This window comes from Puntigrus tetrazona, chromosome 25 (genome assembly GCF_018831695.1).
Source record: "Puntigrus tetrazona isolate hp1 chromosome 25, ASM1883169v1, whole genome shotgun sequence".
NCBI classification, from domain to species: Eukaryota; Metazoa; Chordata; class Actinopteri; order Cypriniformes; family Cyprinidae; genus Puntigrus; species Puntigrus tetrazona.
In genome coordinates, this window is record NC_056723.1 from 4,550,146 (window position 1) to 4,622,234 (window position 72,089).

General features: G+C 35.7%; 5 protein-coding genes across 8 annotated transcripts in view; 4 read left to right on the plus strand and 1 right to left on the minus strand.

Moving 5' to 3' along the window:
* Positions 1-1,573: 1,573 nt before the first annotated feature.
* saal1 (serum amyloid A-like 1) lies at positions 1,574-7,771 on the minus strand. Its single transcript, XM_043227289.1, has 13 exons — positions 7,638-7,771; positions 7,019-7,215; positions 5,942-6,043; positions 5,783-5,866; positions 5,633-5,712; positions 5,494-5,553; positions 5,298-5,413; positions 4,077-4,239; positions 3,860-3,942; positions 2,955-3,125; positions 2,666-2,844; positions 1,853-1,945; positions 1,574-1,756 (listed from the first exon to the last, which is right to left on the minus strand). The coding sequence occupies exons 1-13, from the start codon at positions 7,639-7,641 to the stop codon at positions 1,661-1,663; spliced, it is 1,428 nt and encodes a 475-aa protein (XP_043083224.1). The 5' UTR covers positions 7,642-7,771; the 3' UTR covers positions 1,574-1,660.
* Positions 7,772-9,419: 1,648 nt separating this feature from the next.
* On the plus strand, positions 9,420-27,300 carry LOC122331251 (mucin-2). Its single transcript, XM_043228798.1, has 32 exons — positions 9,420-9,497; positions 10,407-10,502; positions 10,726-10,822; positions 10,910-10,939; positions 11,243-11,278; positions 11,386-11,653; positions 11,738-11,852; positions 12,237-12,324; positions 12,408-12,487; positions 12,768-12,978; positions 14,637-14,762; positions 14,922-15,039; positions 15,111-15,249; positions 15,342-15,449; positions 15,605-15,674; positions 15,885-16,019; positions 16,441-16,605; positions 16,779-16,873; positions 16,956-17,085; positions 17,572-17,818; positions 17,918-17,958; positions 18,053-18,153; positions 18,270-18,421; positions 20,288-20,426; positions 20,792-20,896; positions 21,125-21,301; positions 21,403-21,642; positions 22,029-22,185; positions 22,348-22,476; positions 24,713-26,571; positions 26,649-27,078; positions 27,197-27,300. The coding sequence occupies exons 1-32, from the start codon at positions 9,420-9,422 to the stop codon at positions 27,298-27,300; spliced, it is 6,066 nt and encodes a 2,021-aa protein (XP_043084733.1).
* A 485-nt stretch (positions 27,301-27,785) lies between these two features.
* Positions 27,786-34,429, plus strand: LOC122330563 (intestinal mucin-like protein). Its single transcript, XM_043227696.1, has 17 exons — positions 27,786-28,018; positions 28,451-28,634; positions 28,922-29,105; positions 30,033-30,217; positions 30,349-30,418; positions 30,519-30,634; positions 30,716-30,747; positions 30,927-31,071; positions 31,596-31,636; positions 31,778-31,897; positions 32,052-32,147; positions 32,245-32,364; positions 32,585-32,683; positions 32,783-32,902; positions 33,105-33,147; positions 33,284-33,403; positions 33,925-34,429. Exons 1-17 carry the CDS (start codon positions 27,788-27,790, stop codon positions 33,939-33,941), a joined length of 1,923 nt encoding a protein of 640 aa, XP_043083631.1. The 5' UTR covers positions 27,786-27,787; the 3' UTR covers positions 33,942-34,429.
* Positions 34,430-37,639: 3,210 nt separating this feature from the next.
* On the plus strand, positions 37,640-60,008 carry LOC122330562 (mucin-2-like). 4 transcript variants are annotated; one of them, XM_043227693.1, is made up of 44 exons: positions 37,640-37,789; positions 39,125-39,386; positions 39,475-39,589; positions 41,199-41,289; positions 41,425-41,546; positions 41,659-41,884; positions 41,996-42,121; positions 42,688-42,802; positions 42,944-43,082; positions 43,180-43,293; positions 43,765-43,831; positions 44,059-44,196; positions 44,294-44,458; positions 44,765-44,859; positions 45,082-45,208; positions 46,437-46,692; positions 46,775-46,827; positions 47,129-47,229; positions 47,348-47,499; positions 47,893-48,031; positions 48,122-48,226; positions 48,383-48,562; positions 48,690-48,935; positions 49,038-49,194; positions 49,405-49,539; positions 50,669-53,090; positions 53,274-54,861; positions 55,470-55,644; positions 55,980-56,227; positions 56,305-56,491; positions 56,606-56,813; positions 56,900-57,075; positions 57,230-57,299; positions 57,440-57,540; positions 57,702-57,733; positions 57,844-58,021; positions 58,118-58,222; positions 58,317-58,357; positions 58,448-58,570; positions 58,658-58,756; positions 58,978-59,106; positions 59,211-59,250; positions 59,341-59,464; positions 59,585-60,008. In XM_043227693.1, exons 1-44 carry the CDS (start codon positions 37,717-37,719, stop codon positions 59,799-59,801), a joined length of 9,762 nt encoding a protein of 3,253 aa, XP_043083628.1. In that variant the 5' UTR covers positions 37,640-37,716; the 3' UTR covers positions 59,802-60,008. The 4 variants fall into 4 exon arrangements, with proteins under 4 accessions (XP_043083628.1, XP_043083629.1, XP_043083630.1 ...); XM_043227694.1 differs by having other exon boundaries at positions 53,430-54,861; XM_043227695.1 differs by having other exon boundaries at positions 50,669-50,828; positions 52,164-54,861.
* Positions 60,009-62,297: 2,289 nt separating this feature from the next.
* Positions 62,298-72,089, plus strand: part of LOC122331252 (mucin-2-like) — a 14,669-nt gene continuing 4,877 nt past the window's right edge. The window contains exons 1-17 of the mRNA XM_043228799.1: positions 62,298-62,361; positions 62,446-62,517; positions 62,743-63,004; positions 63,109-63,223; positions 65,306-65,400; positions 65,536-65,647; positions 65,846-66,065; positions 66,193-66,318; positions 68,717-68,831; positions 68,967-69,105; positions 69,213-69,326; positions 69,707-69,773; positions 69,854-69,991; positions 70,089-70,253; positions 70,431-70,525; positions 71,392-71,518; positions 71,933-72,089. The exon at positions 71,933-72,089 is cut by the window's right edge and continues 99 nt beyond it. Coding sequence (XP_043084734.1) covers positions 62,298-62,361; positions 62,446-62,517; positions 62,743-63,004; positions 63,109-63,223; positions 65,306-65,400; positions 65,536-65,647; positions 65,846-66,065; positions 66,193-66,318; positions 68,717-68,831; positions 68,967-69,105; positions 69,213-69,326; positions 69,707-69,773; positions 69,854-69,991; positions 70,089-70,253; positions 70,431-70,525; positions 71,392-71,518; positions 71,933-72,089 — 2,183 coding nt within the window. The remainder of the gene's footprint in view (positions 62,362-62,445; positions 62,518-62,742; positions 63,005-63,108; positions 63,224-65,305; positions 65,401-65,535; positions 65,648-65,845; positions 66,066-66,192; positions 66,319-68,716; positions 68,832-68,966; positions 69,106-69,212; positions 69,327-69,706; positions 69,774-69,853; positions 69,992-70,088; positions 70,254-70,430; positions 70,526-71,391; positions 71,519-71,932) is intronic.

The following is a 72,089-nucleotide window of genomic DNA, read 5'->3' on the forward strand; positions in this document are numbered from 1 at the left end:
AGAAATTATTCTCTGCTGTTTTGCTGCTCAAGAAACATTATAATAAATAATATTATTAGAATATCAGTGTTAAAATATTATTTTATACTGAATATTTTTTTCAGGATACCTTAACCAATAAAAAGTTACAAAGAAATAATATAAATCTTTACTATCATTTTTGATTCATTTAATGCATCCTAGTTTATTCAAATTCCTATTTTTGAATCGTACTGACAACAAACTTTTGAATGCTATCGTATAATAAAAAAATAAATAAATAAATAAAATATTAAAAATTGTAAAGTGCCATCTGCAAATTATTTAAAATATATTTAATTATTTAAAACGCTAATAAATATATTTACTTTAGCATTTCTGGTAAATAATATGCCTCAAGTTATTGAATGAGAGACATTTGAGTGTCTTTAAATCCATATTTATGACTTTTACTATCTGTTGCACACATCTAGCATAGTAGACTAGTTAGTGGGTGATGTGCCATTTTAGGTCATGTTGCACGCCATCAGGAGTCCTGGGCTTTAGCAAGATGTTTGACAGCTGCCAATCATCTATGTTTATGCTTTCACTTCTACATGAACAGCTCTACGTCTCGTCTTATCGTATTAGTTGAGCATTCACTCAAACACGCGGTGGTCCGGATCGAACCAACTGAAGTGCTCACTCTCCCTGAGGTCCATCCGTCAGACCAGCCTCAGGGAGATCTAAAAACAGACACACGTCCATCAAAAGTCCTTGTATACCTGAGCATCTGGCCGTTTCAGGCCAACCAAGATTCCCTCCAAAACAACAAAAGCCAGCGGCTCGAAATCACGCAAACGTGGTTAAAATTAGCCCCTGTCCGTTTTACATTCAGTCCGGGTCGAGATCCCAGCTGAGCGTCTGGCCGTGTCTCTCTCAGGTCCTCCTCCTACACGCCAAATTTCCATAAGAATGCAGGGCGCTCTGCATATCAATCCGAACTCTTAATTAAAGAGCTGCTATATTCCTGCTGGCGTCACATACGCGGGAAGTGCGCAGTAGACCCTTTCTCCCCGTTCTGATGGCCATTTGGAAAGCAAATGAGGGAGACGATCACAGCCCGGACGTGACACGCACATTTGAGGGACACCTGATGGAGAACATCAGTAAACACTTGAATGTACGCTGCCAAGTGTGCTTAAAAAAAAACGTCAGCGGACTAATCTTTCAGTTTGAAGCGTATTTTATAATATATTAGTGCGCTTAATCACATCCAAAACAAAAGGTTTTTGTGTACATAAATGTTATGATGTATATAGATACATGCATATATATATATATATATATTAAATGTCAATTTATCATGATTAATCGTATCCAAAAAATTAGTGTAAGACTAAATAGCATAAACAAATTGCTAGCTGCGCACTTGGCAAAATACAATTAAATAAAAACCACAATAAAAACAATTACTGCATGCAAAACACATTTTACAAAAACTGTTTTGTTTATTAAATAGAAATGCTGGTGTATACAAACAAAACAATGATATAAACAATTTAAACAAATATTTTCAGCTATGATGAAATGTATTTTATTTTTTGTTGTCATCTAAAAAAAGACGAGTCCTTTCGTAAGGAACTTATCTAGAGTGTTTTGGGTCAGGAGCTTTGCTGGAGATTGGTTTCTTTTAGATGTTTCAGCTCGACACATTGGATGAAATAGAAAAGTCCTTTTTTATCATTTCTGCCAGTTTCGGTTCGACTTCTGACAACAAGCCAATCAGGTGCTGGACCTGTAGAGGAGATGAGAAAAGACGAGAAGCTCCGTGATCATTAAGGGCATGTAGGAGAAGCGAGGAGGACAAAAAAAGAAAAGGAGAAGAACGTACCGCCGTTATATGTTGAGGTATGAGGGAGCCAACAGCAGACACACAGCTTCTCTCTGTCAAACACCCTTCCTTGATTATAGATGACAACAGATCCTGAAGATTAAAGGGATTTTCAGTAAATGTTTTCATTTCGTAATTATTAAATTTACTTAATATAATACAATGTGCTTTTTGTGTGCTTGTGTTTAATATACTATACATCTTATTTGAAAACCATTTGAATTTTTTCCTTTAAACATATTTTAATATTTTAAAGATCATATTTTAACCAAATAATATATAAAATATATTGTAAATTATAATCTTTTTGAAAGCCACTGATTTTCCGGATAAGAAAGAAAGAAGGAAAAAAAGACACCTTAGGTTTTAAAGAGTTAATTTTTAAACTTCAATTTATATTTTTAATAATATGAAATATAATAAATTATACATATATTTTAATGTATACTTTAAATATTAAATTTTTTTATTTTACAATATAGAATATTAGTGCTGTCAAATATTTAATTAAGATTAATCATATCCAAATTAAAAGTGTATAAGAAAATTGTTGTTTATATATAAAAATAATTATAACAAATTTTATACAAATATTCATACTCTGTGCTATGTATTCATAATATAAATTATATGATATAAAAATATAAAGACATAATATTTTCAAAAATATTTCTATATATATATATATATATATATATATATACACACACAGAACACACATATTATAGAAAAAAAAAAAATTGTATGCGATTAATCATTTGACAGCACTAAATATATTATAATATAGTATAAGTGGAAATCTGGCAGTTTCACCTTATTCAGCTTCATAAGGACAGTTGAGAGGAACTCTGCTGTGGTTTCCACTAAAGCTTTGAGCTGTTCATCTTCCTCTTTCCGACTCTCTTCCGATTCAGAGTTTGCAGCCGTTCGGCCCTGACGCCATTCAGCATCGAACTGCAGAATACGGATGAGACTCCCTAATAATTCAGTACCTGTTAAGAATAAACGCATTATCAAATCGGAACAGAAATACGATATCAAACATCAAAACGCCTTTAAATGAAGCATTGAATCTGTTCTGCTAAAAGTGTGCGTTTCGTACTGATATCTGTGTTCAGGCTGGAGTGTAACGCTGACAGTAAAGCAAGCGCCGGAGCCAGGAGGGCTTTCTGCTCCTGCAGGATGAGAGGAGGATCGTCCGCTTGACATAAATCCTCACATACCATCTTACACGCAAACATCCACACTCCACGACCACGAGCTGCATCTGATACTGCAGACGAGGGGAAAACAAGAAAACACTACATATACCTTTTCAATAGACAGTCATAAATGCGTATAAATGATATTTTTATTATTATTTTACATAAAATTTTATCAGTTTTTTTAATGAAACCTAATTTAATTAAAACGTTTTAAAAGAAATTAATACTTCAAGGATGCATTAAATTGATCAACATAACATTACAAAAATAATTCTAAACTATATACACATATATATACACATATATATACACATATATATACATATATATATATATATATATATATATATATATATATATATATATATATATATATATATATATATATATATATATATATATATATATATATATACACACACACACACACATATATATACCCTTAAACCTACCCATCCCACCAAACCTGTCCCTAACCTCAACCGTATCTCACCTCATTGCCAGGAATAAAACATGATCACAATAAGTACACTGTACTTATTTTTTTGATGTAATTATAAATTAATATAAAGTGTGACCAATTATTGTAATTTCAAATTATTACTGTTTCACTGGATTTTTCATCGAATAAACACTACCTTGGTGAGCATTAGAAGCTAATTATCAGAGAAGAAACACTGATGTGTAGCTAAAGCGATTAGGCTATTGCCCCTAAAAAAAGCTGGCTGAACAGAAACACATCTTCACAGTCAGTGTGTTGTGTGTTGTTGTTTGTGTGTCTGTGTGTGTGTGTGTGTCTCACCCAGAGCCTGCATGCCCTCTTCTACTGTAGTCAGAAGCTGGAGTGAATGAAGATAGACTTCAAGAGCCTCTGGACTTTCTGGCCTACAACACAATGATTCGAATGAGCCTACATTGATCTGATTCAGACGGATCTTCTCTTGGTCCGGCAGCAGACAGAGAAATAGGTTGCAGACTCGGACAGACAGACACACATCATCTTGATTAAAACGTCTCACCTAAGCTGCGTGGCCGCCTCAAGCAGAGAGGACACGACGTCCTGCTGTGTGTCCTTGTTTGGCTCGCTTTCACCGGCTGGGGTGGACACCCAATTCTTCATCATCTCCTCATCCTCATCAAAGAGCTTATCCACCAGCTCCCCAACCTTAACCAGCAAATCCACTGCAGAGAGATCAACTTTAGTGTCCCAGTATGATCAACTATTTAAGAATGATTTTTAAAATAAACTTAATATGTTTATTAAATGTCAACTTTGATTAAACATTTAAAAAAAAATAAATAATAATAATAATATATATATATATATATATATATATATATATATATATATATATATATATATATATATAACCAAATATTCAATAATTCATTTCTCAACATTTATTCATTAATTATAAAGTTATTGTTAGGGGAAAAATACATATTTTTATTATATATTTATCAATAACTACAACACTTGTCCACAAACTAGCTACTGAAAAAATAAACTCAAGTTAATTAACAGTTCATAATAAAAATAATATTGTTTATGTAATGTTTCACCTACAATATCAGTTAGATTATTAATAAATAATAATAAATACAATCAAGCCAATATTTGATACCAAACTAGCAAAAAGGATTTTTCATAAACAGAGTAAAAAACTACTACTACTAATATTGTTAATATAATATAACATAAGTATGTTTCATCTACATAAATTGCAAAACAAAGCCAAAAAATAAATTTCCATGAAAAAACCAAAAAAATCAATAACCAATATTTAAGTAACTGTACTAATAACAAACAGATCAATAATAGCAATAACATAAATAATTATAAATACATAACTAAATATTAACAATCAAGCCAACATTTTGTCCCAAACTAGCAAAGTTTATAATAAATGAATGTAAATAATAATATATTATTATAATATAATAATATTATTACTATTGTTTATTGTTAAACAACAAGTCAAACACACACACACACATACACATTTTTTATTGAATTTAAAATATGTATTTAACGGAAATATTAACAATTATATATGATTTGTTTAATAAATATTAACAATAATAATAATATTACAAAAAGTTCATGTTATTATTTAGTTGCAGCAGTAGTATAAAAGTGTTATAATATTTCTAATAATTATGTAAAAAAAAGAAAAGAAAAAAAGGTTCAGGCACATTTGTTGAAAACACTATTATCAACATTTGTAAAGATCACAGACCGTTGGTGGAGCTGCTCATAATGAAACACAGACTGCTGCACACCGCCGGCTGCTGCCGTATCCTCTCCAGCCACAGAGGGGCGACATCAGGCTGAGACAGACACGTTATCAGGAGCCTGAGCGAGACACACGCCTGCCTTCAGTCACATAAAGCATTTATTGCGAAGATTTCGTCAATTTTACTAACGGCACTGACCTGCAGGTCTCCAGGAGGGTAGGTGGATCATTGTCCCCGAGCAGGAGCAGCAGCACAGAGCTGAGATATACAGAGAAACCAATGAGGAGCGCTGCATCTATAAAAAGTAGCCGAATTATTCTGAAGTTAACAGAGTTACCACAGGTCAGAGTTCTGGCTGAGAGATGCACACGTGTCATGAAAACAGGCCATATTACCCAGAATGCCAACACAGATTTCCTGTAACAGAGACTCTGATTAAACATACGAAGCCATGATCACACAAGCATTTACGGTGGTAAAATCTGACCGTGAGTCGTGGACTACGTGACTTTGAGATCACACCCAGCAAGATGTCTGGAGCTTTGAACTCCTGAAGAAAAACTGCCACGTCCTGGAGAGCAAACATACGTAATGTGTATGTAGACAGTGGGCATGGAGCGGAGGAATACGGCGGCTTTCGGTTTACCTTATCCATAGCCATGTCCCAAACTTTACACAAGTCCTCCTCCAGATCGTCCGTCAGCTCCACTGAAGAATCACTCGGCCCACTTTCCTGGTCCGTCACCATCTGGAAGGTATATATTGAGTATATATTGAAGGGGTTGCACAGCTTCGAGAAAACGTACAAATAAAAAGTCCAAAATAAAAGTTTTGTTTAAATAATTAATGTGTGTATAGCAAATATTTACATGCATTTATATTCATATAATTTATAGCATATAGAAATACAGTTCAAATATAAAAATTTTTCTTAAATGTATGCATGCATGTGCATACATTTATAAATATACACAGTACACACACGTAAACAAACATTTATTTTAGATATGATTAATTGCATTCGGTCGTTTGACAGCACTAATGATATATCATTTATACAAATATGACAACATTTTACATTACTCGTAATTAATTGTATTTAAACAAGTTAAAAAAAAGACTAAAGTATTACATATTTAACATAGTCATGCATCCAAAATAAACTATAAAATTACAGTATAGGTGCAATAAATTACAATGTAATATAAAAACCTACATTTTAGTGACCCTTTTAGTAGTTTAAATTACGTCTAGATCATGTTTTCATATTTTTATAAAATACATTTATAATATTATGATTATATTAAAAGTCATATAAAAAAGAAGTCTTTAATTGCATGTATGCATTTTTAACAGAACACCAATGCTATGCATTTACTGATTACATAATGCCTTAACAGGTACGCTTTTGTAAAACCGAAACAACATATTCTGACCTGTACTTATTAAAATTTTATATTAAAATGATTAACATTTGAGATGACTAAAACCCCATTTTATTTAAAATTAATTAGCATTTTGGGGGCTGCACTGTAATTTTTTTCTCTGCCTGACGAGATGCTTGATATGTGGACACCAAGTCTAGCATGCATGATGGTAATAATAATAAGGCTAGCATGCATGATGATAATAATAATAATAATAATAATAATAATAATAATAATAATAAGTCTAGCATGCATGATGATAATAATAATAATAAGTCTAGCATGCATGGTTATACCTGAATAAGGCGGGTCAGAGCGCTGAAGAGCCAGTGTTTGCTGTACACGGTCTCCCCGATGGCATCCACCTCCTCACCGGCCTCAGTCTCATCTTCCTCGGGTGGAGGAGACGGGTTGCGGTCCATCTCCGGCGAACCGGCGGCGGAGGACCCACAACTGTCTCCATCCTCCTCCTGAGAGCATCTGCCTTTGCGCTCTGATCAAATCAACACATAACATAAAAGCATTAGGGATACCATAAAACGCACGCATACACCTCCAATATACCGCATAAAAATAAAAAAGACAACTATAAACGTATGCACAAACTTCGCACGCATGAACTTATCGTCCATTCACGCAAACCCTGCCCTAAATGCGCGGATAAACAGATCATAAAGCAAACACGTGCGTATTTACTGTATAATACTGAGTCGCTTTAAGACACGAGTCAAACACGCTTTTACAACATGTGTGAAACGCAAACTTGCAAAAACCAGTTACGCTGTATGTTTAAAGCTCGAAGGGTTTCGCTCGCTTATTTCTGTAATACCGGTTCAACGGCGCGGCAAATATTGAATTATCAAAATAAACATTCGCTGCAGAAAGGATTAACACTAACAACCCGCATATCCTTACCCATTAATAATGACTTTTCGCGACCAACGCTAAAATGATGAGAACTATCAGTTCTAAAAATGATTTTTTAGCTTCATGGTTTAAGGCTTTGAATAAGCGCATAAAAGTAAACGCTTCCGCTCACGACCGCACAAGGCATGATGGGAAAAATAAAGAAAAATAAAAGTAGATAGAATGGCAGTTGCACGAAACGGCTTGGTATTAATAGGCGGAGTTTGTGTCTGACAAGCACAAGTTTGACAAGGGGCTAATAATATTTTTCATATTATTTACGCTTTTTAATTCATTGTTTAAGTGCTATATTTAGCTATATGGCCGTCTAGAAAACTTTCCGATTAGACTAAACTGGTGCTTTAATATTGTCTTCAGTCAGATTTGAGTGTGTCAGTCACCAGTTCTCGATATGAATGTTTAAATGGCTACACTTTTTACAAAAAAATGTCTATGTGGTACAAAAACATGATTTGGATGAGGGTTAATGCGGGTTTCTGAGCCTCCGCGCGCCCCCTGGAGTCATTTTTGTCATCGAAAGGTAATCTTCTCACACTGTCAATTTGTTTAATATATCACAAAAGGACTTAAAACAGTGCACAATATCTCTTATATTTCCTATTTTATTTAATAACTTTTTCATGTTCAATGTGTTTTTTTAAACTCATTGTATTTGTACAAAATGTGTCCATTTCTGTAGGCCTGAGTTAAGGTTTGATATAGCTTGTAAATTACTGTAAACTGTACAAATCCAAGGTTTTGTCTTCAACTCTATACACTTTCCCACTTGACATTGAGGCAATGTACTGCAGTCTTTACACTGTACATACACAGCATAGGCTATGTCAAATGGGGCTCCCTAATGGGGTTTCTTCCTACCATTCCATCTTACCATTTTAAAAAGCGTTAAAAAAAACATTATTACAAAATATTTTGTACCAGTTGAAAAAACTATTTTTTATGTATTAATGTTTTTTGCGGGTTTCTGCGAACATTACAGGAACATTCCATCCTCCCGTTACGAAAACGTTACGAAAACGTTACGAAAACGTTACGAAAACGTTACGAAAACGTTAAAACGGACCATTCTTTAAACTTTTCAAATTAGCATTTTTTTCACTTATTAGGAAAGTTGCTTCTTGGTTTGTGTGAACGTTATTGAAACATTTCGTCCTGTCATGAAAACTTTATGAAAACATTTTTTTTTCATCATATGTTTTCTAAACTCTATTTCTAAAAAAAATATAAGGGCCCTCGCCGAAAGTGAAGCAAAGTGGATATCACCTGAAATCACCCAGTGTAAAGTGAACCGCTGAAGCGAAACCAGTGTGGGCCTAACTGATATCTCACTTTAACTTTACCGTCACATTTAATGCATTCAAACATTCCACAAACTAAAACATCTTAAACAACAAAATGCATTCTGTGTATAAAACAACTAATAAAATTTGTTCTGTGAGGTCTCTGCTTCAGGCTGAAGTCGCACTTTAGATTGTAGCTTATAGAAACAAAACATTACAACCCAAATTCTAGAATTGCTGGTATATTATACATTTTTCAAACATATTAGATAAGAAAAAAATATCTATTTTCTTTCACCACCCCGTTCCACAAAACTGAATTAACAGAAACTGGACAAATAATACATAAAAAACAAGAACCAAGAACCAAAAAAAGCAACTTTTGTACCTTTGGGCCCATGCAGGTTTTTGTGCAGACAGCCCTGCAATGCATCTAGGATGATTCGAACAACGCTGACCGGTTATTCTTTAGTCACTTAATCGAACGGGAATGGTTCATACCAAAAGAGATCTCATTGCTGAGACCCGCTGTTTCATAGAGGCCATAGATCCTCAAATCTGGCTCAGAGTTTAGTTCTAACCTGTACTACTTCTCAAAGCATTGAAATTATATCATAAAATTTGCCATTACCTTTAAATGCATAGTGAAGAAAGATCCGCAAAACTAACAAACACACTTGCGCTGCAAGATTAAGTACCACCGCATTTCAAATATACATGAATTAATATTGATTATTCATCATGATTTTTTTTTATTTGCAATATACCATGTTTGATGTTGTTTAATTAATGTATCCTACGAGTCCGAAATTACAGTCGTGTATCAGACATGAACAGGTTGTCCGTTGGGACGTACAATGTATTTTGTAATGGCCATTTGATCTAGGTTTGTTGATGATACCAGACATTTTGTGCAATTCTAAAGAAATAAGGAACACGTTTGGCATGAAACAGGATGTGAATTGTACATATGATAAAACGTTTAACTAGAAAAGCATTGCATAAATAGTTAACAGTGAACCAGCTGGTTGTTCCAGTCATCTTATATTGTATTTTACCAGACATTTTTGAATATTGACTTGGTCTGTCAAGTCTATCGAGTGACTTAAAAACAATAGAGTGATTTTGTAGTTTACCGAGATCAATGAGGCCTGGAATCTCACGAATAATCACATATATATTTCGATTTAGTAAATCAAGTTTACATTTTTTTATTTATATCACACCAGCGTTCGTAAATACCAATAATGCATGTATAAATGCAGTCTCTCCAGCGTCACCTAAACACCATTCTCGTTTTTTTTCATTCGTCAAATTTAATCGTCTAAATGGCATTTAGTCTGATAGCATTTAGACATTTCGTTATTTTATTCAATTCTGAAAAATGTCTTCCTTCCGGAACAGTTTTCACTGAAAAACTGACAAAATAACGTTGTGTCGTGTCCGTATAAATTGAAATAGACTTTTTGCTACCCAGAATCACCAGCAGCAGCAGCTGGTGCACAGGCAGGAAGATGTTGAATGGTATCATCAGAAACCTGTTCTGTCCCCGGTGGATTCTCACCCTTGCTTGGTGTGAAGTACAGGAGAAACACAGATGCTGTTTTGTCAGTGGCAAAAGTGTTTCTTACGATTAATCAAACACAGCTGGGACAATAAACACATATCTGATTAAAAGATAGAATCCCACTGTAATGCATAAAATGGGTTCCACCTTCTCATCACAAATGACATTCTTCCAAAGAAGAGGACGATTCGCTATAAAAGAGCTGGTGTTGACATATTGTTCACATTAGCTCTTGAGGATGCTCTCCATGGGGGCTGCGATGACGTCCCAGATGTGGAGGCTGACATGGGTCATCCTACTGATGGGGCTCCGGCTCACAGAAGCAGGTTAGATGTCTATAATCATTATTATATTATATTATTGCACTATACTTCACGCTAGTGCTATAAATATGTGTCTTTTTATTTTTAAAGTCGACTATGCAGAGGCCAGGACAGTGACGGGTAAATATTTCTTACAGGCACTCATTTGAAGGACAGCGGCTATTTATTTATTTTATTAAGTGTAAATAACGATAGAGGCTATTTGCACAAAGTATAAATATCAATTAGATGCTATCTGCACTATGTGAAAATAGCAGTATTTTCTTAGCAATAGATTCTATTTACACTAAGTGCACTATTTATACTACTTATTGCAAATAGTTGGCATTATCTGCATCTCACTATTGTAGTAAATTATAAAACAGCAAGCATACTTGTTATCTACCGCTTAACGAAGTTCCTGTTTTTGCCTTCTTCATTTAGCGTTCCCCGACATTACAAATCTGATCGTGACTACAGGTATACAGTCCTGTAAAGAAATGAGAATTACTGAAACCATTTAAATTCAATTTTCAATGAATATTTAGTTCCAGTCGTGCATGTATAAACTGTCTCTCTTGGTTTAGTTCAAGCGAATCCGGACCATCGGTCCACGATCTGCAGCACATGGGGAAATTTCCACTTCAAGACCTTTGATGGTCATTTCTTTCAAGCGCCGGACACATGCAACTATATTCTGGCCGGCTTGTGCAAGCCAGAGGACCATTCTGATTTTAACATTAAAATTCAAGGAAAGATTGTAAATAATTTAGTCACTTTCGGCAAGATCACCGTAGATTTTCAGGGGACAGTCATTGAACTCACCAACAACAATATTACTATGGACCAACAAGAGTGAGTTATTTCTTTTTTTATGAACTTGACACTACATATCATTTCTAAAAATGAGAAATCTGTTCCTGAAACTTGCTTTAACAGGTTGTATAATGCAACTCTCAAGAATGGAATTACAGTCATGATGACTACGTCAAGTGTTAAGATCTCTAACAATCATGGGGTGAATGTCTTTTGGGAGAAGGACCAATCATTATTGGTATGCCGTTCCTCTGTTCATTTATACAAGTACTGTTTTTGTCTTTTGTACTACTGCATATACTGTTACACTTCATCTCATCTTCAGACATTAACTTTAATCTTTACAAATGTTTAATCTTTGCGACTATGTCTCAAGTAACTCTCATTAGAGCATCAGTGTAGTATTAGTAGACTGTTGGGTTGTGATTAAGGTTAGTAAACTGACATGGAAAGTTGAAAAGTTAGTTCTAGTCAATAGAATTTCGGTTTAGGGACCATCAAAATAAGTGCAGATGTTTAGCGGACAGTCTACTAATACTCAAAATAAAATATTACTTATATTTGTCAGACAAATAGGGCCTGATCTAAAAAATCTTTTATTTTATAATATGATGTTCCCTAGATTGAACTTCCAGAAAAGTACCAAAATCAGACCTGTGGACTTTGTGGAAACTTCAATGGCGACAAGACTGATGATTCATTCGACAACGGTAAAGCTAATTTAGATCAAATCAAAAAACGATTTAGTAATTCTTATTTTAATATATGATATCCGAACATATGATTTATGTAGATTTGGCTAATTGGAAAGTGAATCCATTGGAATCCTGCGAGGTCGGCAAAATTCATTCTAATGATCTGTGCCAAAACCAGGTATTGTGAAACTAAATTAACGTTCTTATTATTTTAAAGGGGGTCATGAATTGTCTTTTATGATGTTTTATTTTATTTTTTTTTTATTTTGTACTGTTCTCTGAAGCCCACTTATAATCACAATTTAGAAATAATAAACGTCACAATTCACAATTTAAATACCCACTTCTATGATTGTCTAATTTCCTACGTCAAAGTGTGCCTCCTTTGTAAACGAATATGCGGTTAAATGAACGAAAGAACCAAGTTCTTATGTGATTTTTGTTGTTGTTTTTTTAAGACAAGCATTTGCCAGCTGTATCTCAGCAGTCCGGGGTTTAGTGACTGTTACAGTGTGATGGACATGAGTTCATTTGAAGAAGCCTGTGTAAACGACCTGTGTCAGTGCTATGGCAATCAAGACTGTCTCTGCAACACACTCACAGAGATTTCACGACAATGCGCTCATTCTGGAGGAAATCCAGGAACGTGGAGGACTGAACAGCTCTGTCGTGAGTATGATCACAGTCCCTTTCAAGAAAAGTCTGTTTACTCAGCTGGCATATTTGCAATCCATCAAAGGCAGCTCAAACTTATGGAAAGATTTGCGAATTGTATTTTCAATGGCATTTTCAACATGTGGATCCACATGCAATTGCACAATGTCTGCCACATTTCAAATTAAAAGTCCATTGGCAACCGTATTTCCCACGTCTTACGAGCTATGAGCCTGCAATATTAATTGTCATGCTTTTTCTTTTTCTCTGCCAAAACTCAAATGCAATCCCAATTCCTTTTGCATTTGAATTTGCGACGTTTACATCAGCGCTGTCAATCAAAGCAAGGGGCGGAGCAATACTAGGGGGCGTTTTTGTATTGGAAAGCGACGTTACTCCGTGTCGAATGCTTTAATCAATGAAGGTAAAAGATAGGTAAATACCTGCAGATTTGCACAGTTTATTTTTATTTCACACAGGCACAAACTGATTCTGTGAGTGACGTCACCTCTCAATACAAACACACCCCCTAGTATTGTCCCGCCCCTCATTTTGATTGACAGTGTTGACGTAGACAATTAAATTCAAATTCAAATTCAAATACAAAAGGAATTGCGATTTGAGTTTTTAATGCACGACGCAGAGAAATAAAATAAAGTAAATATGACAATTAATATTGCTATTTAAATATGTAAGACCAGTTTAATTTGGATTATGTCATAATTTATTGCGTCCATATATTGAAAATGCAATTAAAAATACAATTTGCAATTCCATTTGAAAACAGTCCAGAAAATTCTTCCATACAAACAAGATGAAGTCCTGAAATCTTAAAAGCTGCTTGCTGAACTCTCAATTCAATTATTTAAAATCAGCAGCAAAATTTTAAATGAACTGCCCCATGAACGATTTTTGCAATCTTTAAAAAGTCTTTAAAATAGATTTTTTCCTTTTTTTAAATACATTGACATTTTCTTTGAAAAAATATTTTAAAATCATTAAATTAATATATATTAATATTAATATAATATTAATATTAATATATATTTTATCATATATTTCAATCTACAATCTACATTTCACATAACATAAAAAAAATCTTTATTTAATGTCGAAAGCATCACATCAATCAAGCAACGAACATACTTAAAATTATATATAAAATGCATTGTAATACCCAATGCCCCTCTGCACTGTAAAAAAATTTTAGTCGTCGACTAAAAAAAAAAAAAAAGGAAAGAATCTGTTGTCTTGAAATTATTGAGTAAATGAAACTCATGCAAAATGATAAGTGTTAAGCGAACTTGACAATTCTTAGGTACATTAACTAAATAAACTAAATAAAGGAAAATATGTTGGTCACTTTTTATTTTAAATTGGAATAACTTAAATTCATTAAATTGTGATTAATTAAAAGTGTGAATCTGCTTAACCTAAAACTAACAAGTTAATCTGAGTTCTGTCTAATTGATTTTATCAAGGCAACAGGTTTCTATAATATTATCATCTCAGAAAATTACGTTAATTAGACTAGAAACACCAGAGACTACAAATGTTCAGCATCGTTCCAGACACCCATGTAAGGACATTAGTGGTTAAACAAAATAGAAAACAATAGAGAGTGATAATAATACGCTAATATATTCTGATACTTCATTTGTTCTGTGGAGCAGCAAAAACATGTCCTCTGAACCTGCTACACATGGAGTGTGGGAGTCCGTGCAAAAACACCTGCTCAGATCCAGATGCACGCGAACTGTGTAAAGAACACTGTGTGGACGGCTGTTTCTGCCCTTTTGGTGAGAAGTTTTTCTGCAAAAAGAGAAGTGTTTTCACTTCATGGATCTATTTTCAAATTAAGCTTCTCCTCGCAAAAATATGCTTATCATGCTTCAAGAGCTTAATATCAGAACTGTTTATTTTATTATGACACTCCATTTTGTCTACTTTTTGGAAAGATCTGGTTGAGGATGACATCGGTCAGAGCGGCTGTGTTCCTGTGGACGAGTGCCCTTGTGTGCACGACGGCATGGTATATCAATCAGGAGAGTCTTACGAGCAAGCTTGCAAAAAATGGTAATTTAAATATTTCAAATTCAATTTTAATACCACTTATATATATCCCCATGCTAACCATGCTATGTCAGTAATTGCACTGCAGGACGCTGGACTTGTACGTACCTGAAATGTCCCGGAATCTGCTCGGTTGTTGGAGGTTCTCACATCACAACCTATGATGGAAAGACCTTCACCTTCAGCGGCAACTGTGACTACATCTTCACTAAGGTCTGTCAGTACAGCAGAGGATCCCATTATACATTATAGAGGTTTCCATACCCCTGAATATAATATGAACTGTATCATTTTTTTAATTCTAGCACACTAATGACAGTGACATTGCGGTTGTGGGAAATCTGGCACAGTGTGATTGGGCCCGATCAGACACATGTCTAAATTCAGTTACCCTTGTCATCTCAGAGACCACTGTAAGCACTGGGTTTCATTTTTCTACCAAAATAACCATATTTTTTCATAAAGGCACCAGCAAGTGTGTCCTGCTTTAAGTGTAGTGCACAGTGGCATGTCCTAATTTTATATTAACTATTAAGTTTTCTTATTTCTTGTTTTAATTATAAAACAGATTAGTTTTTCCTCCAATGGTGTTGTGACACTGAACGGAAGCAGACCATATAAGCTGCCTGCCACCTCAGGTGGGTCATCAAAAACCGGGATTGCGCTATTATAAGCATATGAAACATTTAATTCAATTACCATATTTAAATGATTTTTTAAAAAACATGCAAGGCTTTTCCTTTTTTTCTGAAAATGTTGATATCCTGTAAGCATATTAGCAATAACAAAAAGACACAGATGAGTAGATGTTCTGTTTTGTATCCTAACCACCTTTTTAATTGTCCCAGGTCCTGTTAGCATCTTCCAGCCCTCTTCCTCTTTCATCATTGCTGATATGAAGAGTCTCCGTCTAGAGATCCAGTTGGCTCCAGTCATGCAGATGTATATTGTAGCCAGCACTGAAGAGAAAGGGAAGATGACTGGTGAGTTTTCAAAAATATATGCACTCATCATTGCTGGTGTCTTACCTTTGTGTCATGGTGTTAACACACACCTGAATGCAAACTGCTAAAACTTATGCTTTTATACAAGTGCTAATGCTTGCAAATGATCAGTTAATCAAAGGCGTTAGATTAACTGACTGCTATTTACACTCTTAAGTCTTATGTTATCACTAAGGGTGTCCTAATTTTGTCACACATGGCTTTTTCATTTTGGCTTTATTTTTGTTAAATAAATAATGAAATGGTGCAATATGTCATATGTTGTTATTCATCTGAGGTTTTATTTTGCTAAGAAGCAGATCATTTTGATTATGTCCCGATATGGAAAACCATGGATTTCAAAAGGGGGTCCTAACTTTTTCAAATGACTCTTTCAAATTCAATATCTTGCTTCTTTCAGGTCTATGTGGAAACTACAATGATGTCCAATTAGATGACTTCAAAACAGAGTTGGGCATTAAAGAGGACACACCAATACCCTTTGTCAACTATTGGAAAAACCTAAACAGTTGTCCAAATCTTGAAAACACATTTGACAACCCCTGTAGTATGCATTCGGACATAGGTACTCAGTTTCATAAATCTAAAGGCTATGTTGTAGTATGCAAAAATTCCCATCCTGGTGTTTCCATTTCTTTTTATTGGGGATACTAGAGCAAAATGACCTATTCATTTTTTGTTAAGGTAAAAATATGGGTATTTTTACAGAATTAAAATTGTTTTTATCTTTTTATTCAGAGAATGCAGCTAAAAACTGGTGTTCCCATCTAACGAACCCTATTGGGCTATTTTCTGCATGTCATTTAGAAATATCTCCTAACATTTACTACAAGGTGAGTCTTTTTGTACAAAATAATAGGGTAAATGAAATATAAAGTATAATCTTTCTTATAATATGGGTTTCATCCTCTGCAGTGGTGTGTCTATGACACCTGCAAATGTGCAGATATTAGGAAGTGTATGTGTGCAGCCGTGTCCAACTATGCCCACGCCTGTGCTGCCAGAGGAATCATTATCCAGGGCTGGATGGATTCTGAACCCTGTGGTGAGAACTTCTTCTACCTCCTTATCTGTATCAGTGATTCTGAGCTCCAGTCCTCGGAACTGCACATTTTGTATGTCTCTCTAATCTGACACACTCAGATCAGTTATCTGAATCAGGTGTGTTAAATAAGAGACACAAACAAAATGTACAGAGCAGTGGGCATCAAGGACTGGAGTTAATAACCACTGACATTTTATTCTCATCACTCCAGAATATTCACAATTGAACCACTGATGGCAAATGGAGTATTTTGACGATATGGTCCTTTACTGGATCCTTGACATTGTTTATTACATGGCAGTAAATAGGAAAGTCACAAGTCTCTCGGTTTCTATCTAAAATATGTTCCTGAAGACAAACAAATTTTTGTATGGGGTTTGGAACGACACGGGGCTATTGACAAAAATGTTGGAGTATTTCTTTAACGCGTGTTGTAATCGCTTTCTAAAAAGGAAATGCCAAAAGTCTGTCTGTCTGTCTGCACAGTGACTAAGTGTTCAGGCAACATGAAGTACTCCTATGGCATGTCCAGCTGTGACAGCACCTGCCGCTCTCTCAGTGAAGAAGATGACACCTGCAAAGGGTCCTTTACACCTGTAGATGGTTGTGCATGTCCTAAAGATACCTACCTCAATGATGAGAACATATGCGTGACTGCTGACCGGTGTCCTTGTTACAGTGGCAACCGGGTCATAAAGCCATCAGAAATAATCTACAAAAATGGTGTCAAATGGTAAAAAGCAGTGGTTCAGCGTACATCTTTGACACATTCATTATTGATAAAACATTACTGTGTCTGCCTTTTTTCTCTTACTTTCATTTTTAATTACAGCACCTGCAACCTTGGCAAATTGCACTGCTCCAGTGAAATAGGTAATACTTTTTCAAATTTCAAATTTAAACTGAGATGTCACTGAGACACAGCAACATAAATTTTCGCCTTCTCATCCATGAATCTGTGGTTTAGGTTGTGTGCATCCAATGATCTTCTTCAACTGCTCGGCTGAACAAGGAAATAAAGGGACAGAATGTCAGGGGACATGTGAGAAACAAGACCCCAGCAACTGTGTGAGTTACAATGGAAGAAAACAAAATGAAAATGATAATATGATTATTTTGTATTCTTATAGTTTACTGATAACCTGAATATAATCCTGGCCCTTCTTGGTTTCTTCTGTCTGTAGGTGAGTACATGGTGTGTATCAGGGTGTATGTGTCCAGATGGCCTTCTGGCTGATGGAAAAGGTGGGTGTGTGGAGAGGAAAAACTGCCCCTGTGTCCACAATGGACTCAGCTATTCACCTGGAGAGCAAGTTCAAGAGGACTGTAACACCTGGTGAGCCAATCAGCCAATCATCATATAGACCATTTTAACGGCTATTCCGGATATTTCCGGTTAGTGTTCAAACGGTTTCAAAACAATGGCAGTAGGATTGCGATAATTTATTTAATCCTGCTGTAAAATAAAATGTCCAAACGAAAACGAAATCCATGTTGCTTAGTGGTTGGGTGATCCCTTTTGCCGGAAACGAATCGGAAAAATAAAGGGTTTCGATTTCTAAGAAATACACCTAGATTGCAGCAGTGAAGCAAGAAGACAGAATAGCAACTAGCAACTCTTGGATATACAGTGCACAAATTGATTAAGGTAAGGAAATATTGTTTTTCATATTTAATTATTGGTATTTACGCTAACTCTTCAAGTACGATTGAGCATTTTGTTTTCGTCATTGTTTACACTTTTCTTGTTTAGTGAAAAAGGCCAACCTTGTATGTCCATTTTTTTGCCAAGTTTTATATGGGCTATAATTAAATATGAGTTCACATTAGTCGTTGAGCTATCTTTACCAGATGAATGCAGTGCGTAACACGTTATAGGAATATATACTGTAAACTTGAATGCTGTGTAACAGTTAACTGCAGTAGTTTGCAATAGGTAATGGAAACATCTTTTCAATCATTTATTAAGTTCGTTATTTTGATTGTAAATTCCACCATGTGCTGATGTATCAAACAATAATAGTATTATTTTTAAATATTGTGCATTTAATAATTTTTTTTTACTTTTGTTTTTAGGTAAGACATGTAATGTAAAACACCAGTGCTACAGGGAGACAGCTGGTTGTCCTGCAGACCATATGAACACCCAGATGTTTGAGAACTTGCAATGCAATGCATAATTAAAGCTGCTCATGACTAGCTTGCTTTTGATATTGATCAAATATTAATAAATTTGGTGGAAAAAGCTTAAAGCGTGAGGATGTCTTTTGTTTATATGCAGTACAGATCAAAAGTAACACAGTGCTATTTTTAATGTTTTTGAAATATTATGGTCATGAAGCCTCCATAATCTATAAAAATACAGACAAAAAGTAATATTGTGAAATTTCATTACACTTAATAATTTTCTGTTTTAATATTTTTTTTATTTCTTCTTTGATGCAAAGCTGTGTTTTCATTAGCATTTTCTCTAGTCTTAAATGTATATATGTGTGTGTGTGTGTGTGTGTGTGTGTGTGTGTATATATATATATATATATATATATATATATATATATATATATATATGGTTTATGCAAAGGCTCAGATAGAGCATGCAGATGCTTTCCAGCAAACTAACTCGACCAAACTAAGCACACATTTTAAAACAAATGAAATCAGTAATAATTACATGTAGTGATTAGATAACTAATACTCATATAGCATTGTAATATATATGCATGCTCTTTAAAGCTGCAGCAAACTGTTTTTTAAAAAGCCCTGAACAGAAACAGAAACATTTTAAAATTAATATTTGCATAGATACACAGACTGACCTAGCAATGCAAGTGAAATGTCAACTAATCAGCTCTCATCTTATCGTCAGACCATGATAATAGGCCTACGTAAGCGACACTGTTTGTCTTGCTTCAGTATAAGCAAACACAAGACTGATGTCAGCCTTTTGGCTAAGGAGTTAATTGCAAGTATCCAGACTGCGAAATGCATTTATCGCTATCTCTTTTGCACACGCATGCTGCATCAGAGCAGCTTTGAACCTTCCAGAAGACTACTTTTAATGCTCTTTTTAGGTTTGCCCTTCACAAATTTCAATCATTGTTTATTTACATTTTTGTTTCACCTAAGTAGTACTTACTTGTCAGATCTTTAACATTGACGAGAACAGTATGGTATGGTAATAAATTTATGTTTTATATTTCAGCACATGCACAGATGGGATGTGGAATTGTACACAAAAGGCATGCTATGGCACCTGTACTATCTATGGTGAAGGTCATTTCAGGACTTTTGATGGCAAAAGTTACTCCCTCTACAGAGAATGCAAACACACTATTGCTCGTGTATGTTCTTTCATGTCTGTGATATTTAGTGGTGGACAGTAACTTTATTTTGTTACTAAATCTCATTACGTTTGGAAAGTACTGTGTCTGTATGTTTTAGTTTGTATTTTACTGCATCCAAAGAATTATGTTATACTTTTTAACTACATTTAATTAAAGCACATTGTAATTTGTTATTTTGACCTGAAGAAGTTCATGCCCATTCTGACACAAACTGATCTTGTTTGCTCTTGCTCTTGAGTCGACTTAATGATTCAGATAAAACTAAAGTATAAGTGAGCAAAAGTAAGAGAAGAAAAAGTGTAGTCACCCATCTGTGGCGTTTTCTTCAATGCCTGACACGTTATCATTTGTGACCTCTCTAGGATAATTGCAATATGGACCAGACTCTCTCCTTCAGCCTTGTCACACAGAACAAACTCTGTGAGACCACCAACACCATCTGCAAGTCTATCAGTCTCTTATTTGGGGTGAGGTTATTTCATAGCTCAAACTAAGCATGAATATAGATTTAGAAAACGTATAAAAGTGTGTAACATGCACATCGCTGATATATATACATATTTGTAACACAGATTAATTTATACTGACATTTAAAACAATATGTGTTGACAATGTTTTATTTACATAAATGTAGTGTAGTTAACTAAAAAGTTCACTTTATGAATGTTTTGATACTCACTGTTCAAATCCTGCAGAGATATGAAATACTTTTATCGGAGGATGGAGTCAAAGTTCTTGAAGGCAATGGCACTGATTACCAATATCAGATCCATTCCGCTGGGATATATATTGTCACAGAGGTCAAAGGCCTTTTGAACTTAATCTGGGACAACAAAACCAGTTTGATGCTCCAAGTCGATCCCAAATTTAAGGTATGTATTCTTTAAAGGTAAACCCATTGAGGCACAAACACGCAGTCACTTTACCCTTTGTTCAGCTGCTCTCCTAAAATTCTACATGATCTTTGTGGCAGGGCAAGGTGTGTGGACTGTGTGGAGACTTCGATGGTAATGCAAACAATGACTTTAAGAAGCACAATGGGGAAGTGGTGACAGATTCAATCGATTTTGGAGATAGCTGGAGGGTGGATCCCAACTGCCCAGATGTGACAAACTCGATAGACTTTTGTAAAGTAAATCAACATCGGAGTGCCTGGGCTGAAAAGCGGTGCACCATCATAAGGAGCGATGTCTTTGAAGACTGCCATGCACTTGTAAGTAGCGATATACTATTTTCTGCAATAGTTACAATATTGTAGTAATTGTACTATGTTTTGAAGTTCACATATTCAGCTTGGCAGTGGCTCAAATGTTTTTTGGAAAACCTGTTTTAAACATAATGATTAGTTTTACAATACTTTGTTGACACTAGTAGCACAGAATTTACACTTAACTTTTAAGTTTTCTTTGGACTTTCTTTTTTTATGTAGAAAAACAATTCAAACATTGTTCAATAAATCATCTTTGTGTGGAAAATCCCTATAATATTTTATGTCAAATTAACACAACATGATATATCTACTAACAGTAACCACGGAAAGAAAATCAAGCAAAATGTGACTTCTTTTTGGATTCTTCTGTTCTGTTCCTTTGCCACTAGGTGGATTCTGGCCCATACTTTGATGCCTGTGTAAGGGACACCTGTGCATGTGACAGTGGGGGGGACTGTGATTGTTTCTGCACTGCAGTGGCAGCTTATGCTGCTGAATGCCGTAAAAAAGGAGCTTGCGTGGCATGGCGGACCCCGGGCATTTGCCGTAAGTTCTAATATTTCCTAAATGTCAGTGAATATTTTACTTTTGCCTTTAAACATACACAACACACTGTATGTAACTATGCATTTTACTCTTCTACAAATTTAAATGAACTTGTATTGTTGAATGTTTTCATTGTCCTGACTCAAGTGGTTGTTTTTGCAGCTTTATTCTGTGACTACTACAACCCTCCGGAAAAATGCAAGTGGCATTATAAATCCTGTGGACCACCATGCCTACAAACCTGCAAAAATCCATCAGGAGCTTGCTCTGATCAAATTCCTCTCCTTGAAGGTTAGGCATATTTTTGTTTTATGTTTTATAGACTTCCCAGCTTGTAGACAAAAATTTACTTGAAGGACACTATTTGGGTGTTTTACAATTTTCTGTACATATACTGTTTGCCTTAAAGTTCCCATGGCATGAAAATTTCACTTCATGAGGTTTTGTAACATTAATATAAGTTCCCCTAGCCTGCCTATAGTCCCCCAGTGGTTAGAAATGGTGATAAGTATAAACCGAGCACTGGGTATCCTGCTTGGCCTTTAAGAAGGCCGCCTCAGTCTTCCCTTTGTTTTGAATCTGTGACATAATTGTGACGTTGTTACATTTGATTGGCCTGGTGGTGCGTCACTCAGAAAAAACAGGCCAATCAGAAGAGATGCTCATGAATAGTAATTAAACAGGCCAGGAGAGAAAGGAGCTCTAAAAACATATTGAGATGGTTTTAGTTACTTATACAACAAATATATATTCTTAAGGACATCAACACCTAAAATAAAACTCCAAAAAGGTTTAAAACATGGGACCTTTCATTTTGCCTTTAACTCAAAGTTGACATTTGTTTCAAGAGAAAAAAGTTAGACCTGTCTTAAATTATTCATACATACAGGTGCATCTAAAAAACAGAATATTGTGGAAAAAGTTCATTACTTTTTGTACTTTAAGGAAAAATGCTGAGGGACAAGCTTCAAAGTTCAAAGGAAAGGAAATTAAGAATCATCCCTCTTGTTTTCTTTATTTTGCAAAAGCTTTATAGTTTTGAATTATGTTTAGCATCTGTCTGTACGTTCCTTCCCCTCGGTATAAATCACGTTTCCATCGTTGGGCCCTTAGAATCACCGTAACCTTCCCCTAATCTTCAGGCATTCGTAGGCTCTCTACTATTCTGGTCATATTGTTTTGGCTACAACTTAATTCTTAATTTTAATCTCGAAATATTTTGACTATATTCTCTTATTGCTATACAACTTTATTCCCTTTTTTTCCCTGATAGTATTATCTTAGATTTTTGTTTTTAACATGGCACTAAAATACTGTCATACATAATGATATGCCTTTATTCTCAAAATAGCTGATTAGGAACTTTGTTCACAACAGTATGGAAATAACTTTATTTTCGTAATTTAGATTTTAACAGCATATCACCATGGCCATGACATAATTATTAAGAGATTAGGCTGTAATGAATTAAATAAATATATAATATTAGATAATGTATATGGATGTTATTAGACATTTCCTGTTCCTAATTTCTTGCCATAACGTAATCGCCATGCCACAGTCAAACCCCTTCAAGATACCAAAAATCCTTTCCCAATTTAACTTCCTCAATGTTTTGAGATCAGTTTCACAGAGTCTCGAGGTAAATGTTGCGATAAAGTTATGCTTGAAAATGTACTAATTTGATAAAAATTCATTTTTCTCATTTTTATATGTTGTATTTTCTGATTAAACCTATTTGCATTCAAGCGGTGATAAAACATAAAAAATAGAATAAAATAGATTTCTTTTTTACGCAGAAGCTTGGTTCTTTATTTTAATATATAACATACTCATATATTCATAGCAGAAAATATTCCACGTAGGTGTAGATAGTCAAATGTAGGTGAACATCATCTAAAATGCTGGTGGTGGCTGGCAACTTAATTAATTTTGATGATTAGAGCTTACAGCTCATGAAAGTCAAAAACCCAGTATCTCAAAATACTAGAATATTTTTATTTGAGTTTCATTAAATGACCATCCCTAGAGTATAAATTCTGGGTATCTCTTGATCATTGTAAGACTAATGACTTGGCAGTGGTAATTAATACACTCCACAAAGAGAGTAAGTCACCGAAGGTCATTACTGAAAGAGCTGGCTGTTTACAGAGTATTGTAAAATAGCTTAATGTGTAAAGCATATTAAATGCAAAGTTGACTGGAAGGAAGATATTTACCAGACATTTGGTAAAGCTTCACATTGAGCAGACTGAAGCTGAAGCTGGATTACTGTGTATATTCATGAAATGAATTTAGAATATGTGAAAGCTCCCCTTTTTCAAAAAAAGTTTAAAAAATCTATATTCTAAATCAAAATCTATAAAGATATTAAAAATCTTTGAGATGCACCATACATATATAACAAGAAAAGATGTTGTATTTGTCATAACATCTCGTTTTTTCAAGGAGAAATGTTATTTTAAAAAGAAAACTTCTCATTAATATTTCTGTGTCTATCTCTGTTATTCTTTAATTATTTGCTTAGGATGTTTTCCTCAGTGTCCTCCAGAAACTCCATATCTATTGGATGAAACCATGACTTGTGTTCAAAAATGTAACTGTACCTATGACAATAAACAATTTTCTGCTGGATCAACGGTGTATGAGGATGGACCATGTTTCAAAGCGGTATGTGCTGAAAATGGGAAAATAGTGGGTAGTCAGTGGTGTAATATCACCACAACAGCAGGAACATCTAGCACTAGCTCCACAACTACTACACGGTCAACCACAACTCCTCCAATACCTACTACCACTACCACTACTACTGTAACACCACCATCCACAACAACAGGATCATCTCCCTCTAGCTCTACAACTACTTCAGTGTCAACCACAACTCCTAGAATACATACTACAACTTCTACAATACCTACTACCACTACTTCTGTGACACCGCCATCCACAACAACAGGACCATCTACCACTAGCTCCACAACTACTACAGGGTTAACCACAACTCCTCCAATACCTACTACCACTACTACTATAACACCACCATCCACACCAACAGGATCATCTCCCTCTAGCTCTACCACTACTTCAGTGTCAACCACAACTCCTAGAATACCTACTACAACATCTACAATACCTACTACCACTACTTCTGTAACACCGCCATCCACAACAACAGGAACATCTACCACTAGCTCCACAACTACTACAGGGTCAACCACAACTCCTCCAATACCTACTACCACTACTACTATAACACCACCATCCACACCAACAGGATCATCTCCCTCTAGCTCTACCACTACTTCAGTGTCAACCACAACTCCTAGAATACCTACTACAACATCTACAATACCTACTACCACTACTTCTGTAACACCGCCATCTACAACAACAGGATCATCTACCACTAGCTCTACAACTACTTCAGTGTCAACCACAACTCCTAGAATACCTACCACAACTCCTCCAATACCTACTACCACTACTTCTGTAACACCGCCATCCACAACAACAGGAACATCTACCACTAGCTCCACAACTACTACAGGGTCAACCACAACTCCTCCAATACCTACTACCACTACTACTATAACACCACCATCCACACCAACAGGATCATCTCCCTCTAGCTCTACCACTACTTCAGTGTCAACCACAACTCCTAGAATACCTACTACAACATCTACAATACCTACTACCACTAATTCTGTAACACCGCCATCTACAACAACAGGATCATCTACCACTAGCTCTACAACTACTTCAGTGTCAACCACAACTCCTAGAATACCTACCACAACTCCTCCAATACCTACTACCACTACTTCTGTAACACCGCCATCCACAACAACAGGAACATCTACCACTAGCTCCACAACTACTACAGGGTCAACCACAACTCCTCCAATACCTACTACCACTACTACTATAACACCACCATCCACACCAACAGGATCATCTCCCTCTAGCTCTACCACTACTTCGGTGTCAACCACAACTCCTAGAATACCTACTACAACATCTACAATACCTACTACCACTACTTCTGTAACACCGCCATCTACAACAACAGGATCATCTACCACTAGCTCTACAACTACTTCAGTGTCAACCACAACTCCTAGAATACCTACTACAACTTCTACAATACCTACTACCACTACTTCTGTAACACCGCCATCCACAACAACAGGAACATCTACCACTAGCTCCACAACTACTACAGGGTCAACCACAACTCCTCCAATACCTACTACCACTACTACTATAACACCACCATCCACACCAACAGGATCATCTCCCTCTAGCTCTACCACTACTTCAGTGTCAACCACAACTCCTAGAATACCTACTACAACATCTACAATACCTACTACCACTAATTCTGTAACACCGCCATCTACAACAACAGGATCATCTACCACTAGCTCTACAACTACTTCAGTGTCAACCACAACTCCTAGAATACCCTACCACAACCTCCAATACCTACTACCACTACTTCTGTAACACCGCCATCCACAACAACAGGAACATCTACCACTAGCTCCACAACTACTACAGGGTCAACCACAACTCCTCCAATACCTACTACCACTACTACTATAACACCACCATCCACACCAACAGGATCATCTCCCTCTAGCTCTACCACTACTTCGGTGTCAACCACAACTCCTAGAATACCTACTACAACATCTACAATACCTACTACCACTACTTCTGTAACACCGCCATCTACAACAACAGGATCATCTACCACTAGCTCTACAACTACTTCAGTGTCAACCACAACCACGCCTATCGAACATCAGAAAGTAATCACAACAACATTCTCCACCTCTACTACTAGTACATGTTTTTGCACATATGAAAATGTAAAATTCCCAGCTGGTGAGTACTGCTTTCATGACATGTTTAGTTCATGTACAGTTCCTTAGTAGATTGAGTAGTAATCGAATTGAAATTGACATGATTTTTAAACAGTTTTGAATTTTTATTGTTATTATAGGGTCAACCATCAACAGTCTACAGGATGAGTGCTATAAGGCTTACTGCAACTCCACTTGCTTTATTGTAAAAGAGATTCAATTTGACAATGATACGGTAATATGAGAAGCTCAAAACTGATTTAAGATACAAATAGTACATGAGCATTTATATGTATTATTTCAGAATACAACCTGTATAAATAACTTAAAAATAAGTTAAAATAATGGTGTTTCTGTTTTATTGTACTTTTTTTCAGGTAAGAAATTTGGAAATTACTTATATTTACTTATTTTATTTTATTGAGCTCTTTTATTTATAACAGATCGATGCATGCGCTATTAAAACTTGCGAACATGGAAAAGTCATCTCAAAACCTGTACAGTGTGACCCCATAACTGCAAAACCTAAATGCGTTAATGGGCTTGATCCTGTGAAGGTCTATTATAACAATGGCTGCTGCTATAAGTATGAGTGTCAATGTGAGTTTAAGTCAAATTAAGATTTTTTTTTTTTTTAAATGAATTTTAAAGGTTCTAAAAAATTATTGTTTTTGACAGTGCATTATGTCTAACTTTTGTTTAACTTTCTGTCTGAGCTAACAGGTTTGTGCATGACCTGGGGTAACCTTCATTACCAAACTTTTGATGGACAATACTATCCTTTCCAAGGAAATTGCACTTATGTTTTGTTCAAAGAAACCATCCCAAAATACAATATCAGTGTCCATGCAAAGAACTATTATTGTGATCCTATAAAACATCTTGCTTGCCCTGAGTTTGTGATTGTGTATTATAAATCCTACACAATCAAGCTGGAAAGTGACAAAAATAAAGTGGTCCGTGTAAGTTAAATTTGTTTACAAAAGCACACATTCACTCACATAAGCATAGGTTTGCACAGGATTTTTAATCTAGTCCCCACCCACTTCTGCAAAGTTTTTAGTATCTGCTAGTATCTACAATGATTTTCCTTCCTTCTCTTACCCCATGCTGATGACAATGTGTTGCCTGATTTGCTTTGTCCTTGTTTTAATGGACACCCTGCTTAGCCTGCTCTGATGCTTGCATAGTTTTATTTGATGAATTTACTCTTCACCTGACTTTACCTTAAAACTTAATCATGCACTGTTACTGAGGGAATGCAGAACACTTCCCTAAAATCTCTAAAACACAGTCATTAAGAGAGTATATGTTTTCAGTGCCAAAATGAGTTTACATGGCAGACAATTGTGTAATACACAGCATTAAATATTTTTTCATAAATATTTCCTTAGGTCTATGTTAATGATAAAGAGAAGAAGCCAACATACATAATCAGTGATATCATCATCACCAGTACTGGCATGAAAGTAACTTTGAACATTTCTGAAATCAATACGGAGATTACAGTGACAGATTTAGGTATCGAAATCAGACTCCCTTACTCCTACTTCCATGATAACACAGAGGGGCAGTGTGGTGAGTACACATCTCTTTTTGCAGCAATTGAGATTAATAAAGCTACTGTACAAAACAAAAGATAGTAATTTGTAGCTTTTGTAGAATTTATTTCGATAGTCCACTTTAGACATTCCACTAGCAGCAAGTAACTTTCTTCTGGCACTTTATTTTGATGTGTTCACAACATACAGTATACAAGCATATTTCAACTTATTCTTATAACCCTAAACCTACCCTAACACTGTACTCTGCACAGTTCGGCTTGTCCTTCTGTATATTAACATTTGAAAATTTGTCATTTGTAGGACACTGTGACAATAACAACACAAATGACTGCAGACATCCTAATGGAACAAGTGGCAATTCATGTCAGGATGTGGCACGATTTTGGAACGTCTCTAAAGAATGTGAATCACGTCCACCTACTCCCTCACCTACTCCGATACATCCACCTGAAAACAAACCTGTCTGTGACATCATCAAGAGCAGGTAAGGCAAAGACAGCGGTTTCACTTTATTTTGATGGTCCCTTATTGACATTCTGTTGACAATAAGTAACTTTACACCTACATGTCAACCAACTTTCATTAAAGTATTAGTAGAGTATTAGTAGACTGGTAGGGGTCAGGGACCATCAAAATAAAGTACCAAGACAGTTTGTACATAAGGGAAAGTGATACTTCTAAAAGAAGGGCTGTTGATGTATTATTTAAAAAAAAAAAGTGGATTTTGTTCTGATTTGCCAATGGAAAAATTAAGCCACAATGATTCTGTGGCCCATTCATAAAATAACTATTTATTTAGTTCATGAATAAACTAGCCATTTGAAAATCAAATAAATGAAAATATATTTACATAATAAATAATAAATCTAATTATAAATGTATAATTTAATCAAATCTTTCATAGAGTTCACTTAAATCTTTTTTAAAAGTTACTACTGACTATTGTATGAAAAGAAAAAATTTCTTAAATTATCTTCCACAGTTTGTTAGGCTGTTGTATAGCCTAAACATTAATGTGTAATAAATTCTGTCTTAAAACTAAATATTTCTATGCATTTCTCATGTAACACAATAAAGGCTGTGAATTATTTTTTAGGTAATTTTCAGCCAAATTGTACGTGTTATTATTAGATTAACTCTGTGTACATTGTTATTAAACATGATTAAGCACTAAGCATTATTAAACAGAATTGCAGCATAATGTCAACACAATAAAATATATATATATATATATATATATATATATATATATATATATATATATATATATATATATATATATATATATATATATATATATATTGTTTGTTTAGTTATTCTATAAGGCTATACGTTGTATAAGTTACTCTATTATATAGTTACTCTTTAAAGATCTGTGAAATAAATTCTTCGTGGCGAATTTTTTGTTCAGTCTGTTTAACAGATGCCACACCATCGTTCCCTATTTGCACTATTATGAGGCATGTAAAGATGACGTATACAGAATGGGAAATGAGTCTTATGCCTGTGCCAGTGTAGAGAGCTATGCACAGCTATGTGGCCAACATTCTATCTGTGTGGACTGGAGAAACTCACCCGACCTCAACAGGCTATGTGGTACACTCACAAAAGCATTCATGATTTTATTTAGTAATATTAACATGTGTAACATGTGTATACATTTGATTGACATTATACTGCATTGTATGTGAAAGGGTCATGAATCTTGTCACTGGTTTCTATCACAGAATTCAAGTGTCCCGGTCACAAAATCTACAAGGCATGTGGACCTAAAGTGGAAAAAACCTGCAGTACATCGTAATAAATCTCATTAATTAAATACATCCATATTTTTATTAAGTGAATTTGAAAACTCTGCATTTTATCAGTTTTATCTACTTTTATTGTACTTAACTAGGTATAATAAGATGTATGCAGAGAAGGAATCTCTGCAAACGGTAGTGGAGGGATGCTACTGTCCTAATGACCAATACCGGGTTAATATGACATCTGATATGTGTACAGCTTACTGTGGTAAGAAGCGTTTCTTCATTTACTTTCTCTGCCACATTTTTGTTGTTGTTGATGTTATTGTTTTTGTCCTCTCCTTTATAGATTGCATTGACCCTGATGGATTACCTAAAAAGGTATATGTTTCTGTAATTTGCACAAAGAAACTACGATACAGCAGAGCTATGGGCTTAATTAGATGCTAATTAATTACCCTGCAGAGGGTCTTGACTCATATTAGTCAGAGAAGACACGCGTTTTCACAATTAAAACTAAAATGACCAAAACAGTTGTGGACATATTTCTTTTTCTCCAGCCCGGGGACAAATGGACAGTCGACTGCAACATGTATACATGCGAAAATGCTGGCTTTTCTTTGAAAGAGCCTGTGAAGTGTCCACCTGAAAAGCCCTGTGCTTACGGATACGAAAGAGCTGTTAAAAACTGCTGTCCGGCTTGTGGTGAGTTATCAAGAAATGATTAAGAAATAAATGATGAATGTACTTTGATGTTGCCGATCGGACAAGTTCTCAGCCATGACTATAAATACAGTACAAGTGGATAGTAACTGCTAACATTGCGTTAGCAAGAACAGTTAGGAATTAAAAGTAGTAGTAGTAGTATCTAGTTTGAACCTGTACATGCATCAAATGAGCATGGTATGCTTTCTACTTATAAAAACCATAAACGCATAACAACGCATGATTGTGGACTAGGGTTTTGTTGTTGTTGATTGTTTCAAAATACAAAAGCACCATGAATGTGTGACATGTAGTCCATATGGCTATTTTAATTTAGACCGGTTAGATGTCTTTTATTATGACTTTTATTATTAGGTATTATGACTGCAGCAGACTTTAGAACACAATATTAAAATCATGGTAAAAACTGCATTATTCCTAAAGCTTCAGTTCCCTCATAACTGTTGCATGATGACGGAATTTATGGGTGAAATTTGTCTAACCGTTTATTGTTTTCTGTTTAGTGCCTAAAGATGTCTGTGTGTACAATAACACAGAGTACAAGGTGAGCTGCTAGGTCATTTCTTTATTGATTAACTATAGATAAAACACTCTAATATTATGCAAAACCATTAATAATCAGTTTTGCATCAAGTTCATCAGCTTTTTGTATTTGCTATAAACAGTCTTTCTGTCTTTTTCTTAGGTTGGAGAAGTCCGCCACTACGCTTGTGAAACTGTTACTTTCCGTCAAGTTAACGGCTCCTTCGTGACTGAGAAGAGCTCTGAGAAGTGCACTTACTCGGGTCAATTTGACTGTAAACCCGTACGTAAAATCGCTAGCTTAAACTCCACACACGACATACTTATATTCTGTATGGCTGTCACTTTCTGAAGTACTATGATGATGATTTTACAGTGGAGAAATTGCTCTCTTGTCTACAGTTCAATTACTGAATTCAGTTATTATTTGCTCCAAGGGCTCCGAATATGTGAAAAAGACAGGAGACTGCTGTGGAACGTGTGTACTGAAGAACTGTACTTACGTGAGGGACAACACCACATATACGATGCGGGTACATTTTCTATGCATGTCAACTGTTTTCTTTTTTTTTTTGGTTTATCAGACAATAAATCTGCTCTGTTCTTCAATCCCTTTGTTTGTATTGTCAGGTTGGAGAAGTCCACAACTACAAATGTGAAAATGTTACCTGTCATAAAATCGACGGCTACCTCGTGACTGAAAAGAGCTCGGAGAAGTGCGCTTACACCAGTTCACGTGACTGTAACCCCGTAAGCAGAATCTTTAGCTTAAACTCCTGGATTCACGAAAGTAGACATGGGACTTCTTTAGCTAATGATTTTTAACAACATTCTATTTAAGAAAGCATTAATTATTTTTAAGAAGAGTTAGAGTTAAGAAGATTGTAATGTTTTGTGAATCTGGCCCTGGTTCTTTCTAATGAGTTTTAAGGAGTAAATTATTCAACCCGCAAACGTTTTACCCTTCAAGTGCTTCAAATACGTGAAAGAAGAAGGAGATTGCTGTGGAACGTGTAAACAATCGTGCTGTATTTACAATGCTCCGGACAACACCAGACATACTCTCCAGGTCAGACTTTCTCAGTGCTTTCTGCATTATTTCGGTTCGTCAGATATGTACGTGCTATTCTTCACGCTGCTCTGACAGCCTCTGTGCTTTCCCGCTTAGGTTCAAGAGGCGTACAAGTACAAATGTACAACCGCTACCTGCAGTCGAGTTAATGGCTCGTTTACGATTGTGGAGCGCATTAAAAAATGCCCTTACTTTAATCCAGATAACTGTGTGCCTGTAAGTTTGTGTATTAATGATGCTTTCTGCTACCGCTAACTTAAGATAACTACGATTTTTTGTATTTGTTTTTTTTTTTCGAGAAAATATATGTACTTTTTAGTATAAAAATATACAGTGTGTTTAGGAAAACTGAATGTATTGACGATTCGACTATACTTTGAGAAGTGTGTTAATAGTGTTTTCTTTTCTATTATTATAGTCTTTAAAGAAAAAATTTGACGAAGATGGATGTTGCGAGATCTGTAAGATATTTTCCTCACGCAAATGATTCATTTAAATGCTTTGCCTGCCTCGTGTAGATCATTTAATAGCTGTAATAACGTGTTAGGCCCTATGTGAAATGCGGTCTCAGACTTAAATATGTCTGTTATCTCTCAGGTGATCCCAAGATCTGTATGCCTCACCAGAACATCACCCGTCTGGATCTGAAAGGTTGTACTTCCGTCGAGGATGCAGAAGTCAAATCCTGCACTGGGTCATGTGACTGTGTAAATCGATGTGAGTAACTACTTATAATTCATATAATATTTTGCATTACTTCTTTTCTAAAGACTGTAGCAATAAATATATCAGTACTGTAGTATTTAAAATTTAAAAACGAGTTTAAAGTGAATAAAAACATCTATAGTATGCCTAAATGAGTAACAGCTCACATTTAAACTGATACTAGCCTGATTACCTATCTTGGGTCCAAATGTTTTTGTATTTATAAAAAAATATATTTTCCATAAATTAATAATCTATGTGTGTGTGTGTGTGTTTCTAATATAAATCGGGTAATATTTAATATGGTAATATGTATGCATATAAAATACCGATATTTATTGTTTTTTCGGTTATTATTTTTTTGAATATTAAACTTAATATCAGACTTAAGTCAAAAGCTTTTGGAAAACCTCTAACATTAATTTGTGGTAGCTAACCTTTGCGGGGACACTGTATATTAGGATAAATTAATATATGCATATTCAGCTGTACTGTAACGTTTTTTTTCTTCTTCTTCTTTGAAACCTGCGCAGGTGTGCGATGTACTTAAACGATTTGATGTACAGCTCTCCCTGCTGCCCTTCATCTGGTGATCTTTCAGAATTACAAGTACATAGAGAACTGCTCATGCACTCAAATGAAGTTTAAAGATAGGAATGAAATAAGAATAGATCCTAATTGCCTGCTGATTTGAACCTCACTCTAATCTGACATATTTCTGTACTATTTCTAAATATATATCAAATAATGACAATTATTTAAGATGATTGTTACTGTAATGGCTAAAGCTGTTTTGGCAAATATTGCACCATTTTTTTTCTCCTGGGGTATGGTTAACTCTAGTCTGTTTTCTTATGTCTCATACGGGATTCCTGGGCATTTTTCTTCTTTTAAATGTTACACTCTTTGTTAATGCATGGCATAGCGACGCACTTTTCCCTAATGAATCAAATTACAATCACAATAAAGCATAATAAAAAGCAGCAATTACAGTCTCCTGCATTTTTTAGAGAAGTGCACTGAAATAATCCGATTCAAAACCAACAGCCAAAGTGTAACGAACTTCCTTGTTTAATATCGAGGGAACATCTTCATTTCCTATCAGAGCACAAAGCAGGTATCGTCATATCCTCTACAGTACCTACATCTCACCATAAGAGGTCTCTGTCGTCCACCTACTGAAAGTGACTTTAACTAAACACTAATAAGGGGACTTTGGGTTTACACGCACCTGTCTAACAGCGTTTTTTCTGTTGGTTTCACCCCCTTCACTAGTTCTTAATTGAACTTATTACTGAGTACTTAATTCTGATTCTATGGAAGCCCGTTTCCGCCACTGAATAAAAAAAAGGTTATTGCGACTTTTTATCTCACAATTCTGCCTTTTTTCCCCCTCAGAATTGCGAGATATAAAATAAAATCTGCCTTTTTTTCTCTTATTTGCGACACTTTCTTTCCGGCAAAGCACCATAGGAAACCACGAGATGCGACTCTTACAGGACACGGGGGTCCTTACTTTTTTTTTTTTTTTTATCATAAACAGAGCTTTGTATGCCATTTTCCACTTTACACCTCGCAATTGCGACTTTATAACTCGTAATTCTGACTTTATAACTCGCAATTATGAATTGTGAGAAAAAAAGTCGCAATAACCTTTTTTTTTTATAATTTATTTTTTATTCAGTGGCGGAAACGGGCTTCTGTGTCCTGTAAGTGTCACATCTCATGGTTTCCTATGGTGCTTTGCCAGAAGGAAAGTGTCGCAAATAATAAAAAATTTTGACTTTATAACTCGTAATTCTGACTATATCTCGCAATTCTGAGAAAAAAAAAGTCAAAACTGTGAGATAAAAGTCTCAATAACCTTTTTTTTTTTTTTTTTTTTATCAGTGGCGGAAACAGGCTTCCATAGGATTCAGATGTTTGTGAATAATCATAATAACCAGGACTAAGTGGTGGACTGCGACTGTAGTTTCAATATTAGTTTTTGTGAAGAAAACCAGATTACCAGAACGCCTCATTGCGTAATATTCAGTTACCGTGACATTTCCTCTGTTGGCTTGTTTTACGTGACTTTTTTTTTTTTACGATGATATTTTTAGCTCTTTTTTCATTCGTTACCTTTCCCCCGGACCTACTGTTGACCCGTCGTGAACTTATTACGATCAACGAGGAAAAGCACCGCGGCCTTCAGTGTACATACACAATGTCAAACGAGGCAGTGTCAATAGAAACTCGACGCAGTGCAACCAATGTTGGTTTATCTAATCATTGTTTTATATTTGTTCCCTCCCTTTACCAACAACGTCGCCCGGTTTCGTAAAGGCATTTTCTGAAGAACAGCTGTTTCTTAGACTGCCGGCACTCACGTTTGCTAGGTCACAAAAGGTGGAGCCTTTTCGCATCGGATCTCGTTTTGCGTGCACACCAAAAACCTGATGTTTGCCTTTGGAGGAACTTTTGCTCTGCTGGAAGAAGTTGTTTGATGGCTTGGGCAGATCTCAATATCACAAAATGATTATATTTGTTGTCGACTGAAGGATGATTTACAAAGGAGGGTCTGAATTTACTTGTCTGATGGCCTGCCAGCCTTCTGATTTCTTACCGTGGAAAGTAAGAAATAAAGGGCCCTGTCAATAAACTCTCTTCCTTTTAAAAAGAAATGTCTTGAAACATCAATTTCAAATAATCATCATATCAGTGTTCCTTATTTTGTCGTATTGAGATACGTAAATCCATGAGAGCTTGAAAACTAAATCGCCAACGCATGTTTATAATTATTTTGTCTTTATATTTTCTTTATAAATGTAATACCGTATGTCTTACCGTATAGTCTCCCTATATTTCCCTGTGCCTTGATTCAAATATATTTGAATAAAAATATACTGAAAGTGCAACTTAAAAGGTGTGTGTTGTATTGCATTATCAGATGTTTTGCAATATTTCCTACTCAATGAAATTTCGTATAATTTTTTGCAACAACAATGCCAGTAATTCAAGAGCATGAAAACAAAAAGTTAAAATATCATAGTTTTTATTTTGTAATTTAAAAAATAAGGTTGAAAAATTTAGGTTGAGGACATTTGATGTTTTACTTTGATGTTTCACTTTTAAGATTTTTTTTAAATTAACTAATTACTTTTCCAAAGTTGCAAAGGTCAAACATGCCCATACCCATAAATTAATTGTATTTTAGGTATAATTAGGTTTAAAAAAATTTTTAGTTTTTTTATTAATTAATTATTGTCTTGTCTAAATCCTGCTTGTATGAATTTGGTTATTTTTACTACAAACCACAAGATTTTTATTTTATTTTATTTTATTTTATTTTATTTATAAATTTATTTTTAATATTTTTTTTTACTTTCTTTTATTTTAATACAAATATTTTAGAACTTTTTGATGACTATAATATTTAACTAATCATGATGAACTAATCATTTTTCAAAGGTCCAAAAGAATAAGCCATGCTTGAAAAAATATCCGAAGAAACAGTCATAAATGGTGATGCGTGACATTACATTTCTCACAAGTCTAAAATCTTAAACAAGAAAAGGATCAGGATATGAGCACTGCCAGATGGTGAATGGTCAGTTTGTTTTAATTCTCGACAGCACAGGTGGCATCCAGGAGCTCGAGACACACCTGTGTACCTGCAAAGATGCTGAACGTCGACTTATCTGCATCACGGACAGGATGTTCGAACCTCACACGCAATCGTACATGCGGTCACTCGCCATTTTGCTGCGAGCTTGATGGAAAATGTGATTAATTTGACACATTTATGGTCATATGGATGTCTACAAAGTAACTCAGGACACTTAAGACTCTAGTTATTTACACAAAACCATTAGTCTTCATCTTATTCGCTGTATCAGCTGCTAAATGGTTTATTAATCATGTATTGTATATTTATTTTGCAGGTTTTAGCAGTGAATGTTATTTTTACTAATCCTCATCATACATGTACACAGAAGTTGTAAATTATTCACACCCTGCTGTAAATATAATATTCATTACATAATTTTTATTAAACGTTTCATCAGACATCTTTTAAGAGAAGCAGAGGAACTGGTGACTTCACACACACACACACACACACACACACACACACACACACACACACACACACACACACACACACACATGCCATCACTGGACTTTTGTAATAGCCGGGTACACTTTTTTTTCTGTCACATACGCCACAGAAAGCTGGCAGACCCTCCCTGCAGGGTGGGGAGTGAAAGGTGAATGAGAAATTATATAAAAGAGGGTAGGAAAAGAAATCCAACAGTACCGGAGATCTACCTATCTCATCTCCCACCATGGAGTGGAGAACATCTACAGTCTGCGTACTGCTTCTGACGCTTATCGGTGTTCAGGTTGATTCAAAGACGGGTAAGAGTTAACTTTCAGACAAACATTTAAAAGGTTCTTAAGGGGTTTCATCTGCTAATTAAATTAAATTACATTTATTTAATTTAATTTTTAATAACTGTTTTGATTATTTATTTTAGTGTTATTATAATATTGCTATAAACCCTGACATTATGATTATATTAATAGATTTATTTTTTAATTGTTTAATTTCTTTAACCACATCTGTCAAAATCCTGTCCTTGTCTTATTTTTTTACTACTCAGCAACAAGAAATTACTTATATATCTAATTTTAACACCTTTTTATTTTATTTATATTTCTATTTTATTTATACAACTTTATTTTATTTATTAGTTAAGTTTAATTCAATCAGTATATAATTTGGAAGCTTTTATAAATAAGATTCAATATATGAAATGTTAAGTGCGATAGTATGTACATAAATAAAAAAGTATGGTAAAAATGCAATTCAACATTTATTTAAAATTAATATATGTTTCTTGAGGATTCATTTTCTTTTACAATTAAATTATAACAACCATAAATTACTTACATTGCCACAATTTTGTCCACTCAATAAGATACCTTTTATTTTTTACCTATTATTACATTATTTTTTATTATTATTTTATTTTATTTAGTTGTAGTTTATCTAGTTTATTTAATACACACACACACACACACACACACACACACACACACACACACACACACACACACACACACACATATATATATATATATATATTTATTTTTTTTTTTTTTTTTTTTCATGTGTTTCTATAAGAATTTTATCTTCACCATAGTATTGCTGGTGCAAAGATTAATTTTAAAGATGATTGTATCTTGTCAGATAGCTTGATGTGGTTTAAAAGAGCGTTGGTATGAGCATCTGGAAAAAAAAAAGGAAAAACAGGAACAACCAGCTGATGACAGTTGTGAAGGTCATAGTTTCATCACCTGAATCTGATACTATCAGTTCTATTGATGACTTGCCCTAGAAGTTACTAAACATTTCCAGTTGTGTCAAAAAGTCACAAAGTTCATTTACTTCCCTTCGCGATGACTTGACAATTGACAAATGTAAAAGTTTTAATCAATTTTGCAAACAGGGAATATAATTTCAATTGAAATTTAAGGACATATAATTCAAATGTAAACGCGTTTATATAACTGCTATAAGCATAAAGCCATTTTAAGAAATTTGTATTTAATTTATATTTAATAAATTATATTTTTACTTGATGGGCAGTGTTAGAAAAACAAAAATTCCCAAAATGCTTTAAATTCTCTCAGAATTTTCTAAAGTAACTCAAACTTTTCCTATTTCTTTGTTTTTTCCCATTCTTGCAGTCTATCCCAGCAACCACGTCAGCAACATCTGTAGCATGTGGGGAAACTTCCACTTCAAGACGTTCGATGGAGACGTGTATCAGTTCCCAGGCACATGCGAGTATAACCTGGTTTCAGACTGCCAAAGCCTCATTCGCCAGTTCTCCGTTCACGTGAAGAGAACGGAACACAGCACTGGCCCAAAGATCAGCAGAGTCGCTGTTACCATCAATGACGTTGGCATTGAGTTGACCGAGCAACAGGTCGCAGTCAATGGAGAAAAGTAAGGTCTTGGGGATCACAACCAGCTGTAAAAGGCTTGATTTATTCCAGTTGGTCACTGTTTTATTTGAATCTGTTCCCTTGTTCAGAGTAACGCTGCCCGTGCACGTCGCAGGAATCCTTGTAGAAGAGAACACAATTTACACCAGACTCTATTCCAAAATGGGCATCAGTGTCATGTGGAACAAAGAGGATGCCGTTATGGTGAGTTTAGGCTAGTCCGACTCTTGAAACTCTTGTAAAAATCCGTCTTTTATCAGGGCTGCCAAATCCCAAGAACCGAAAGATATGACTCTTACAATTCAGAAGTTTCTCTTTTTAACAATTGGTTGTAGCTTTGAACAAAGTAGCCATTCACATGATTATCTGTTCATTCTCGAACACCTCTGTTTGGCCATTCTATTCAAATAAGTCAGAATTCAGTCACGGCTAAATGGCAGATTTTGTTTGCTAATCCTCTCACAGTAACAGGATATAAACGTTTCATTGATTATAAAGGAACTTTGTGAGATCGCAATGAATTGAAGTAAATCAATTACACCAGAAGCCATATTTGCACACTTTATAGGTTAAATATGATTTGTTCAGAATGTGAATAATTGTTTTTATTGTGCTGCTTAGGGCCATATACCCAGTATGCAGCCTTGTCTTTATAACTAGGTTTTCAAATGGATATCTGATTTAAGAATCGCAAATATTAAATACGGGAATCTTGCTTAATTCCTTCGAAGATGGGCAGCAATTCAGTAACAATTCAGAGTACGATAAGTGATTCGTGTAGCCTATAGAACGGGTTCATACATTATTAGCCATTACTCTACTTACACTCTGAGGTTTTGATTCATTAAAAAGAACCGGCTCATATGAGTCATTTGTTAGTGAATCACACAACACATCTGGCGCTGCCGCCATTTTGAGTGGATCACCCTCTGCTGCAAATGCTCTATGCGGCACGAATGACAAACAACAGTGACATTTCCCTCAATCATGAAATGGTGGACAAACAAAGCACTTTCCCAGAATTATAGCTGGCTTGAGGTCAGCTCCACATTCTCTAGTATTTTGTTTGTTTTATTGCGCAGCCCACAGAAACTAAATAACAACAACTTCGCTTCTTTCGTGGTTATTATTTATAGCCTTACGACCTGTTTCAAGTGCTTTTTTCAGACTAGAAAATAATGTAATGTTTGATCTGTTTTTTTAATTGGGCAATATGGTCACTTTATTTAGTCTTGACAATTGGGTGAGCGCACAAATAGGCTGCAAAATTTAAACGACGAAATATAGACTACGATTTACAGACCGTTTACTTCAAAATAACATTGGAGGTGGCTGTGGCGTTGTATTTGACGTTTATAATCTTTTTGAATAGTCGAAGGAGCTGAATTTATTGCTCAATGTTACAGTTTCAAGGAAGTGAACAGACAGAAGCTTATTGTGTAAGAAGCAGCAACCTTTTGAAGTTAAATGCTATATAAGGCAATGCTCTGTTATGCACTTAAGTGTATTTCCATCCTTATGGACAAAGTTGTTCACAATAGTCAATTCAATCTGTAATTAACCAGTGTATACTGACAAAACAAGTACTGCAATACCATGGTAACTTGGTAATAATTTGGTATCATATTGGCAGATTCATACATTCATATCCTACTTTCATGTTCCAATGGTTGGCCCTTGCCTCATCCCCTAAGACAGAACACAAATTATATTGTTTTGCTTGCACTAATCACATAACATTACTACATCCTGACATAAAGTCCAAATGACCTTAAGTCAAATGATCTAACAATTCTGTGTGGTTCTTTGTTAGGTTGAACTAGACCCCAAATATTCCAACCGGACTTGTGGACTTTGTGGCGATTTCAATGGAGTTCCAGTTTATAGTGAGTTCATTGAATCTGGTAAGTCACTTTTACAGCCTGATTTCTTACTTTTTTGTATATACTGCTTATTTAACCAGTTATGAACAGCATAAATGATAATTCCTAATTTGTTGAATCTTTAAGCTTTAAATCTTTAAGTCTTGTTTGTTACAGGACGGAGGGTTGGCTACGCTGAGTTTGGCAATAAGCACAGAGTTCCCAACCCAACACACAGCTGTGAAGATCCTTTTGAAAACGACAATGAACAAAATGTGGTGGACAAGTGTGAAAAATTTGTACGTTACAGAAAAAAGTTGATAATTCTAAATAAAACAGTTTGTAAGAACGGCAACTTTTACTATTACTTGATATGGACCTTCAAGATGCACCATGTTCTTTTCACAACAGCGGGCAGATTGTGCAGACCTTTTGCAGGATGAAAAGTGGTCTTCTTGTAGCTGGGTTTTGAACACAGAGCCATATATCGAGGCCTGTATGAATGATATTTGCTCAAGCCAACCTGAAGATGATGACACCAACATCTCTGCGCTCTGTGCCACTTTATCTGAATATTCACGTCAGTGCTCCCACGCTGGGGGAAATCCACCGACCTGGAGAACAGCAAACTTCTGTGGTAAGACATACTGGTTGAAATGATAGGATTCTTCCGTCTTGAGCTATTCCTTTGTTTTTATTCCCTGTTAATAGCAGTTGTAAAGACTCTGTGTTTTGTATTCCTATGCAGCCATCAAGTGCCCCTACAATATGGTGCATTCTGAAAGCGGCTCCCCCTGCATGGACACATGCTCACACAAAGACACAAACGCACTGTGTGAGGAACACAACATCGATGGCTGCTTCTGCCCACCAGGTCAGTAGCACTATTTATACAATGTAAACCAAATTAATATAAACTGCTCTTGAAATGTAAGGTTTGGTAGGATTTTTTTATTCAGCAAGGATGCATTAAATTGATCCAAAGTTATAGTAAAGACTAATAACGATAGATTTAAATATTGCAAAAGATTAGGTAATACTTTATTTTGATAGTCTAATAAAAATAAGTAGCTACTACATGTCATTAGAGTATAAGCTGACTGTCTGCTTAATATCTTCTAACACTTTATTTAAATTTTGTCCACAACAAAAAAACGTTGTTGTAATTACATGTAGTTGACATGTAATTACAAAGGTACTTATAGTAAATGTCTAAAGTGGACTATCAAAGTATGATATCAATGATATTAATAAAACATTTCTGAAGGATCATGTGACACTAAAGACTAGAGTAACGGCTGTTGAAAACTCAGCTATTCAAATCTACATTATGCGTAAAAAATATCGTCACAGTGTTTCATAATCTTACTGTTTTTATTGTAGTTTTACCACATTAGAACCACATTAAGCTGATATCGTTGCATTTTATCTTCGTTGTAGGAACTGTGTTTGATGACATCTCCAACACGGGCTGCATCCCAGCTGAAAAGTGTCAGTGTAAGCATGACCGCGTCTACAACACAGGAGAGATCCTACGCAAAGATGAGGAAGAATGGTAAGAAAACACATTTAAAGCAGTATCCACGTGTATGGAGCATTCATTCATCCTAAAGCATTTTGCAACCTTTCATGCATTTAACTGTAATTTACCATGTTGGCATCTGAAGCTCATTTTTTTGTATTTTGTGTAACTCAGTATATGTAAGGAGGGAACCTGGATCTGTACGAGTATTCCTGGCCCTGGCCTGTGCTCAGTAGAGGAAGGATCTCACTTCACCACCTTTGATGGGAAAGAATTCACTTTCCATGGAGACTGCAACTATGTGCTCTCAAAAGTAATTGCTGTTAATTGCTGAGACATGTTGGGATTTTTTTGATTCGTCTCCATGGTTTAGGAATTACATAGTTTTTCATCTGCATTTGTTTTTGCAGGACTGCAAGGAGTCCAAGTTCATCATACTGGGTCTGATTGTTCCTTGTTTTACTCATCAAACTGACACCTGTTTAAAATCTGTTGTGGTGCTGTTTGACAACGACATGAAAAATGTGAGTACACTTTTCTACTTCTACTAACTTGTATATTTGGCTTTGGTGAGAATTGACACGTATTACAATATTGTTCAAAAGTCTAAGCTCAGTAAAATGTTTCAGATGTTTATCCAAGGATGCATTTATTTGATTGAAAATACAGTCAAAATAGCAATTTAAGTAACTGTTTTCTGTTGTATTATATTCATGTTATTTCAATGTATGAATTTTCAATCTTTAGTGTCATGTGATCCTCCAGAAATTATTTAAACATGTTTATTTAGTGCTGCAGAGACGCTTCTTATCATTAATGAGGAAAACAATTGTGCTGCTTAAACATTTTCTGGAAAATGTAGTACTGTTTCAAGATTCCTTGAGGAATAGAAAAAAAACTTTACTCTTATTTTTATTAAATGTAATGTGTAATTTCTTTATAATAATTCACTTCAATTAAAAAAAAAATGAAAAGCAGTGTTCTTTCTTTTTCAGCCTCTGATTATTAAAGCTGACGGGACAGTGAAACACAATGCTGAAATTTCACTTCCATACATGACAAGTGAGAGAAAAGAAGCTTTTTATTTATTGTATATATATATATATATATATATATATATATATATATATATATATATATATATATATAGAAAAGAAGCTTTTTATTTATTGTATATATATATATATATATATATATATATATATATATATATATATATATATATATATATATATATATATATATATATATGAAGTGTTCTTTAAACCCTTTAACTCTTTTTCTCTCAGCTGACTTCACGGTGTTCATGCCCTCATCGTTTCACATCCTGCTTCAGACCACCTTTGGTCTGCAGGTGCAGGTACAGCTGGTGCCTCTTATGCAGGTCTACATCACTTTGGACCAGAGCTTCCAGGACAAGACTTGTGGTGAGACCTCTTTCTAAAAAACACACATAAAAACATCTGAATTATATAGTGAATCCATCATGATAACCAATGTTGTGCAATTTGTTTGTTCATGCAGGCATCTGTGGAAATTTTAACAAAGTGTTGTCAGATGATCTGAAGACCCCTCAGGGAGTGGTTGAAGGTACACCGGTTTCCTTCGCAAATGCCTGGAAGGCCCAGTCCAACTGCCCCGACCGTACTGAGAGACTGGACGACCCCTGTTCCTACAGCAGTGACAGCGGTGAGAGATTTTTTGCTTTCAAAGTCAATGTGGCGAGGACAAACCTGCTATATATATATATAGCAAAGGGCTTATAAGTATATAAGATAGACTGGGAAGTCATAGATTGGGAAGCAATCAAGAACACTAGTGTGAGTTCATGTATGGACAGGTGTCAGACAGTATACTTCAAATACTGTTACATCAGCCAGTATTTCCACTTAAAATTATGTGGTCCCAATGTTTTAATACTATATTTGCTTGTTAGTAAATTTTGATGTTAAGTAGGAGTTTTAATTAAATTTTCATCTTTTATGATGCTTTTAGAGCACTTTGCCGAGCACTGGTGTTCCAAGATGAAGGACAAGGAGAGCCTCTTTGCCAAATGTCACACCACTGTCAATCCAGACAGCTTCTACAAAGTAAGCAGTAGCAGATTATATACACAGACAAGCAGAACTTTCATAACCATTTGCATCTTAGCAACTCAGTGTTTATTTAATATATTGTATTATAGTAATTATTATTTTATATGAGCTTTTATGCTTACATGTTTATGCTTACATTTTTATTTAACTTCAAATCTAGGACACATTTGATTCATTTTTCCCAGTTTGTGACACAACATGTGTATGTATTTTCAGAGATGCAAATACTCCAGCTGTACCTGTGAGAAGAGCGAGGACTGTCTGTGTACAGTCTTCTCATCATACGCTCAGGCCTGTGCCTCTAAAGGAATAATCCTCCAAGGCTGGAGAGACATTGTGTGCAGTAAGTTGGCTTAAAATGATTGATTCTGTAGATGGGTGGATGGGGTGGCGGATATCAGAGAACAGAACATCAATAGTCTATGTTTTTGAGATGCTAAAACACAGTATGATATGCTAGAAACATGGATTTCAAAGGAACGATTGTAATCTAAATTCACACCTTGATGAAGAAGAACTGACAGAGCAGCCATCAAATGTTAGACAGTGTTGAAGATTATTACATGTGGGGTTTTTAGGTATGATAATTAACCCCTCTGTTTTTCTCAGAATTTAGCAGTAAGAAATTACTCGTCATCCAGTTTATTATATAGACTATACATTCCGTTAGTTTCTCAAATTTAGTGTGTTTCACCGGGACGCAAAAAATGGTTTTATCAGCATAGCAGTAGAGCTAACATCGTTTCCTGATAATATCTCAATCGTGAAAAGTAACGGCACTGAGCCTTGAGGTACTTCATATTGCACTTGTGATCAGTATGATACCTCCTCATTTTACTGCTACAAATGGATGGCGGTCAGACAAGTATGATTTGAATCATGCTAAGACACTACCACTAATGTCAACAAAGTTTTCTAGTCTATTCAAGAGAATGTTGTGGTCGAAGTTATTACTGCTGTGATCTTGGGAATTGTCAGTACCTGTTGATGCTTTATTTTTCCGTTAACTTAGTCACTGTATTGAATAAATACATGGGGTTAAGTTTGTTTTCTTCTAAAAGTCAGACTGTTTTCTTTTATATTTCTTAAGCTTAAAGGAGTGCTAGAAAATAATGTTTAAATCAAGTTTTTCTGTGCTACTGGGTGTGCTAAGAAATTGAGATAAATCAGGAAGATTACTTACAAAGCAATCTTTTGTGTTGGAAGTGATGGTTCTACCATACTTGTAACAAGGTGCAGAATTAGCAGTTTATTAAGGTATATTGAGTTTATACAAGACTAATAGATACACAGATATCATTGCTTTGCTGCAGAATTTCAACATTATTAACATCAATTCCACGTAACAGTGTTACATCTAGCCAATCTTAGTATTTTTAACTCAATATGTAAGTATATAAAACTTAATATTTTGCACTTTGCTGACTTTAGTCAGCAACAATTTAGGAAGGGGATCATTTACAAGTGTGTTTCATGAAGGTGTTTCATCTAATCTAGAGAATTTAAAGAATGCTTTTGTAATTTTGCTGCCTGCATCTTTAAGACAATCCCTCTCAAACCGATCCCCACAGAGAAGTATACAGAGAATTGCCCGGCCTCGCAGAACTACTCCTATGAGCTGCAGAGCTGTCAGCGTACCTGTCTGTCTCTCGCCTCGGAGCGGCAAAGCTGCAGCCTCAACTTTGTGCCCGTTGATGGATGCGCATGTCCAGAGGGACTCTACCAGGATGAGAATGGACTGTGTGTGCCTATGGAAAAATGCCCATGTTACCACAATGGACAGAAAATTCATCCCGGCAAGTCTGTCACCATTAGGGATGAACACTGGTAAGTGAATAGTAATTTACTGTGGGTATTAGAAATCCAAAAATGAATTTAATATACAATTTGATCTCATTTCCTCGTCTAGTGTTTGCATGAATGGAAAACTTCTTTGTCGTTCCTGGAGAACTCAGATTTTGGGTATGAAATGTTACTTTCATCTACTGCATGAGTTAAATAAATTTGGTTTTGGCTTATATGGACTACCATCACTAGTCCCAGGGTATCATTGCATCTGTTAACAAGGCATTATACAGTTATCTAGTCAAATGTGATATTGAAATAAACAACAAACAGTGAACAGTAAACAGAGGCTGTTTAATATGGATTTTTCTTGATGATTCTTAATTGCTAAATGTCTGTTGTAAACAGTCTTTGAATGTGGTTTCTGATAGAACAAATACGTGAATGATGCAGAATCTGCGTCTGATATCTTTCACAGGATGTTCCTCTCCCAAAGTTTTCTTCAACTGCAGTACAGCAGCACCAGACGAACATGGATTGGAGTGTGCAAAGACTTGTTTGCAACAGGAGGTTGACTGTGTGAGTCTGTAGATTCTAACATCTCTTCTTCTTTTCTTTCCCAAGGTCTGTCACTTAATGCTGTTATTAGTGTGAATAACAGCATTTTGCTTGTACATAATGTTTGCTTTCTTTCCAGTTCTCAGTGGACTGTCAGTCTGGCTGCCAGTGTCCTTTTGGTCTATTGGATGATGGCAGAGGACACTGTGTTAAACCGGACAACTGTCCGTGTAAACATGATGGACAGTATTATGCACCAGGAGCTGAGATTTCCATAGACTGCAATAAATGGTCCGTTAAACCGGTGTTATTTTACTATCATTAGTATACTATTGTGGTTTTTAATTACATTTCAAATGTATTTTTATTTTCCATTTTCCATTTTCCATTTCCAGTATTAGTCATTTTAGTATTTTTAAATAATTTTTTTTATATACAGTTTTTATTCATTTTTATTTTATAATTTTTTTTAGTTCAATGACTGTTTATTTTATTTCAAGCAATGAAAATACTTTTTTATTGTTTTAATTCCTTTTTGTGTAAACAATAATAACCCAGTGTAAAACAACAGTCATTACCATTGCCATATTAAAGTTACATTACCTTTTTTTTATCTGTATTTTTTTTAATGATGTATTATACTGTAGAACTATGCAAGATTTAAGTCTCCCTCTATACTTACAGCACTTGCCAAAAGGGAAAATGGAAATGCACACATAATAAGTGTCCGGGCATATGCACCATTTATGGAAGTGGACATTATAGAACTTTTGATCAACAAAGATTCGGCTTCAGGGGAGACTGCAGTTATATTGCTGTTCAGGTAGGTGCTATTGGTCAGGCATTATTTAAAAAATTACCAAAAAACATTCTTTTTTCAAGAGACAACACAGCGCATTCTCTTGTTTTGCAGAACAAGTGTGGAAATAAAACTGGCAAATTTCACGTGATCACTGAGAATATGCCTTGTGGAACAACGGGAACCACGTGTTCAAAGGCTGTCAAGATATTTTTGGGGGTAAGGCCACAGGCGTAAATTCAAAAACATTTTTTTAAGACAGATGAAGGATTTCCTCCATTCTCTTCAACATTTAAAAGCATCGTAGAGTCACTGGATTCTATACTTGTTTTATAATTTATGCAGAAGTTATTTATTTTCTTCTCTCTCACACAGAGGACCCTGCTGCAGCTTTCTGATGGAAATGTGATAGCCAATGATACTGGAATTGGTCCACAGATCAAGTACACTGAAAGAAATGTTGGGATGTACCTTGTCATCGATGCTAACATTGGCCTGACGATTTTGTGGGACCGCAAAACCACCGTCCGCATCATTTTGCAACCTCAACACATGGTGAGTTAAAACCACGAATCATAATCTTCAGTTTATGTTTTCAACTGACATTTCCAGACAATTTTCAACAGGCCCTGAATTTGATTAATTTGCAGCCCAACATCTGTGCTTTATTGTTTTTTGACAGGGAGACGTTTGTGGTCTGTGTGGAAATTTCAATGGAAATGGAAAAGATGACTTTACCACTCAGGGAAATTTGCCAACCTCGAATGTTCTGGAGTTTGTGGACAGCTGGAAAGTATTAAGCAATTGCCCGGATGCAAAACCAGACTTCAACCCATGCCTTGAGACCCCCAATCGCGAGACATGGGCAAAAATACAATGTAGCATCATCAAGGACACAGATGGTCCATTCAAATACTGCCATGACAAGGTACAATTGCAAAGACGTCTGAGTCAATAAATGGACTTACCTATAGTATGTTATTAGAGAATCCATCATATATTTTAAGGATGGAAACGCTTGTTCCCACAGGTGGATCCAAACCCATATTATGAGAACTGTGTAAAGGACTCATGTGCATGTGACACAGGTGGAGATTGTGAGTGCTTCTGTACAGCTGTTGCAGCTTATGCTCAAGCCTGCAATGAGGCAAATGTTTGTGTGAACTGGAGAACCCCTGAAATCTGCCGTAAGCATCTTAAATTCTTGTGTGCAACTTAATTTGTAATTACATTTTCCTGCAGATTCTGAATCTTCACCTATTGTGTTTTCTCAAAGATGTGTAGAAATGGATTCCTTGATCATTGATTGAAATGAGTCTTCCTTTTAAATATGCGCTGTTCCATTTAGTTCAACTGAACATTCATAATTCATACTTCTATCCACATTTCTCTTTCAGCTGTGTACTGTGACTATTACAATAATGGAACGGATGATTGCACATGGCATTACAATCCTTGCCTTACACCTTGCTACAAAACCTGTCTTAACCCTGATGGTATCTGCAGTGATAACAGTTTACCCCACCTGGAAGGTGAGTTAGCACTAGTATGCAGTTTTCAAGTATGCACACTGCATATTTCTGACATCCTAACCCAAACAACCCTAGCTGTTTACCTTTTTTTGTTTGTTTTTTTGTGGCTTTGAGGGATAAAATGCTAGAATGTATTGCATAGGTTATCCAAGGATTTTTACATTTCATACATTTGTCTCTATACATAAAAATACATAATTTTGCACTGTAAAGGTGACGATTTACACAAATCGCCCAGTTTGTGCCTGTTTAAAATTTAAATTACATTCACAAAAGTACCCTCAGTTTCACAGACTCATTGGTCAGAATTATACAGTTTATTTTCAGGGTTTCCACTTTTTTCAAAAACTGCTTCTTTTTTTTTTTAGCTGTCATTATGTTAATTTTGAATTAACATAATGACATTAATTGTCCAGGATTAATTGTCTAAACATTTTTAAAATGCTATGAAAAAGAGCAACAAAAAGTCATTATAAGGTAAAAAACTGCGCTTTAAACTGATTTTGAATGGCAAAGATCTATTAACCCACAGGCATTCACAGCTTCATTTTGAGGTTTTAGCAAAAACAACAAAGCTAATGTTTTTATGAAACTAACATAATTACCCATCATACATGATATAGCCTGGTTCGTTGGTCCGTTGGATCGGATTGCTTTCTCACTACAACCGAACTGCACCAGAATTCCTTGTTTGATCTCGGACCGATTGTTTTGGTGTGGTTTCAAGTGTGATTGACGCGTTCACATATGCGCAAATGAACTAAGCTAAGGGGGGAAACGTGCCAGGTTCTGAAACAATGAGCCAGGTGTGAAAGCCCCCTAAAAGAAACTTGCTACTGGCCTTGAACACGAATGTGGAAAGCAAAACATGCAATCTCAAGGACAAGGGTTTCAACTTTATTTTAAAATTGCAACGCCGTTAGCATACAAATAAATCTGCTATAAATGTAATCGGGGAATCATGACAGCCCTACCTACCTATAACTTGTATAATTATTCAAATAATAGTAATCTCTCCTGCCAGTAATTCACAAAAATATTTTGTGATCATAGCCCTTATGAATTTATTATTTGTGCAACTATAATTATAAATGCATTTATTTATTATCATTTTATTTGTTTCATGCAGGATGTTATCCAAAATGTCCAGAGGATAAGCCTATTTTTGATGAAGAAAACCAGATCTGTGTGGAGGAATGTGCACTGACAACAACACCAGAACCTCCAATATCAACTACCCCTACACCAACAACTTCTACAACACCTACTACAACACCAGAATCTACGACATCATCTACCCCTACACCAACAACTACAAAAACACCTACTACAACAACAACAGAAAGTACCACATCATCTACCCCTACACCAACAACTTCTACAACACCTACTACAACACCAGAATCTACGACATCATCTACCCCTACACCAACAACTACAACAACACCTACTACAACAACAACAGAAAGTACCACATCATCTACCCCTACACCAACAACTACAACAACCCCTACTACAACAACACCAGAAAGTACCACATCATCTACCCCTACACCGACAACTTCTACAACACCTACTACAACACCAGAATCTACGACATCATCTACCCCTACACCAACAACTACAACAACACCTACTACAACAACAACAGAAAGTACCACATCATCTACCCCTACACCAACAACTACAACAACCCCTACTACAACAACACCAGAACCTATCACATCATCAACATCAACTGTGACTCCAACACCATGCATAATATGTTGGTGGTCTGACTGGTTTAATGTGCATAATCCTGCAGTAGGAGGAGATGACTTGGAGACTTATGAAAACATTGCAGGAAGTGGAAATGAGATCTGTGAAGAGCCAGTAGATATTGAATGTAGGGCTGTGGGCCAACCTGGCATGAGCTTTGAAGATTATATTAATCATTCAAAACAAGTTGCCCATTGCAATGTTTCATATGGACTGTTGTGTAAGAAAGAGCAACAGAATTACCGCCCTTACAAATGTGTTGACTATGAAATACGTGTTTACTGTTGTTTCCCTTGTTCAAGTACCACATCATCTACCCCTACACCGACAACTACCACAAAGCCTACTACGACAACAACAGAAACCACCACATCATCTACTCCTACATCGACAACTACCACAAAGCCTACTACGACAACACCAGAATCTACCACATCATCTGGCCTTACACCAACAACTACAACAACGCCTACTACAACAACAACAACAACAGAAACTACCACATCCTCTACCCCTACACCAACAACACCAGAATCTACCTCATCACCTACACCTACTACATCATCTACCCCTACACCAACAACTACCACAACGCCTACCACAACAACAATTGAAACTACCCCATCCTCTACTCCTACACCAACAGCTTCTACAACATCAACTACAACAACAGAATCTACCACATCATCTACCCCTACACCAACAACTACCACAAAGCCTACTACGACAACACCAGAATCTACCACATCATCTACCCCTACACCAACAACTACTACAACACCAGAATCTACCACATCATCTACCCCTACACCAACACCTACTACAACAACAACAATGCCTACTACTACAACACCAGAATCTACCACATCATCTACCCCTACACCAACAACTACTACAACACCAGAATCTACCACATCCTCTACCCCTACACCAACAACTACCACAAAGCCTACTACGACAACACCAGAATCTACCACATCATCTACCCCTACACCAACAACTACAACAACACCTACTACAACACCAGAATCTACCACATCATCTACCCCTACACCAACACCTACTACAACAACAACAGAAACTACCACATCCTCTACCCCTACACCAACAACTACAACAACCCCTACTACAACAACACCAGAACCTATCACATCATCAACATCAACTGTGACTCCAACACCATGCATAATATGTTGGTGGTCTGACTGGTTTAATGTGCATAATCCTGCAGTAGGAGGAGATGACTTGGAGACTTATGAAAATATTGCAGGAAGTGGAAATGAAATCTGTGAAGAGCCAGTAGATATTGAATGTAGGGCTGTGGGCCAACCTGGCATGAGCTTTGAAGATTATATTAATCATTCAAAACAAGTTGCCCATTGCAATGTTTCATATGGATTGTTGTGTAAGAAAGAGCAACAGAATTACCGCCCTTACAAATGTGTTGACTATGAAATACGTGTTTACTGTTGTTTCCCTTGTTCAAGTACCACGTCATCTACCACTACACCTACAACAACACCAATATCAGAATCTATCTCATCATCTACCCGTACACCAACAACTACAACAAAGTCTACTACAACAACACCAGAATCTACCACATCACCTACACCTACTACATCATCTACCCCTACATCGACAACTACCACAACACCTACTACAACAGCAACAGAAACTACCACATCCTCTACCCCTACACCAACAACTACAACAATGTCTACTACAACAACAGAACCTCCAATATCATCTACCCCTACACCAACAACTACCACAAAGCCTACTACGACAACATCAGAACCTCCAATATCAACTACCCCTACAACTACAGCTTCTACAACATCTACTACAACACCAGAATCTACCACGTCATCTACCCCTACACCTACAACTACAACAATGCCTACAACAACAACACCAGAACCTCCAATATCAACTACCCCTACACCAACAGCTTCTACAACATCAACTACAACACCAGAATCTACCACATCATCTACCCCTACACCAACAACAACAACAACACCAGAATCTACCACATCATCTACCCCTTTACCAACAACAACAACAACACCAGAACCTCCAATATCAACTACCCCTACACCAACAACTTCTACAACATCTACTACAACACCAGAATCTACCACATCATCTACCCCTACACCAACAACTACAACAACACCTACTACAACAACAACAACAGAAACTACCACATCCTCTACCCCTACACCAACAACTACAACAATGCCTACAACAACAACACCAGAACCTCCAATATCAACTACCCCTACACCGACAACTTCTACAACATCTACAACAACACCAGAATCTACCACATCATCTACCCCTACACCAACAACTACCACAAAGCCTACTACAACAACAACACCAGAACCTCCAATATCAACTACCCCTACACCGACAACTTCTACAACATCTACTACAACACCAGAATCTACCACATCATCTACCCCTACACCAACAACTACCACAAAGCCTACTACAACAACAACACCAGAACCTCCAATATCAACTACCCCTACACCAACAACTTCTACAACACCTACTACAACACCAGAATCTACCACATCATCTACCACTACACCAACAACTACCACAAAGCCTACTACAACAACAACACCAGAACCTCCAATATCAACTACCCCTACACCAACAACTTCTACAACATCATTTACAACAACAGAATCTACCACATCATCTACCCCTACACCAACAACTACCACAAAGCCTACTACAACAACAACACCAGAACCTCCAATATCAACTACCCCTACACCAACAACTTCTACAACACCTACTACAACAACACCAGAATCTACCACATCCTCTACCCCTACACCACCAACTACAACAACACCTACTACAACAACACCAGAATCTACCACATCCTCTACCCCTACACCAACAACTACAACAATGCCTACAACAACAACACCAGAACCTCCAATATCAACTACCCCTACACCAACATCTTCTACAACATCTACTACAACACCAGAATCTACCACATCACCTACCCCTACACCAACAACGACAACAACACCTACTACAACAACAACAGAAACTACCACATCCTCTACCCCTACAACAACAACTACAACAATGCCTACAACAACAACACCAGAATCTACCACGTCATCTACCCCTACACCAACAACGACAACAACACCTACTACAACAACAACAGAAACTACCACATCCTCTACCCCTACAACAACAACTACAACAATGCCTACAACAACAACACCAGAATCTACCACGTCATCTACCCCTACACCAACAACTACCACAAAGCCTACTACCACAACACCAGAACCTAAAATACCGTCTACCTCGACACCAACAACTTCTACAACATCTACTACTACAACACCAGTACCTACCACAACAACGACTCCTATACCGACAACTACTCCATTCAGTGTTGCTACTGGAAGCACAAAAACTATAACATCTGGACCACAAGTTATAGAAACAACTACATCTGGTGTTCCTACTCCTACACCAACTCCCCGCTACGACTGTCCAGAATGGGACAAAAATGTATAGTTTAATCTACCTTTTAATCTATCTTTATTGTTGTTTGAATGTATCATAAAATGCTTTTTCCAAAATTTGTTGAAGGATAGTTTATATACATACATACATACATACATTTTTTTAACACCAAAGAGATTCAATATTTGTAAAAATAATCATTTCCTCCCATTTTTACTCTCAATGTTATGACAATGTCTAAAATAATTCACAGAACAGTCTGTTGTAAAGTTTGAAGAATAAGTAATAGCATCTTTCAGTTACCCAGATATGTCATTAAAAAATAATCTCCAGCCATGCATTTCTTCTGCATAGATCTTTAACTGGTCTATGCAAAGTTTTTAGAGGTGCAGTGTTCTTCCATCTACTGACAGAATTTCTGAGATTGACAGTCTTATGCAACATCTTTATTCAACAACAGTATCATTTTTGTGATTGATTGAACAGATTTGTTCAGAACACGCCTCTTTGTTACATAATTCCATATAAGAGGAATGCACTGTACATAAGTATCTATGGTGTTATTTAAATATTCCAAGTAAATAACAAACTCTACATTGCAATTTTACATGTGTGAGCTATCTAATTCTATTTTTTTTTTTCATTATCCCTAGGTCAATGAGACCTTTTACTTGTGTGACTGTCTTATGGCGAGGTGCATAGAAGACAACAAAATCGAAATTATCCCATTTGAATGCCCTCCAATACAGAACATCACCTGTGAAAATGGCAAAAAACCAGTCCTCGTCTATGATGAGTATGGCTGCTGCCAATATTACGCATGTGACTGTGAGTAAACTTGTATTCATAATCTTTATATTTGATTCCGTTATTGTTCAAATTAATAGCAATGGTCTCCTTCAATTCCAGCATGCTTTATTTAAAAGTGCTTCAGTTTTGAATATGTTCCTTTAAAATTACTACAATTTGACCTTTTAAGTGAAAACAATGCAGTCGTGATCTGTGATTTCCTTGCATCTCATTGAGTTTCTATGGTTTAATTTGGTTCGCCTCAAACAAGCTATAAGTAAATCTGGTCCTTAGGGTTTACAAAATTCAAATGGCTTGTTTAGTTCAATTAACTGAATGCTGTTTTTTTATTGTTCACCCTCTCCTACTCGTAGGCTTTTGTGAAGGCTGGGGTGACCCGCATTACATCACATTTGATGGACACTTTTACAGCTATCAAGGAAATTGCACTTATGTATTAATGGAGGAAATTAAGCCTCATTTTTATTTGAAGATTTACATCGACAGTGTCTACTGTGACCCTATTGAGCATGTATCCTGTCCAAGATCTATAATTGTGTCTTACAACCACCTAGTCATAACACTCACAAATCATAATCTCATAGGAGGAGCAGAGCTAGAGGTGAGACTTTCTGGATTTGGAATAAATAACATGTTTTTTCTGCTACTAATTATCCTAAAATTGTTCTATCATAACAGGCTTTTGCGAACAACATAAAGATTCAACAACTACCATATACACGTAATGGTGTGAGAATTGTAAGCTCAGGCCTAGACTTGATCCTGAGTATTCCAATTTTGGGTGTTAATATAACATTTGGAGCCACTGGCTTTGGTGTCAATCTGCCATTCCAGCTATTTGGAAACAACACACAAGGTCACTGTGGTAAGTCAGCCACCCCTCATATTCTGTATGGATGGTGAGATCACAATATGGATGGTATACGTGGGATTTGTATTTGAAATGCCCATTTAAATTACTACAAATTACTTCACTAAGGAACATGCAACAACAACAAGGCTGATGACTGCATGATCCCTGGAGGTATCTTGGTTGATGACTGTGCAGTGATGGCAGATTACTGGCCAGCCAGTGGCGTGAACGGTGAAATTTGCACTCCACCAACAGCATTACCTACCGCTGGGGGTAACAAACCTACATCTAAGCCATGCCAAGTTCAACCCGAATGCAACCTCCTTGATAGCGAGTGAGTGGATTCTGTGTAGTGTTTTTATCATAAATTCCAATATATGTAGCTTTCAGAGTGATATGTATTACCTCTGTCTTTCTCAGGGTGTTCAAAGCATGCCATTCCCATCTGTCCCCCCAAAACTTCATTTTTGCTTGTGAATATGACAGTTGTCATATGAGCAACCCTGGCGTGGTGTGTACCAGTCTGCAGACTTATGCTAGGGCTTGCTCTCAACTAGGAGTCTGCATACACTGGAGGAACTACACTAACCTTTGCAGCAAGTTACATTTTATTAATTTCTTTTATTAATTTCTGCATATTGTTTCTTTAGGTTTTTTACTTTTAATAAGAGATATTCTTTGTGATCTTAGACTTTTGGAAGTTTTAGTGTGTGTAATTAGTGTGTGTTGTATTTGTCTTTTCTTCCTCAGATATTGAATGTCCAGAAGATAAAGTCTTCAATCCTTGTGGTCCAGCCGAGCCACCAACTTGTGCTGATATGTATGTCCATTTACGCGAATAATATATATAATATCTATAATATATATAATATATATAATCATTTAGATATTTGTGAATATAAATGATTCTGGAATGAATTTCGGGTGATATTTGTAATAAAAAAGGTAAATACTTTGCAGATCTGGACAGAACACCATTAAAGTGCCCACAGAGGGCTGCTTCTGTCCTGAGGGTTCATTGCTCTTCAACAAGGATTCAGGAGTCTGTGTCAATAAATGCGGTGAGAAGCCTTCAAGTCAAGTGTATGTACATGCATATTGAAATGTACATAAACGTGTGCTATTTTGTGTCATCCTGCATATCTTAGCTGCATTTCTATTCCATTTTATCTCTCTCTGTCGGCTTTTCAAGAACATATCTGTTTTCCCTTTTTGTTTTTAGGATGCCTGGATGCCTCTGGAACACCACGTGAGGTATGATGGTGTTTAGCCGTTTACTCAATACTATATTTTTATTTTATAGTTCTTAAACTTCAAGGTATTTCTACAACTTTTAACTGAATTCTCTTAATATTTTGTGGCAGTTCGATGAAATTTTCGAATACAACTGCGAGGAGTGTATATGTGATAAGACCAGCAAATCTGTGATCTGTAAGCCCAAGAAGTGTCCTGATGTGATCCCTGTGAGCTGCACTGAGCCTGGCTTTGTGCTGGTCAACGTCACCGATCCGTCAGATCCATGCTGCAACAAACAAGCTTGCCGTAAGTTTATATAGTTGGGTGTTTTTCTTTGTTTTTTTTTAAGCATACAGTTTTTTGGTTTGAGTTCACATCTTCTTTTTGATTCGTGTGATGTAGATTGTAATGCCAACATGTGCCCACCTGTAAAAACAAAGTGTGCAGTTGGATATGAACCAATCCCGGAAGTGCCTGAAGGAAAATGCTGTCAAGAAATCAAATGCGGTATCGCTATTATTCACACTTCAGTTAATTTTTGTGACATTTTTATGCTTATTTTTGTCTCAGACTGTCTGTAATATGTTGTTTGCCTCCTCAGAGCCAAAGAAAGTGTGCGTCCACAAAAATGTTGAATATGAGGTAACTAAAATAAAAAAAAAAACTGCAATAGTTTTTTTAACAAGTAATAATTAAGCTTTACATGCTCATCTCTCCCATTACTTCCCCCAGCCTGGTACAAAAGTCCCCATTGTTGACTGTCAGGAATGCAGCTGTACGTGGGATGTGGATCCTAAAACACAGTTTTTCAAGATCAAATGTGAATTTGTCCAGTGCAATGAGAAATGTGATCCTGTAAGTTGAACCTCAAGCTTCTGATCAGCTTGTCTCAGGACTGAGTGTAGTTTCATTGACTTCATTTGTTGTTTGTTTCTTTCCCAGGGTTATGAATATATTGAAACAAATGCTAATGACTGCTGTGGAAAGTGTGTGCAAACTCACTGCATCATCAATATCGATGGCGTTGATCATATACTGAAGGTAAAGTCAGGTGTTAAAGGTTCAGTTTTCTTGAAGTGTGCAATATTCAGGTTAAATGGAACTTAAAGGAATAGAAAGTTCAATTAATTATAAATCTAAAATAAGTGGATTGTCATCATCAGGGACCGAAAAGCATTATTAAAGTACTAGTGCTTCAGTAAAGTATTCTCATTAATCTTATTCCTCCTAACAAACCTAACATTTTTCTCTTTTTTTAATAGGAAGGAGAGTCTTTGCCCACTACAAATCTGGGCTGTGATAGAACCACATGTAGTAAAGTTAATGGACAGTTCATCACCAACAAATACACAGTCCGGTGTCCTCCTTTCAACGTTTCCAACTGCCAGCCTGTTAGTACTTCATATCATACAAACACACATTTCTATGTTATACTGACTGATCATAGTGATTAAATCTCATTGATGACATTCTGCCTTTGTGATTTGCTCTTCAGGGCACCGTCCAGCTGTCATCTGATGGCTGCTGCCCTGTTTGTGAGTATATTTCTAAAGAAAACAAAGTCAATGTAGGTTGACTTGAGTCAATTATTGTGTTAAGGGGAATTCAATTGTCTGTTTTTAAAGGTGTGGACCAAATGAAAGGATGTCAAGTACAGACTGTTCGTGATTACATAAATCACAACGACTGTCAGTCAGAGAAGAAAATGGACCTGACATTTTGTGGTGGAGACTGTAACAGTTTTAGCAGGTGAGTAGAAACACTTAAGAAAAAAACCTACTTAGTTGGCATCCTAACTTAAACAGACACTCTTAAGTGACAAGTTTAAAAAGGTTTGCATTTGTTTTTCTCTCTTTCTCACATTTGTAGGTACACTGAACCTGGATTGTCTACATGTACCTGTTGCCAGGCCGTTCGTGCAAGTAATCGCACAGTGAAACTTGGCTGTGTAAACGAACAAGAAGTGACCTACACGTACATCCATGTCGAGGAGTGCGCCTGTAGCAGAACTAACTGTCAAAGAGCGGGACTAGGCCACGCACTCATTGAAAACAGCAAAAGAAAACGCAGCTTAAGTCTTCCGTGAGCAGCGGCGGTATGTCATCCACCCCGAAGACACTGGAAAACAAATTCTTTGTGAAACTTTGTTTGGAAATTAATTTAAATTGCACATGCTTTGTTTAACATTTCTTGAACTTTATCTATAGAGCTTATTTTTTCTTTGTTGGATAAATATGTACTGTTTTGCTGGCTTAAAATTAAAAGCAATTAAAATGGCATTTTAAAAACTAAATGCACGAGACACGGAGTCATTCATTTACAATGATTTTAAAGTTTACATTTGGTGAGAATGTCAGAATTCTTCTTAATTATTAAATTATTATTTGTGTTTAATTATTAAATGTGTTTATTTAGTAATGTAACAGGTCTTCAGAAAGAATGACAAATTCACCCTACAAGAAAAGTATACACAAGCAAACAAAATTGACCAGGAATCAAGATCTCTCACAAAAATTAACCAGATGTCTTTGGAAAGTTGACAGCTGTATTGGTTTGTTTTAATACAAAATACTTTTAATGTAATGATTATAATGGTCGTGTGATAGTAAGACTTCTTCGATAGTACCAGACATTTCTTTAGTACTCTTTCATTGCAATTAATACAACAGAATCAATGAATATTAGTCATTAAACAGGATCTGGATCAGCTGGTTATTCCATCATCTTACATTTATATTTACATTTAGCAGACACTTTTATCCAAAGCAACTTACAAATGAGGATAAGGGAAGCAATCTAAATCAACAAAAGAGCAATTTGCAAGTTGTATGACAAGTCTCAGTTAACCAAATGCGGTACACATAGCACTTTTACACATTGACTTGGGCAGGTCACAAGGAAGGATGATTAAATGTCAAAGTTTTTGAATATTTTTGAATAAAGTATGGATGATGTGCCTAACTGGATGGTGAAATTGTGATGGAATATTGAGTTTGATGGAACCGCAAACAGTTCTGTCTTGGCAAAGTTGAGATAAAGGTGATGGTCCTTCATCCAGCAAGAAATGTCTGTTAGGCAAGCTGAAGTGGGAGCAGCAATGGCCAAGTTGCATATCTCCGCCATCTTGGATTTCGGTCAAGCGAGTGTGTACATTGATAATTCTGATTGTGATAAAAGCCGGTGCAGAGAACCGGAGAAATCCAAATATTACTTCCTATATCTGTTTGAAGTATTTATAATATTACTTCAAGCAAATAAGACCTACACCGCTATTATTACTATACTATGAATGTTAACTGAGCCAGTGCATTTAAAACTTACATATGTTTGGGTTACATATGTATGAATTATGTAAATCTGCAACACTTATTTCTTGAACATGTTTATATTACATAGATATTATTTATTTATTTTAAATAAAATAGGCTATTTTCCTGCTGTAACGCCAAGTCAGCAGAGGGAGCCGTCGCCCGAGTACTAGCTGTTCTCACTCCCTCTGCTTCTTCTATGACCACTTCCTGTTTGAGAGCTTGATAACCAGAGACCCTCCACGATAGCTGCCCTTGTGTTTTTCTACTCCGGCCTCTGCGTCCTCTTTACGCCTGCAATTGATCTTCTTTAACATTTAATGTCTCAATTGTGCGGTTTTTCACATATTTTAATATTTCCAAAAAACATATTTTGTAAATGAAAAAATGTAAAAGGGTACAAAATGATTAATTGAAAGATTTTCATCTGAAAATGTCAAAATGCATCCACTGCTTATACACAGATAATTATTAATGCAACAGTTAAATATAATTAAAACAAACAGGTAATGCAAACACCCGTTTTCAATTTACCTAATAAAATCAGATTGTATAAATAACCTATACCGATCAACAGAAAGCATATTAAAATTAACAATTATTTCTTATTATTCTCGAGCTGAAATGCTGGCAGGCAAAATTGCGTAAAATAAATTTGTTTAGATGTCTCTGTTTGAAAAATTGGCACAGCATTTGGACGGGTTTTGGAACGGTTAATTTTGCTAACTATTTTACCGATATACAGTCCAACAGAATTGGGAATTTCCAGTGTTCAAGCATGTTGACTGTCTGTGTTTTGCTCAGAAATGCGCAATGGTTGGTCCTGCTTTGACTATGTACTCACTTCGTTTCATTGGTGGAGCAAAAATAGAAAAAGACAAACGCCTTAAGTAATAATGCTTAAATAATAAACAATGGCCTAAATAGGCTCATCCTGCTAATGCAGAATCGGCAGCAGTTAGATAAGTAGATGTTTGATGAATAATTTGCAACCCACACTGTCGAGACATCCTTGTTTAATTTGAGATGATGGAGATAAATCCATTTTTTCCATTAACAAAGTATTCCTCACCACCAGGGTGTCGATGTCTCAAACACAGCTTTAAGATATTGAACATTATTTAGAATCTGATAAATGTATATACTGCGCTCCTCCTTCTGATCATAGATTACATTCCAAAGAAAACTTGAAGCCATTAATAAAAGGACATGTTGTGCCACATACTGCGCATTAGCTCTTGAGGATGGTGGTTTTCTCCATGGGGACGGTGAGGATGTCCCAGATGCGGATGCTGAGATGGGTCATTCTGCTGGTGGGGCTGCAGTCGGTACAAGCAGGTTAGAAAATAAAATGATTAGTTACTGCAAGAAATGCTCACAATATCAGCTACACAATATGATCATGTGTGTCTTTTTTTAAAGACTTTGAGCCTGATGTTGACGTTATGAGAGGTCCTATGGGCACTATGTCGCCAGCAACAACAGTAAAAACAGGTGAATATATTACTTGTGTTTAATGGATTATGCTTCATGAGATGTAGCTACTAATAACAATGATTAACAAAACTATAACAATAGACTATAACTTAATAAAATAAGTCCTGCTTTAGTATGTCTAATGGAGCCACACGTTAAACTAAAGGGCAGCATTTTGTTATGATGAATAACATACTGTAAGTGAACATGTAAATCTTTGCATTCTCTTATGTTCTGTTCCAGTTCGTGCCACTAACCACGTCAACAACATCTGTAGCATGTGGGGAAACTTCCACTTTAAGACATTCGATGGGGACTTTTACCGGTTCCCAGGCACATGCGAGTATAACCTGGTGTCAGACTGCAAAGGCCCCATTCAGCAATTCTCGGTTAAAGTAAAGAGAGCAGAAGGCACTAGTGACCCAAATATCACTAGAGTGGGGGTTACCATCGATGGCACTGAATTTAAACTGACTAGGAGTCAGGCCACGGTCAATGGACAAAAGTAAGATTCAGGAGAACTGAAGTGCTTCCTCGCTTCCTCCTGCAGCAAACACGAAGTAGATTCGAATATAATCTGCTTTAATTTGAATATTTTCTTTTATTTAGTAAATCGTTTCCTGTGCATGAGGCAGGGATCCTTGTGGAAGAGAACACGATATACATCAAGCTACAGTACAAAATGGACATCACTGTCATGTGGAACAAAGAGGATGCAGTCATGGTGAGCCATTTATCACTACATGCAAATTATCACATTTACCAGAGTACTTCAGACTGTGTCCAGGTTTCTAGTTCCAATAGGGCCTTAAAGGGGATATCGGATGCCCATTTTTCAAAAGTTGGTGTAACCTTTAGGGTACTTTAGGGTCTGTAAAATAGACAATATTTGTTCACAAGACTTTTTAGAACAAGATGTGGTAGACCAGAGTTGGAGGATGTGAAAATCATCCAGTTTATTCGTTTCCAGAAAACAGTATATTAATTTAACATTTGTGAAACATGTTTTATGATAGAATGCCTGTATTTGAGGGAGTAGACCGACTTGGTCTCATAAAAATTATTACCTCATTATAACATTTTTGTGTTCTTTTACTGCCACAGAAATATCCACTAAAAACACAGATTCAATAAGTAACCCCTGGCACATTTATTACGTTGATATAGGTATGTATTGCGGTGGTTCATAATTAAAATAAACATGGTCTGTTGCTAAAAGTTAATGCTCTATCATGTTGAAAATATGGCCTACACCAAATCTTACCTTATAACAAATAGCAAAAAGATATAAAAATGCATTTGTTGATGCAACCGTGCCATTACAACAACATTTAACACCATTTTGTCAAACCGCAGTTACACGGGATTCGAACTAAAGCTTCTCGTCTCTTAAGTACATCTCTGTACTCCGTGAGCTATTGAACGAACCTTCCGTCTACAGAAACCCATAGATATGTATCTGGATATGTTTGATGCTAAATATCGAAGCACATAAATATTGTTTTGAAGCCGTAACATGATATTCTGCAAAATAGTTGTGCGAATATTACAGTTTAGTAATCAAAACAGTGAATTTGTTTGAAAATATATAAAAGGTGTCAGAGTACAGCCTCTAGTGTTCATTTCTTTTGGAAACTGCAGTGATATGAACTTGTTGGTATGTATTTTGTGTCTCGCTAAAAAGTGCACCAGGGTATGTTTATGCAATGAGGTAAGGAGGTAAATAATGATCAAAAATATTTAGCGATTAAAACCTGGGAGCTTCCCATAATGGGCCATCAGGTGGTAATACGTTTAAACTATAATAAAAATATACACAGTGAAGTTCAGTTATAGCTTGGAAAAAGTATTAGGCACAACCTAACATTTTTGAATTTCTCATTTTGTGATGTTCATAATTTTTTTATCCACATTAATTTCACTCTTGTACAGTACAAATATGTCATAATTACAGTGTATGTGTTTTTCACTATTTACTTACTTGTAATAGCAAGCCCTGTAGGTATGGTATATTTTAACATCTGAGGGGTAGCAACATGACCATATGACATCTTAAAATGTTGTCTGATCCAATGAAAAAATATAAGACAAAATAATTTGCCAGAATTATTTTTTTTTATTAAATATAATCTAATTTCAATGGGCACATCGCATTGCAATATTTTTTTCTTATTATTATTTCAGCCAGAAACTTACTATAGATATCAGTGATATTTTCAAAAGGCTTTTGAATTTTGGCACACTTTTTATAGTGTCGATATGCAGTTAGTAAATGCTGTAAATTTGGTTAGTCTAGCATGTGTGGAAATATTAAATCCATGTGTGTTACAACTAACCTCGTGTTACAAGTTACAAGTTACAAGTTTTGTCACAGTAACACAACAATAACTAATGCAAGCAGGCTAATAAAGCGAAGACTTACATTCAGAGTTTGAGTTCAATTTTGTGATGCCTTTTAAAAATAAAGATCACAGACACGTCAGAGTTCTGACAATTAAATGTAGACACTTTCAAGATCCAGTTGATTGCTCTTTTCTCTGTGATCAAAAAATTCTAAATACCTATCCAAACCAGTCTAAATAGTCTGAATATAAACCTTTATTATAGTCTTATATAAGCCTTTATAACAGATTGCCTGGGGTTAAACAAAAATTAAGGAAAAGAAGGTAATCTGTAATCAGTAATCTGCCACCATTCTTTAAACATTAAAACGTTAACCTGCGGTTTATGTATGCTGAATTTAGTGTATATATCTACAGTTCATATGTTACTATGCATTAACGGTTACGCTATGGTGCTGTTTCAGGTGAAGTTGAACCCCAAATATTTATATCGCACCTGTGGACTGTGTGGTGATTTCAATAGGGATCCACTTCATAATGAGTTTATTAAATCAGGTGAGCTGATGTAATTGACTTTTTCTTTTTTTTTTTGCTATTATATCAGTTATATTTTTTGTATCGCAATTTTCAGATCTTCAGTATCAAGTGTCTCAAGTGTCTTATAGAACTCGTCTTTGTGTTTTATACCAGAAAGTTTGCTAGGATACAATGAGTTTGGAAATCAATACAAAGTTCACAACCCAGAGCATGACTGCGATGGTCCTTCTGATGAAGATAAAATGCAAGAAAAACAGTGCAAAAACCATGTAAGTTGCAAAAGGTGTCTGTGTGGGTTTAATATACTTAGATGGAAGAGATTTCTAGAGCATGCTTTATTAGCTTCATTCAAAACATTTTGCAATTCATTTTCTAAGAGAAAGGCTTTAAAAAACTAAATTATTGATTGTTTAATGTGGACCTCTACCGATATAGTTAAAAATACACTTATACCTGTATCACTACAGCGGGCATATTGTGAAGACCTTTTGATAGATGCAGACTGGTCCTCCTGCATTGAGGTTTGGAGCCCTGAACCATACATCAAGGCCTGTATGAATGATAGGTGCTCAAACCATCCTGAAGACACTGACAACTCCACGCTATGCGCGACTTTGTCTGAATATTCACGTCAGTGTTCGCATGCTGGAGGAACTCCACCGACCTGGAGAAAAGCTGACTTCTGCGGTAATAACTACCACTGAGCTCTGGTGGATGTCAAACGATTCTTCTCTCTTGAGCTTTAACTTCTTGTTCTTTTGGATCATTCATTAATAGTCACTGCAAAGACCGTATGTATTTTATTTCAATGCAGCCGTCAAGTGCCCCTACAATATGGTACATTCTGAAAGCGGCTCCCCCTGCATGGACACATGCTCAACCAAATACACAAATGCACTGTGTGAGCAATACAACATTGACGGCTGCTTCTGCCCACCAGGTCAGTTCCTAATTCATGATTATTTATTTAATCTTAAAAAGCGCATTTAGAATGCTGATTTTACAGTAAAATAACAAAGAAATGTTGTGTACTTTTCTCCACGACAAGTGTAAACACACATAAAAGACTATATGGGTCATTGATGTATAAAGATTCTCACAGGCAAATTTTAAAATGTAAAAAATAATTCAAATAACATTTTTTAATTAAGTGATTTTAGTGTTTTTTCATCTAGATGAATTGGCCGTATCCTTAAAAAATGTCATGTGGTGTGACCATGATTTCTATTACAATTAATTTCCTTAACCTGCTTAACATTTTAATGTAGATGTTCACAGTAATAAAGTTTTGAAAAAAAGTAATATTATAATAGTAAAGTGTTTGTAAATAGCAATATAATATTTTTACTCTATAATTTTAAGGTTAAATGTTAAATGTAGTTAACAGACTTATTTTTCCTGAAAATTGCTGATAAACTGCTAAAATTCTTTTAAACTACCTTTGACTTTGGCATACTGTAACAGTTATTAATATTTAATAATATTCCACATAAATGAAATAATTTATTTTTAATTTAATACAGTTATTGCTTTTATTGGTCGCACCACATGATTAGTGGTTGCTCAAAATGACAAAAAATATATATTTAACAATCTATTAAAGACACTTGTGTGGAAAGTGTGCATCAACTGCAGTAATTTTATCAGACCCAGTTTTTCGCCCTAATCTTTGCTATTTAACTGACCCTTGCCCTGGAGTTTGATTAACAGGCAATCTTAGTGCCAAATCTGCCATTTCTGTCTGACAGACAAACCAGACAGGAGAGTAAATTAACATTGGTGCACTTGAATTTGAAAAATAGTGTGTATTGGCATATTTTCACAGTTGAAACTAAATACCTTCTGATGTCCTTTCATGTTCATTTTGTGGTGTACCTAGTAAGATGGGTTCACAAGCTGCTTGAACTGAACTTTTAAAAAAATGACAAAATTTTAACTCTAAATCTGCTCTATATTGTATGTCTATTATCAGTGTCTTCTTTGCTCTGTGTTGTATTTTCACTGCGTGAGAATATCACATATTGCATAAAAAGTGCTATGGTTTGTCAGACGTGGCAACAGTAACTAAGGGGGGCAGGTCTTTGCAAAGGGTTAATTTGGAGTATTGTAAGGTTGCTGGCTCAGGTTCCAAGATGAAATCATAAAAAATGTTTCTTACAGTATAAAATAACATCTGCACTTTGTGCTTGACTGCAAGGTTAAAATTAACATGCTGCTTATGGTGAGAGTTTATTTTACTTTGCTTGGTAGTGAAATCTAGTAAAATAGATCCTAATAGTTATTAATAAATAAATAATAAATGCATAAATACTAAACAAAATTTACAGTATGTAAATCAATAATTAAATATAACTACACAAAAAGCTGCCAATCTGGGACATACATCTGTAATAGAAAACACTCTGCAGTGGTTGCACTACACGGTAAATGGTCGCACCACATGATAGTTTCAGTCAGAATTTATAAGCACAGAATTAGTAACCTTAACAAAACAAGCTAGCCTCACATAAGAGGTTACTGCGAAATGTATAATAAAAATAAACACTTGTAGAAATAACTTTATTCATTGCTTTTCTGAGGTCATACCACATGATATCCACATATTTTATTTTATTTTTTTTTTTAAATTTCAAAGAAATTTACAAACCCGCTTGATGCTTATATGGGTCCTTGGTATATGATGTTTTGGCCTACCTTTGAATGGATGTCAATATAAAAGTCTCAAAATGGTAATTTCTTTATGGTCGCACCTCATGATTTTTCATAAAATGGAGATTATTGGACAATGTTTGTTTGAATGTTACTATGAAAATATTAATGAAAATGCTTTGCAATTTTATACAGGACACTACAAAACCCTTTGTAAATCATGCCAAAGAGTGCAGAAAACTAATCTGAATAGATTAAGGGTAATTTCAAAGATTTTTTCAAAACAAAAATGATGGCCGGACGGTCACACCACATGATGTTTTGACAATTTAAATAACAGAAATTACAAATAACAAATCATTTTAGGTAAGTTAAAGTGGGAGAGGAACTTCTTAAAAGCATCATCTTTTTTATGAATTCAAACCTATTCCTAACCAAAAAAATGTAATGCGAAAGAAAATGTATCATCTAAAATCTGCTGTAGTGTATCAGTAGAAAATAATAGTGTACATTTACAAACATCATTTTGCCATTAACTGTAATAAGCCAGTCAGATTGTTGTTTGGGGTCTAGCAATATAAGGAGTCTCACAACAACCAGTGCTTCACACAGAGATCTGATCACCCAGTCTGTCTGGGATGATATAAAGAAACATCAAAATGAGACAGTAAATATGAAATGTGTTATAGGAACTGTGTTTGATGAAATCTCAAACATGGGCTGCATCCCGGTGGAAAAGTGTCAGTGCATGCATGATGATGTCTACAGCCCAGGAGAGGTTCTCAAGACACGCAGCGAGGAATGGTAATAAAGCACATTCACTCCGATAGCCTTTTCACCTTTATACTGCACTTCAGCTAAAACATGCTGCACGCCACTCTATTATATCACTGCAATGTATCCTGTAAGTTGTTTGTAATTGTATTTCATGTAACTCAGTATATGTAAGGAGGGAACCTGGATCTGTACGAGTATTCCTGGCCCTGGCCTGTGTTCAGTAGAGGAAGGATCTCACTTCACTACCTTTGATGGGAAAGAATTCACTTTCCATGGAGACTGCAACTATGTGCTCTCAAAAGTACTACACCTTGTGTAATTGCTCAGGGATGTTGGGATTTATTTAGTTTGTGCCCTTGCTTATATTTAAATATGTAAAATTCATAATTTGTGTTTGTGTTTTTGTAGGACTGTGAAGAGTCCAAGTTCAACATATTTGGTCATATCGTTCCTTGTTTTACTAAAGAGACGGACACCTGTTTGAAATCTATTGCGGTGCTTTTTGACAACGACAGCAAAAATGTGTGTACAACTCTTAACTTTAACATCAAGAACACGCCAATCTTGTATATTTTAAACAATATGAACAAGTAATGATACGCACATATTACAGTAATGTTCAAACTTTTAGGGTCAGTAAGGGTTTTTTTCATGTTTTGTTAATGTAGGTGTGAAATATTACAATTGAAAATGTTTTTTCTATTTTAAAGAGCACTCTTTTTCATGCTGTGTGCAACTTAGCTCTATGTGATTGAAACCATCCTGCAAAATTTTAAATCTGAAAGTCCACCTTGTATAAAGTTATTGTCTCAAAAGAAAGAGTCGAAACCATTTAATGTTGACTTCAACATAAAACATTAACATACTGACATAAAAATATGACAGTGTTCTTTCTTCTTCAGCCTCTGATTATTAAAGCTGACGGGACAGTGAAACACAATGCTGAAATTTCACTTCCATACATGACAAGTGAGAGAGCTCTTTATTTATTGCTATAAATGCATATCTTATGAAGTATTTTTCAAACACTTTAACTCTATTTCTCTCAGCTGACTTCACGGTGTTCATGCCCTCATCGTTTCACATCCTGCTTCAGACCACCTTTGGTCTGCAGGTGCAGGTACAGCTGGTGCCTCTTATGCAGGTCTACATCACTTTGGACCAGAGCTTTCAGGACAAGACTTGTGGTGAGACCTCTTTCTAAAAAACACACATAAAAACATCTGAATTATATAGTGAATCCATCATGATAACCAATGTTGTGCAATTTGTTTGTTCATGCAGGCATCTGTGGAAATTTTAACAAAGTGCTGTCAGATGATCTGAAGACCCCTCAGGGAGTGGTCGAAGGTACACCGGTTTCCTTCGCAAATGCCTGGAAGGCCCAGTCCAACTGCCCCGACCGTACTGAGAGACTGGACGACCCCTGTTCCTACAGCAGTGACAGCAGTGAGAGACTTTGCTTTGCTTTCAAAGTCAATGTGGTGAAGTCAGGGTGGATACATTTCATTCATATCTGTATTTTTGTATATATCTACAGAAGGGTTTTTAGAAGTGCACAAAATGGATGATAATAAAAATCTTTTTACATTTTACTTTTTTTCCTGTTTTTTATCATATTTTTAGAGGACTTTGCCAATCTCTGGTGTTCCATGATGACGGACAAGAAGAGCCTCTTTGCCACATGTCACTCTAGTGTCAATCCAGGCAGCTACTACAAAGTATGAACTGAAAGTTTATAGGTTATAGAGAGAAAAATGCCATTTTCCATTTGAGAACTTTTGTCAAAATATGTTGGAAAAGTAGTAGTTTTAACAGCTATTTTTTTTTTTTATCTAATTGTTGTTGCTTCTAAATGAGGATTTACCTTTATATTTTACACATTGCACATTTTAGCAAAGCATGAAAAACATGTTGTCATAAGCTGTTATCATATATATATATATATATATATATATATATATATATATATATATATATATATATATATATATATATAAAACATCATAATATCATTATATTGATTGATATACTCCTGAATCAAATCATATTGTGAGCTATTGGCAAATATTGTATTTTTACGTTTCTATTTAAAATCAAATAAAATAAATAAAAAATAATTAAAACAATTACATTCAAAAGTTATAGTAAAGAGATTTAAAATATTACAAGATTTTATTTCAAATAGATGCTATTTTTTGCCGTTTCTATTAATCAAAGAATCCTGAAAAAATATTCCACAAAATATTAATCAGCAAAAACTGTTTTACAGTAGCATTTTTAATAATAAGAACCATTATTAATAACTCATAACAAATTATGACTGAGAAGCAAATAAGCATATTAGAACAATTTCTGAAGAATTATGTGACACTCAGGACTGGAGCAATGTTTCTGAAAGCTGTGGTGAGCATAAGAGACTTCATTAAAGGCATTTACATTTTTTTTTTTTTGTAAAACTTTGACATACTGTATGCATACTATAGTATTAACATAAGAAAGAAAGAAAAGAGAAAAAGATCACATATCCCAAATCTATCGCTGCTTCCACAAAATGCAGTAACACAACATGTGTATGTATTTTCAGAGATGCAAATACTCCAGCTGTACCTGTGAGAAGAGCGAGGACTGTTTGTGTGCCGTCTTCTCCTCGTACGCCCGGGCCTGTGCAGCTGAAGGAATAATCCTCCAAGGCTGGAGAGACATTGTGTGCAGTAAGTAGAGATCGACCAGTGGATGGGTGGGGTTTGGTGGGGGTTGAATAAAAACCTCCTGTAATGAATCAATGCATTATCAAAAGTCCATATTCAAAAAACCCCTTAATTTGCGCTATACATAGGCCGTACGTCATCCGCTGGTATGCCTCCGCCTATGACAGTCATAAACATATCGATGCATTTTTTAATATGGATGGATGCTCCTTATTTCATATTCTTACGCTTGGAAGAGCCAGGACTATTTTTAATATAATTCTGATTGAAATCTTCTGATAAAGAAAGCCATATACCCTTAGGAGGGGTAATAAAACAGAGACTAATTTTCATCTCTGGGTGGACTAACACTTTAATGTAATGTTGCTTCTGTATGTAAACTTTTCCAACACATTCCTTTCCAATTAATTCCCTCAGAGAAGTATACAGAGAATTGCCCGGCCTCGCAGAACTACTCCTATGAGCTGCAGAGCTGTCAGCGTACCTGTCTGTCTCTCGCCTCGGAGCGTCAAAGCTGCAGCCCTAACTTTGAGCCCGTTGATGGATGCGCATGTCCAGAGGGACTCTACCAGGA

Excerpts from the sequence above, each read along its gene's own strand:
- LOC122330563 (XM_043227696.1), top strand. The coding sequence starts at position 27,788 with ATGACCTGGGGTAACCTTCATTACCAAACTTTTGATGGACAATACTAT. Across the intron at positions 29,106-30,032 it reads TGTGACATCATCAAGAGCAG|TCTGTTTAACAGATGCCACA; the intron begins GTAAGGCAAAGA and ends TTTTTTGTTCAG. Across the intron at positions 30,748-30,926 it reads CTGATGGATTACCTAAAAAG|CCCGGGGACAAATGGACAGT; the intron begins GTATATGTTTCT and ends CTTTTTCTCCAG.
- LOC122331251 (XM_043228798.1), top strand. The coding sequence starts at position 9,420 with ATGGTTCATACCAAAAGAGATCTCATTGCTGAGACCCGCTGTTTCATA. Across the intron at positions 10,940-11,242 it reads AGAGGCCAGGACAGTGACGG|CGTTCCCCGACATTACAAAT; the intron begins GTAAATATTTCT and ends TTCTTCATTTAG. Across the intron at positions 21,643-22,028 it reads TTGAAGACTGCCATGCACTT|GTGGATTCTGGCCCATACTT; the intron begins GTAAGTAGCGAT and ends CTTTGCCACTAG.
- LOC122330562 (XM_043227692.1), top strand. The coding sequence starts at position 37,717 with ATGGAGTGGAGAACATCTACAGTCTGCGTACTGCTTCTGACGCTTATC. Across the intron at positions 39,590-41,198 it reads ACAAAGAGGATGCCGTTATG|GTTGAACTAGACCCCAAATA; the intron begins GTGAGTTTAGGC and ends GTTCTTTGTTAG. Across the intron at positions 46,693-46,774 it reads ACCATTAGGGATGAACACTG|TGTTTGCATGAATGGAAAAC; the intron begins GTAAGTGAATAG and ends TTCCTCGTCTAG.
- saal1 (XM_043227289.1), bottom strand. Across the intron at positions 5,414-5,493 it reads ACCCTCCTGGAGACCTGCAG|GCTCCTGATAACGTGTCTGT; the intron begins GTCAGTGCCGTT and ends TGTCTCGCTCAG. Across the intron at positions 1,757-1,852 it reads TACCTCAACATATAACGGCG|GTCCAGCACCTGATTGGCTT; the intron begins GTACGTTCTTCT and ends TCTCCTCTACAG.